The 72,089-nt window shown below is 39.0% G+C and overlaps 1 protein-coding gene across 1 annotated transcript; it reads left to right on the forward strand.

Annotated features, from left to right (window-relative positions):
- Positions 1-16,882: 16,882 nt before the first annotated feature.
- ABCB5 (ATP binding cassette subfamily B member 5) lies at positions 16,883-50,154 on the forward strand. Its single transcript, XM_035562495.1, has 28 exons — positions 16,883-16,931; positions 18,045-18,132; positions 18,247-18,292; positions 19,359-19,512; positions 19,932-19,998; positions 20,237-20,428; positions 21,523-21,694; positions 22,504-22,628; positions 23,656-23,833; positions 25,879-25,992; positions 26,871-26,981; positions 29,381-29,506; positions 30,769-30,972; positions 31,645-31,815; positions 34,119-34,280; positions 34,501-34,740; positions 36,775-36,921; positions 37,772-37,876; positions 38,644-38,721; positions 39,803-39,886; positions 41,802-42,005; positions 42,790-42,890; positions 44,307-44,447; positions 44,952-45,108; positions 46,645-46,842; positions 47,709-47,915; positions 48,903-49,049; positions 49,577-50,154. Exons 1-28 carry the CDS (start codon positions 16,883-16,885, stop codon positions 49,772-49,774), a joined length of 3,966 nt encoding a protein of 1,321 aa, XP_035418388.1. The 3' UTR covers positions 49,775-50,154.
- Positions 50,155-72,089: the final 21,935 nt, after the last annotated feature.

Here is a 72,089-nt window from a genome sequence, read left to right on the forward strand (position 1 = left end):
ATACCTCTCAATTTATGACATCCTTATGTCATAGCAAATTCTTTTAAGACATCTTTTTATGATGTTTTAGACCTTATTCTGCTTACAAAGCTGTAGCATACTTCCTCGTGGCATACAAGATAAACAGATGACTTACAATATAGCAAAATCAAATACGATGTGAAGACTGTTCTGAGTTTTTTGCTTGTTAGCATACATCAACCTCGTAAAATACAAGATCTGCTGACCTTTACCCAGTAATTACCAGTTTAGATATTCGTCTTGTGCATCAGGGTGACTCTTTCACCTTCTGCACAGAAGCTTGACTGGCTTCTATGCCAATGCTATTTGTTTGGATTAATGAGTTAACATGAGAAAGTGACGTGTCCTACTCATCTCGATACCTTGCTATGACTGCTTATTGTTGCACAACGCGCATGGTAAAAGGTATCTTCTCTATAATGAAAGGTAAACTGAAATTAACTCCTCCACGCCTTCCTGTTTCTGTCATCTTGTATGAATGTCAGGGGCAGGTTCCTGGTTCATAACCTTTTTACCTCTTGAAAATGTTAAACATAAACCACTCTCTGATAAGCGGAGAGGGTGCATTTTGCAAGGGAGTTATAGAACAGATAAGAGTTAAGAAACCTGACAAACTTTTCTCTCTGACTCGTGGGAAGTTCCTGCTTCATGTATACAAAATTAGTTTACAGGAGAGATAACAAAAGGTGTAGGGTACCATATCTTGTGTAATAATTATAAATTCTAAATTATAAGAAGAAACAGGAACTGTGTCTTGTTTGAGTCTTTTCTGATTCCTCTAACAAGTCAGTAGGTCTCCTCCTGCCTATTTATGTCCCCTTTAGTGGAGGAAGGCATTTTATCTCTCTTTCTGTTGCTAGTTTTATCCAGTTACGTCTGCTACTGTGTAAAATCCCAGTCTCTTGCTAGTAGTTTGTTATCCAGAGCTTCATGTGTAATTTGATTTTGACAACATGTAACACATTAAATAGAGACGAGGTTTAGTAGCAAAGTTCAGACTAAGCATTGGTCAAACCAGTCACCAAATATGTCTCATCTGCATATCCCACCCTAGCCCATAAACTCAAGGGCCTTGTGGTGAACAAGACACCCCAAAATTTTTCTTATCTATTTCAAATTATATTTTTACCATAACTTTCCAGATTTTAATGTCTGGTTTTGTAGCTGGAGCTCAATGCTAGGGCTCACTGTATCTCAGGTAGGTTTGCTTACTATGATTGACTTAACAGATAGTCTACTCAGATGCTGTTCCTCAGTTTCTTGATCAAGTCATTCTCAAAATGTGAGATATTACTAATTTTGGCGTGCTAAGTAACAGCAGCTCCAAGGAAAAAATTATTCCTGTTGTGAGGAATTAGTGGGTGAACACTGAGTGAGGGGAGGGAAATGTCTGGATTTTTTTTTTGGATCAGTGAGGGGAGGGAAATGTCTGGATTTTCCTTTGACACCCAGGGAGGTTTCTGTTTGTTCTGCAAGTTCTTACACAGCAAAGATTTGGCCTCCGACAGCTTCTGCTCCACTGGCAGCATACAGAGCAACAGTAAGAGCGCCTGTCCTCAGTGACCTTTGGGAGGCACAAAGCAGGGACAAGCACAGCTGAGCCTGGCCCCAAGCTGCCCTGGGAAGCTGGAGGGGCTGGTGGCAGCAGAAAGGAAGAGTTACATGAGGCTGAGGAGGACACTGGGGAGAGAGAATAGCCCTGGGAAATAGAATAGGAAGTCTCCTAGTTGCTACAGTGTCTTTCTATAGAGTTGTTTATTGCTATATAGCATGCACCAGAAGGACAGTCTTTTATGGTGGGGAGGTAAACAGGAATGACCTCTGTGCAGTGTTTTGAGCCTTTTAATTAGATTACATTTCACATTGTTATCATGTTTCAGCGAGAGCCCAGACTGAAAATTCTGGCTGCTACAGCTTCAGGCTGAGTGTGCTCTTACATGCATGTGTCCTTGCATACTGATAATTCACCAACTTGTTCATGTTTATCTTACAGTGCTTGTAGTGCTGTGTCCTTACTATTTCACTATTGCGGTACTGTTATTACTATGGCAGAAACACTTTTGGTTTCAGCTTTTGTGATTTTTTCCCTTTTTTTCGAATTAATAATTCAATATACAAGAAAGCGCATGAAGGATGGAAAGTGACTTTTCCATAAAATTCAATAGTCAGTCACTCTTGTGGAATTTACAATATACACAAGGACTTACAAAATGCCTGAGACTTTAACAGAAAGCATGCCCTGCTGTAGTCTTCTAGATTTCCCAGGATTTTCTTGGCCTGCCCATTTACGGTTCCATGGTTTCTTGGCAGAGGTCAGCTGCTTCTTCCATACACTGTAACATCAGCAAGATCTGAACAAGTGTGACATCATATTAACAAGTTCTTCTGCTCAATGGGAAAGTTAATTTTGGCTTCAACATGTCTGCTAACATCACAGAAACGCTGGATTATGTCTTGTGGTCAACCGACATTCTTGATTAAAAATTTTTATTTCAGACCTTTAACCCACACATTTGCCCTCTCAGAAGAGAAGAAAACTTTATTGGATTTTTCTACTAGATTTTCATGTGTTTTCTTTCTTTCTTTCTTTCCTTCTTTCTTTTTCTTTTTCTTTCTTTCTTTCTTTCTTTCTTTCTTTCTTTCTTTCTTTCCTTTCCTTCCTTTCCTTCCTTCCTTCCTTCCTTCCTTCCTTCCTTCCTTCCTTCCTTCCTTCCTTCTCTTTCTTTTTCTTTCTTTCTTTCTTTCTTTCTTTCTTTCTTTCTTTCTTTCTTTCTTTTTCTTCCTTCCTTCCTTTCTTTCTTTCCTTCTTTCTTTCTCTCTTTCTCTCTTTCTCTCTTTCTTTCTCTCTTTCTTTCTCTCTCTCTTTCTTTTCCTTCCTTCCTCCCTTCCTCCCTTCCTCCCTTCCCTCCTTCCCTCCTTCCCTCCTCCCTTCCCTCCTTCCCTCCTTCCCTCCCTCCTTCCCTCCTTCCTTCCTTCCCTCCTTCCTTCCTTCCCTCCTTCCTTCCTTCCTTCCTTCCTTCCTTATTCTTTCTTCTTGCTCTGTTCTGCTTTGCATTTCCTTCATACAGCTTTGTAATCTTTAAAGCGATCGCACTTTGAACCTGATGACCTGTTCAGTATCAGGTATGTATCTGACTTTCCTGCCTGAGGAACTCGAGCATTTCACCTTTTCTTTGTATTCTCACAGCATTTCTGTGGATTAGGAAAGGCGAATTTCCTAAATTTAAGTTCGTAAATAGATAACTACTTAATATTTCCAATAAAGTACTTTTTTTTTTTTTTCTTAAATAAATGTTGGGAGAAAATGAACTCTCCTAGGTCATTCATTTAGTGATGAGAGTTAAAAAAATAAATGAATCTTAGCTTTCTAGATCTCATCTGTAACATTTACTTTCAAAAAGGCAGAATACAAGCCTAAAGATTCATAGCAAAGTTCCCATTGTTAAAAGCCCAGGGGAGTGACATAATTACAGGAATAAGAGATATAATGTAAGGAAGGCTTTGTGTGGAATATCAGTTTAATTCTCCACATTCTCTTACACCAATGAAGGTTGAAACAATCACTTTGGTGTCTGATTTGCCTCTCATAAACCCTCTGGCTTCTGGTGATAGAATTTCGGTCTGGTTTAATTCAGGATATGCACATAAGAGCAGCTGATGGTAATGCAAAACACTCCTTAATTTTCATGTTCATGTCTCCTCTGTACTTAAGATTTCAAATAATATGTTAAGGAAGATACTTTGAGCCTTCATTTTGTACTATTTTTAAGAAAGCTTTTGGAGTGTAATACTTTGAAGAGTATAAAAATTATCTCTTTTGAGAATATTATTTAATAAAATTATATATGAAAAGCCATTGCCTTTTTGTAGATATTTAAAAAATTAATTTGCCTGCAAAACAGTTTCAAATACATTTTGAAACCTCCCCTGACTGCAATATTTAATGTCAGGTGTTCTTTCTGCTGAAGTCCAAGGGAAGAGATTCCTTCTTCACAGAGTTAACAACCACCAGTAAATAACCTCAGCTCTATCCAACACCACAGAAACACTGAGGCTATCATAAGATCAGTATTTTAGAAATACTTCATGGTTTCTCCCTCCTATTATTCATTTATATGGAATTTAAAAAATAAAACATATCCTTTCCAACAGAGAATCATCAAATTATAGAATGGTTTGGGTTGGAAGGGACCTTAAAGATCATCTAATTCCAACCTCTGTTCCATGGCAGTGACACCTCTACTAGACCATGTTCCTTAAAGCCCCATCCAACCTGGCCTTGAACATTTCCAGGGAAGAGGCATCCACAGCTTCTCTGCGCAACCTGTTCCATCACTGTGACATTTAGAAATAAAGCAAAGGAAAGCAAGATATATGTCTCTCTTTGACTCCCTCTCCTTCTCTCTTGTAACTCTTTCCTGCTTGTTAACAAAGTGGAATTATGCAACACTGGAGTAAATAAATTTCATTATTATTTTTATTTTCTTGTATTAAATGGGACTTAATTAGTAGGTTAAGTCTTACCCATGATACTGCAGCCTTTCTTCTCCAATGAAGATATTTTAATAAGGACTTCAATAAAAGCAGTATTTTATCTACCACAGCAATATTCCTGGCTTCAAACACACATAAAATAGACCAGAAAGCAACAGAAAATAATCTATATGGTTTAAAAACTATATGTTTTGGCTAAACTATTTTCATGTGTGTGACCATTGACACAGTAAAGTGCATGACTTCTCTGCTTGTAAATACTCAATAAATGCAAGCATATGGTATTTACCAGTCACCACTCTTATTCAGCATTACTGTTTACTGTAAACTCTTATCATATTTTCAAAACACATGTTGGCAAGTGAAATTAAAGTAAACAGAAGGAAAAAACTGTATGTACAGGTTTTCACCATGCAGGGTTTAATCATGTTGGATGCTTTTTATTTTATTTTTTATTATTATTATTTATTTATTTATTTATTTTTGAATCCCTGAGCCTTATGTGCTGAGTCTCAGATGGCAAGAAGCAGTTAATCTGAAGTCCACATAATTTTTTGTCTTCACAAGAACATCAATAACGATTCCTCCAGTGCATCATTTCAAGAGGGTGCTAGAGCTCAATGGATTCTGGATTTGATTTATTTAAGCAAATAATATGCTTACTGAAAGTTTTGATTGTTCTGAAACACCTTCTTTACAGGCTTTCACCTGAGAAAAAAGTGGGTTGACATTTGCAAAAATGCCATGATGTACCCTTTACATTTAAGGTGGGATACAGTTCCCATATTCAGACACATCATTTTAGATATCTGCATGTAAAGATGTCCTGCTCACATCACTGCCAATGGAGATCTAGTCTGTGTAATAAATGAGATATCCAGATTGCAGAAATCTGGTCAGTTCACCCTAAAGTAGATATCTAAAATATTGACTGAACTTCTATTGTCTGTAATGGGAATTTGGACACACAGCTGATATGCAAGCATTGACACTTAGTCACTTAAAGGTTGATATCTGAGTCTGTCAGCTCAATTCCCTTCCCAGTGGAGGCTGTAGAAAAACTAAGTGCAGTCCTGTAATTTTCCAGAGAGAATTTTAATACCACTCCTCTAACAAAGAGAATTTGCTAATCACAAGGTGTCTAATCTCGCCTGTAAAACCACTTCATGCTGTGTACATAACTCAGCATTAATTGAACAAAAAGCAGGACTCAAATACCCTACCAGCTATTGGGCATCCCACCCGCAAGACCTCGTCTCCTCTCTCCTGCTGCAAGGGGACCTGTGTCGTGGCACTGGGGTACTCTTCTAGGGGTGGCTCAGAGCCAGACCTATACCCAGAACAGCATGAATTTAAATGTTGTGCGTTCCGCGGTGTCAGAGTGCTTTGACTTCTGAGCTAACAGCAGAGAAGTGTTTCACTCCCTCCCTCCCTATCCTTTATAGCACTTCAGTGAATCTTGGCTTTATCCTATTCTGTGGCAGCACTTTTATGTACTTCTGGGGAGGGATTGTTCCCTCTTGGATTCTGCTGAAAGTTATCATAAGCTTACACTGGAATCTGGGGCTGGAAGACAGGCAATAATAGCTTTCTTGATTAAAGAATAAATAAATCTTCCAGCTCTCAGGGGAAATAACTGGGTTCTGAGCTTATATTCATTTTTACTAGGTTTATAAGTAGAGGAACATTGCAGAATGTTTCTGTTCTACAGCATTACTATACAAATGGGCTTGAGGTGTAAAGTAAATGATAAATGTTCAGATCTTGTCTTCTTATTGGGTATAAGGTAGCACCCAATTTAAACAAAGTTTTTTAAAAATCCCAATACAGTGATACTGTCTGAAAGCTCTTCTTCTGATTGCTTTCTTGGACATATGGTATGAATTTACTTGTAATTCATTAAAAGTTTTTTCTGAATGACATCAAAAGGGGAAATAGTGCATATTGACTTCAAGGATGTCTAGTAATGAGTAGTGCAGCTGGGATCTTCTAATTATTTCCATAAGTATCAGTTCATCAGAATAATACAACTAGGTTCTAGTGAATGACATAAAGTATAGTAGGGACAATGAGGAGGAAAAATATCTTTTTTTTTTTCCTGCTTTTTTATTGACATAAATAAATTTGTACCCATTAATAAATCAAAATAAAATTTGAGCAACAATACTTTTAAAACTGAATTGTTTCTTTTTCTTTATTTTTGTCGCAACTGATGCCAAATTGTTATTTTTAGAAGTTCTATTTTCCCATCACTCTGCAATGCAGCTGAAGATCCCCGAAAACAGACTGTTGCTTCTCTGAACACAAGTTTACTGTGGGCCAGTTAATTAACTGATGTGCTATCTGGATTCTTTCCTGTGTAAATCATTCATTAGACAATTATCAGATGATTTAGAAGCTTCAAATAGATTTTGGTCATATAGTCCAGATAATTTGGCATCCTTTTTTTAAAGAATAAAGAAGAATTTTTAAAGTATATGGCACCACTTATAGTTGTTTTTAAGTGTTCCCACCCTTTCTCTCATAATCACAGGCTTAAGGGAAGATCAATATATTTCAAAGGCTAGTGTCTTATAATCTTTTTTGGCAAACTGTTGCTCAGTAGAAAAGCTCAGTTGTTTCCTGAATCTTTAAGAGTTATTCAGGTATATTCTTGTGCATACCTTGGCAGCACTAGCTCCTCTTTAAAAGGAAATATCCTTCATTAGACCTTTATGATGCCTATGTTAATTTAGGTCCAACCAGAATTACTTTAGAGTTCTCGTTATCTGTTAAGAAAGTAGTACAACAGAAGGAAAGTTTTGTAAAAGCCTAAGCATGACTGTGCAGTGATGCATACAAAAATGCAAAGTTACATAACTTGTTTAATATTGCAAACACATTTAGAGCTAAAAGTTCAGCACTGCATGAAAACTGTACAGACAGTCCTGATCTAGAGTTTACAGGAACAGGACAAAAAACAGGATCTGGATCTCACTAGCCCCCTGAGTTGCCTCAGCAATCCCCATTCTATGTGAAGGGCTTCTTTCACTACTCTGATGGTAAATTATTACTGATACATTTAAGACTACACTGGACAAAACTTGTTTCTAAAATCTGCTCACCTCTCAGCTGAAGAACTGGATTGTGACCTTATGGGAAAAGGAGGCAGTGTTAGACCTCAGTCTGCAGAGTATGCAGAAGACATCAGAAATGAAGGCCAGCGAATACTGCTACTACTCAAATGAAATGAGGAAGAAGTAGAAAAAGGAGGCTGTAGTGACAACTGAGAGCCTACCACACAGTACTAAAAAGGAGTGGATAATTAGAAGATGCCTGTGTCTTCCTTTTAAGCACTGGGCTTTGAATAAATCTGTTTTGGAACATGGCATTCTTGATCTACCTCTCATCACAAACTATCAATAACAAATGTAATACTTCAAACCTCCCCTCAGCCCTGGCAATCAGTTTTGTTCCATCCTAACCAGAATTTGGTCCCACAGAACCCAGCATCAGGTTTAACCACCACGAGCACAGAAGTCTGAAAAGCACAAACAGCAGATTGGCAGAAATCCTACAGCTGTTGCCTGGAGTGCCAAAACACATTTCTTCAGAGGAGAATAAAGCCAAGTACGTGTGAATGGGCTGCCAAAGAAAAATCCAGCTACCTCAAGAGAAAACAATATTGTGATCACATAATGCAACTTTACAAGCAGAAACAACTTCTCTAACCCAAGATTTAAGCAAGGTTTACAACCAGGTTAATTTCTTCTGCTGATCCATAGTACTTCGTACACCTTAGAAGAAGGCAGTTACTTTCAATAATTTGCTCCATCTCCCTTGTTTCAAGATAATTCCTCATTAATACTAGGATGTCTTTCCCTGTTCATGCCCTCAGGAATCATTTAACTTGGAAGTGCTGCAGCTCTCCGGAGTGGGGACAACCATGGCGTGGAGCACTTTCTTGGGGGGGCTGTAGAAGGTGATTTAAGAAACAACTGTGCTACTGTACCACATGGCATCCATTTATGTTATTTAAATAGGGAGCTCATTTTTATTTGTCTTCTTAATAGTAGAATATTTGAAATTGGATTTCCATTTTCACTGTGGTTTGTCCTGGAAAAAAAAAAATTCAGTGATGTGCTCATAAAAGTCACGAGGTGCATGGAAATAACCTCAGTGATCAGGAACTTTTATATTGGTTTAGAAGAAAGGGACAGCATTCATTGATCTTTGGGAGCATGTAAACAATCCATCGGAATGTTATTCAGTCATAAACATGCTCTAATTATATGAATAACACCTGCTTGATTCAGTAATGTTATTTATACATATATATATATATATATATAAATACACACGATCTACAAAACTGTGGATTATTAGAGGAGGAGAGACTAGACCAAAAGAGAGATGTCCTTGCTCTCAAGATGTGACAAGATTTGTATTGAGAAATACAAGTATTTAAAGAAAAGGAATTGTCATTTAGTAACTCCCTAAACTAATAAAATTAGGGACTAAGTAATAAATGAACTGAAATTCTCTGTGTTGCCTGCACCCTGGCTAGGGCTGTGCAGCACATTCAAAATGTTTTTCAGGTCAAAACAAGGGGCTTGGCTAGTGCTAAACTTGCACTAAAAGCATCTGATATTTCCTTTCATGTTTTCATATGTGAAGTGCTGATAATTCTACATCACCTAACTTTTTAATGTGAGATAGGACCAATTCCCTGAAAAAAGTCTTTCAGAAACAGGATATGTGGTTTCTACCCACAGGACTTCATTCACCCAGGGTTATGTTAGGAAAACACTATGAAATTCTGCCAGTGAACAAACCCTGTCAGTGGTTATGTCTACACTGATAAAAGTATCCAGCATGAGGAGAGGTCTATGGCCCTGAAGTTACAGATTTCAACAGCTTTTATCCTCTCTGTTCTGAAAATAACCTTCTGGGGAGGACTAGCCTCATATCTATGGTCTACCATAGACAGATTTTCCTTTGTGCCTCATGTGGTGCACCTAAAACATATTAATTACTTTTTGTGTTTTGACAGTTCACAGTGCTGTGAACAAGTGCTGAGCTGTGTCACAGTGATGTTACACAGAAAGTAAAAACACCAAGAGATATTTTTAGAGTCCAAAATGAAGGATATGCATTGCATGTTCCAGGATATGGCATGACGGTGTGCAGAAATGAGGGCACAAAGATCATGTCCAAGAACAACAGAAGATGGAAAGAACCAACATTGTCCTATATAAGCTAGGTTTTGGCAGCATACTCAGGAATAAACTATTCTCAAAACCAAACCCCACCTTCATCTGAAAATAAGTTAGTTCATTCCAAAAAGAGGCCTGGAAGTTATCTAATCTGCATGCCCTGTCGATGACCCACCCCAGGGTATGGAGAAGGAAGCTAAGTCATTTAACAGTGTTTGAGATGGCACCAGCTGGAAGTAGCTTAAAAGAAGCTGCAGAGAAGATGCTATGAATCTGCTCTTGAAAGTCACCAGTGGCCCACATGTCCTCCGAGGACACCTTATTACTTTTTCTAAGTGCTCTGACATTTGTCCAACTTCACATCTCTCACTAGCAGAAACCTTTGTCAAGAGTGTTGCTAGCTGTTCCACAGACTTTTTATATCTGACCTCGCGTCCTTCACTGAAACACAAGATGTACCAGCTTTGTTCCGTTTTGCCATTTGTCATGCTTATCAGCACAACAGAGAAAATAGAGCTGATGAGGATCTCAAAAGACGATCTAATCTTTCCCTGAGCCTCAAGGCAAAATCATCTATACCAAACTTTTCCTTGAAAATAATTGCTTGATTTAAGATAATTGCTTGATTAGACCTGAAAAAAAAAACAACAGTCTAGACTCTACCAACTCCTTTAGTAATCTGGCCTAGTGCTTAACTATCCATAGATTTAATGACATTTTCCTAGTACCTGCCTTTTGACTTTCTTACTGTAATTCACAATAAATATGGAAGACACCATATTACATTGCTTTTGCAATACTCTTTCTCTCTCTCTCTCTTTAAAGCAACATGTTTTTTCCACTACATCAAAACCAATTCCACCTGTCTTTCCTCATTGGTCTTGTCTTTTACACCCCTTTAATTTTGCTTTCTTCCATAATTCCTTTCACTCATATTTTCTTGAAATAACTGAAATTATACACGGCACTCCATCTGAGGACTTAACACTGCTAAGCAGAGCAAACATTACTCCGTTTGTTTCACATAGGACTCTTGTGCTTCTGTGATTTTTTTTCTTTTCTTTTTTTTTTTTTTTTCACAGCAATTGTTGGCTTCTATTTAGTTTTCATCCAGTATACCCCAAAATACTGTTCTGCAGAAAAAAATGCCTAGAGTCATTCCTTAAGTGTACTTATTGATAGATTATTCCTATACATGAATAATGTTCTTTTCTTTTGCTTGAAAGAATGGACTCTTATTTGTATTTCAAGTCCATAACAAGTTTGTATTAATTGCCAACTTTTTTTATCCCCTTTGCCCTTAGACTGCCTTTACATGAATAACAATAATCTTCCTATACTCCAATTTATTTTCATTATTCTGTTGTCATTCTTTTTCTTTTTTTCTAAAACATCATGAACTTCATTATTTCACCATCACTTCCATCTAAATTTTCTTCCTTAGAATCATAGAATCATTAAGGTTGGAAAAGACCTCCAAGATCATCTGGTCCAACCATCACCCTACTACCAATGTCACCCACTAAACCATGTCCCTAAGCACCATGTCCAACCTTTCCTTGAACTTCTTGCAAGTTGGTCTAGTTAAAAGAAATTGTGATAAAAGAGACATCTTTGACATTATTTAGCTAAAACAATCAGATATGTTCCCACTCCCCAGTTCTGGAAACACCACAAATAATTGTTTTCCTTTGTCACAGCATTATGACTTTTGGACAACATAGCTCAGTCTTTTTCAGAACATTCAAGAAGTGTTGTGACCTATTTCTTACCTCTACTCTACCTGATTTTTTCTTTCTCCAACACTCACCTGTACTCAGACTTTCTATGTCCCTCCATTCATTGCATCAAATCTGAGAGCTTTGCAGTTGCAAATACTGTAGGAGTACACATAAGGCTTGGTTTTGGTTTGGACAATTGTATCATTTTAATCAGCTGCCCCTATAAAGAAAATAGAAAACTTCTTAACTTTCAGTTTTCAAATGTGAGGAAAATCCCCAAACGTTTTGACTTAATACTTAGGAGCAACTTGGTAGCAATGCAGCTACAGTACTACCTCATACGTAGGACTTGTTAGTGTTAGGTCAAAGGTTGGACTAGGTGATATTGGAGGTCTCTTCCAACCTAGATGATTCTGTGATTCTGCCCATTGGAATGGGCTGCCAGTGGTTGAGTCACCATCCCTGGAGGTCTTTAAAAGATGTTTATATGTAGAGTTTAGTGATATGGTTTAGTGGAGGACTTGTTAGTGTTAGATCAGAGGTTGGACTAGATAATCTTGGAGGTCTTTTCCAACCTAGATGATTCTGTAATTCTGTGATTCTATGATACACTTAGGCATTACAGAACGTTTCATGGCAATACAAAAAGCCTGAAGTAATCAAAGTGCCTGTCAAGAGGTGAGGCTTTCCTTTTGTATTTATAACCATAGTTAACTAGCTTAAACAATGGTATGATTAAGCTTATCTTAGTCAACAGAGTTTACAACCACTTATTGCCCAAGCTGGTATTCTTAAACGGTGGGCTTTCTGTTTTGTACTACCCCAGCTAGGTTTAGTATGGACCACAGTGACAGAGAATGGAAGGAAAAGGGTATCCTCTAAAAAACACAAAAGCCCAGAACTGTTCCACAACAGAGTGCTTTTCATTCCTGTGAGTGTTTGGTACGGCAGGTTTGTACAGCCCAACCTTGATCTGCCAGACAGTAACAGAGAAAATGATACCTTCCCTCTGCAGACATTAATTAAAATTACGCAGATTCTTTATGTTAATTTTCACATACATTGACAAAAGTTAACTATGTAGGATATACTCTTAAGTTCCATATTCATAACCCTAACAGCTAACATAAATAACCTATTACCCAGTGAATTCAGTGAAAAGTTTAGGAATAATGAGCTATTCTTTATATGCTCACTAAAATATGGTCTTATTCCAGAGTGAGGCTTCAAGTACTGTGACATGACTACAGCTACTACTACTGGTTATTAATAATATTACTGTCAAACATGAGAACAATTAGTGTGCCTCTGTACTGCTGTAGAAATGTGGGAGTTGATTGTGACTAATCCATAAAGCCTAAGGTACCTGCATCATCATGCAATCCATTTTAGTCATATTTCTGAGAAATAAGAATGAAAACAGATTTCTTTCCAATATATATATTTTTAATTGATTATGGCAAGTTTTTTCTGGCTGAATCACAGGCATAACAAAGACGCAAGAATCACAAAGCTACTATACCAAATATCAGTAAGGAAGGATAAAGCCTTTTATAGCTCCATCCTGCTAATTGTGACCCAGCTACATACGAAAGTTAAGAGATCAGCTACAATTAAAGTAATGAGTCAAATACCACCCATGACTGCCCATATGCAGCTCATGGGTGCAGACCGGGTGTCTTGCTGGTGCTCTTCTGGGCTGTTGCAAAAGTTGAAACGCAGTAAGTGGCTACAATGCTTGTAAAATACAATACGCCTTCTTTGTGTTTGACTATTATTTTGAGGAGATGTTCCAGTAAAATTGGGTGTCTTCTGCTTTCACATACCATGCATTGCATTCTCTTTAGTACTGCTGTTTTGCTAGAGAAATTAGTTGTTATTTCCAGCCTGTGCCTTTGGGGAATTTTTGGTGTTGTTTTGTTTTGTTTTTCTATTTGTTTTTAATTATTCTGTGATTCTGATTAATAGTTCTTCAGAGTAGGTATCTCTTCTAGTTAAGTCAGTTATGGAAGGTGTTAATTAATGTTACTTGATTGTGTTTATTTCTTCATTTCCTGTTACTAGCTGCTTCTGGACAGATCAACCAAATGCACAGAATCATACTCTCTGTTTTGATGAAAAGAGTGTTTTTCAGATGTAGTGGGTGTTTTCTGAAGTTAAAACGTATTTTTGGATAAAACAGAAAACAGTATTTCCCCTCCAAATCGTATATGATACTTCATTTTACTGGTCCCAGAAATGTTACAGAAGCATTACTGCAAACTACCATTTCTTGTGTTACTTCCTTGCCTTTCTACATAGACTGGAGTATTTTCTCCTCGACATATGTGTGTTTTAGTGCAGAACTTCTGCTTCTGCAACAATGTCAAATTATGCTGACTTATTTTTGATTGAAGTATAGAGTAGTATAGCTGAATGAATGAAGATTCTTGCTAAGAGTCTACTTATTTGGTTGGTTCATTGTTGTGGTTGGTAGGGTTTTTTTTGATGTTTTTTGTTATTGTTTGTTCGTGTTTGGGGTCTGTGTCCCTCTTCAGGGCTTAATATCACTCTTGAAAGAAGAACTATACGGGGAGTGGGGAGGTCAAAGGAGGAAACAACTTTCTTTTCAACACCCTGTTATTCTCTTCATTGCATTGTGAGATGTTTGCCCTCATCATTTTCACACCCTTTTGGGTCTGTATATTCTAAGCTGGGGAGATCTGAGGCTTTCTCTTGCCAGGTGTGCAGTGCATAGAGCAATGTTTCTGAATAGTAATTGACACTTCAGTGCTACTGTGTGTGAATGACTGATAATGAGGCTTTGAAAAGTGAACCCCGCTCTGTCCTGGTGCGGCCGCACCTCAAGTACTGCGTGCAGTTTTGGGAGCCACAATTTAAGAAGAACACAAATTAGAGTGTCCAAAGGAGGGCTATGAGGGTGGTGAAGGGTGTGGAGGGCAAAACATATGAGCAACAGCTAGGGTCCCTTGATTTGTTCAGCCCAGAGCAGAGCAGGCTGAGGGGAGGCCTCATGGCAGCCTGCAGCTCCCTCACGAGGGGAGCAGAGGGGCAGGCGCTGAGCTCTGCTCTCTGGGGACAGCAACAGGACCCGAGGGAATGGCATGGAGCTGGGACAGGGGAGGGTCAGGCTGGGTGTTAGGGAAAGGTTCTGCACCCAGAGGGTGGTCAGGCACTGGGACAGGCTCCCCAGGGCTGTGGTCACAGCACTGAGCCTGATGGAGTTCAAGAAGTGTTTGGACAATGATATTAGACACATGGTCCAATTTTTTGGGTGCGTGGAGCCAGGAGTTGGATTTGACTATCCTTGTGGGTCCCCTCCAACTTCTTGCTCATTGTGAGATAAATAAATAATAATAATAATTTTTAAAAAGTTGTCCTTAGTGATGAAAATTCTGCACGCAGCTGTGAACCTTGGGGCTGGGGCAGTGAGGTATTTCAGCTTGCCACTCTCCCTTCTGTCAAAGTTTGTAAATGCAGATTCTTCATGGCTGCAGAAGTTAAAGCTTTCTGGAACAGAAAACACAGTTGCTGATGTGGGTTATGCGGGCTTAACTTGAGTCTGGAATAAGACTTCGGTAATGCTAATGAGATAAGATAAGAAAGTAAAAAAAAAAAAAAAAAAAAGGTAATAAGCCTGACACAAGTTTCTAAGTTTTCTAAAGTGAACATAGAGGGTCCCTGTGGGCAGCAAGGCAATGAAGGCTCAGCAAACAAAATGCCTTTCCTTCTGAGGTTCTTTCAGGGAATCACAACAAATATGTAAAATGCAATGTGAATCCCATGGGGCCAGCTGAAAAGGGAAGCTTAATTTTGTTTTAGTTCTGAACATGTCACTCAAGAACAAACTCAGCTATCTGACTGACTAGCTTAATTGACTGGGACTCAGCTTTGGGATAGTGGTATTTGAGTGGATGGGAAAACAACTAGAGTTTGTTTTTCATAAATTCTGAAGGCATTTCTGGAAGCAAATGATAGATATTTCAGTATGTGCAGGTGAAAGTGATGAAGAATCCCTGTTTTTAGGGCTGTGCAGAAGGTTCAGCTTGTGTACCTGTTTTTTTTTCCAAAGAGAAGCTTGAGGGAGCAACTTCTGAATTAAGCCAAAGCAAGAAACAGTCTGACTTTTGCCAAAATGAAACCCCACTCAAATTGTGGGGGAAGAAGTGAGAATTACATGAGCAAAATGTGATGCTTTTGTGCATCAGTTTTCATGAGTTTCCCCTCCCCATGGACAAGTGACTCTACTTCATCCCCCTGCAACCTCTACCTGCCAGAACAGACGACAGGAGGGACTAGAAGCGGTCCCTGTGATACTTTTCCCAGCTAAAATCCTTCCAGCTTTATTATCGCTGAGAACATTGTCGAAAAGGTCCACCCTGACAGCAGGGCCAAGCGGCCCGCTGTGTGGAGCTTGCAGGGCCGGAGCACCCGGGCTGGCTCTGAAGACAGGAGCCGGTGCATGCGCCACCAACCAGCCGAGACCTGCTTGTGAGCCCCTCGCCGAGGCAGCCTCCCGCCGGGCTGCGGCACCGACCTCCACCTGAAACCCGAGCCGCCGGAGGGCGGGCGGTGCCCAGCGCTATAAAGCGCGCGGCGGGCAGCGGGCGGCCCGCCCGGCAGGCTCCGGGTGGCGGCGGGCACAGCCGGGCTGGGCAGGGCCTCCAGTGAGGGGCCCGGCTGGGACTGGGGCTGGTCCCCACGGGCACCCACGCGTGTGGGCACAGCACTGGGTGTAAAGGTAAGCTGAGGTAATACGAGGACAGCCACAGCCAGGAATCTATCAGAAAGGATACTTATATGTAAATATACAAGCTTTAACATCAAGTGTTAATGTCAGGTTGATTTTGCGTTTTGTTTCGTTATCGTTTTAGCCTACATCAAATCCATATGTGTTTCTGCTTGTGTGTTTTAAGCTGCTATATGTGACGCATCAAGAAGAAAAGCTTGGGGACACTGAGCATCAGTCACTTACTACCTCTAAATTTTGCTTAGCTGGTGCATGGCATAACGTGTGTATCTTTAGTCTTTACCACGATAACCATAATCTTGTTACAACTGTTCAGTGAAGTTTTACTGAAGCTAGTGAAGGAAATCATCTGTTCTGAAATAGATCATCCACAATAATCTGAATATGAATGATCTAGGGCTTTGCCATAGACTACTAAAAAGACCAAAGACGGCTAAAACAGGCTACTGAAATAAGTGCCACGGTTCCAGTTTGTACTGTTTATAATATCTCCTAAAAGTAGTCTTTTTATTGTGCTGTTATATGTTTCTTTGTTGTTGTTAATAGGACAATGTTGGGACCAAAATATGACTCGTGAAAAAAATGCAAATATAATGTGAACTCTTTAAATATCTGCTATTTCCAAAGGTTTTGTTGCATATGCAGATCTTGCTTAATGTGACTTTTACCTTTACCTCAGAAGCATACAACAAAGAACAAAAATGAAGGATCATTTTGTAAATCCCACAGAAAAGGACCTCTCCGATGCTGGTAAGCCACATACATGGAAATAGCATGTGCATTTAAGGAGAATATTCCACAGCTCCAAATCTGAAGGTGTATTATAAATCTTTCCTGATTGTCATAGTGGTTTTAGAGGAGATAACATATTAGCAATATCTGAATCTTTGTATTATGTAGTGACTTGCTGGGCACCTCTGATTTTCTCCGTAGTGATTCCAGCTCCCTAAGTTTCTAGTGAGTTTCCAGTGAATTAAAGCCACCACCTAGAAAACATTTATACATGAGTCATTCCACCAAGTTCAACGAAATTCATTCAGATGGGTAGAACTATCTAGGTGGGTCCTAGGCTGGGCAGGAAAATGCTTCTAAGATAAATTCATTAAGGTAGAAGCGCATTACTGCCTTTGAATGTTTCCCTAAATTGTTCTTTTTGGACTGACTGATGAAGGTATATGAAAAACCACATACAAATTATACTCACTCAGCTTAGTACAGATGTGAGACAGCTGATGTTTTGAACCCTCTTCTCCTGGTGTAATTGACAGCTGGCTCCTTACTGTGGGTTGCTCATCAGTTTCTTTATCCATTTATTACATCCTGTGTTTTTAGATTTATAAGCTTTCAGGGGTAGGATTCCTCTTTTGTATAGACTTCTAAAGTTCTTAGTACAAAGGAAGCTGGGTGTGTGGCAACTACTGCAATACAAAGAAAAAATAATGAGGGTTATTACAGGCAAAGGTGTGATTCTTCAGTGAATTAGCATGCATTCAGTGTTAAATACATCAATTATAACCTATAAGCAATTCAATTTATATCATTAGGACTTCCCTTTTTTTCAACCAGTTGTGTAGGTGTTTGCAGAATCACTGCTCAAGTCTTGCTTTTAGTCCTTTGTAACTTTTCTGTATAGGTATATTTTAATAATATTCAACTCAGAAATGAAGCTGTAAGCTTCTTCTGAAGAGGAGATGAACCGAAGAGAAAGGAAGTTTCAAAAAATATCATTGGGCTATTTCAAGAACATGTGGGAAAGAAATAATCTTTAAGCTTGAAAAGCAAAAGAACCAGCAAGGAAAGTTGCAGGAAACTGGAAGAAAATATGGAATGTTATGTTAACAAAGTCTGCTGCTTCTTCCACAGAATCTGCAAGTACAGAGTATGACAACCCTTCTTTCCAACATGATGAAGATCTTGAACATAGTGACCAGTTAAAGACCAAGAAAAAAAAGTAGGCATTTTTTGAAATGAACGTATTGGCCATGGGTATGTTGGGTGTATGGGTTTATTTTTAATATGGCTTTCCTAGAAAAAGCTTATCTTAATTGTATCTTGTGTTTTCTAGGAAGGAAAATAAGCCAGAGAAAAAGGTGGTTGGCGTTTTTGAACTGGTTAGTGTCCAGATTGATGGTCTACCTTAGATTTCCTTTTCTTTTTTTGTCATTGTGAATTGTTTGCCTATTAATTGTGGTTCATAAATCAAAAAAGGAGAATAATCCTGAGACCTATGAAACGCTAATGTTGATGGTAGCTGTCTTTTAAAATTTGACCTGTTATGTCAGGTTCCAATCTTAGTGTATTGGTAGCACTTAAAGCAATTCAATGTTAGTGCTTTTGGAGAATGAGGTTCACCCATGCTTACGCTGATCTCAGCTACACATACTGTGAAGGTCCTTCCCTTGGTGATATTTAATAAAGGATTTATCCTGTGTTTGATATCTGAAGGATTTGCTGTCTGAAAGAACCAGGGGTACATTTTTGTTTCCATTTTCTATACAATAGCTATTAACCCTACGTGTGAACTTGCTTGTTCTGGAATAAGAGAACTTTTATTCTTCTCTGGTTTATTCCATGTCCATTTACACTTTGGAAGTGTGCTAGGGCAGTCAACAATAAAATGGTCTCGTTTCAGATGAATCACATCCAAGAACAGCTATTGCAATTTAAATTTGCATCCTTTTTTAAACCAAAGAAACATTGAAGGATAGGCAAGTCTTAAGATACAATCACTGCTGCAAACATTCTCTCCCGTTAGATACAAGCCAGGTGCTGATCAATAACTCACTCTTGTTTACATTTCAAAGGCGTTATCTTGGTAAATATGAAACTTACTGGAATGCTAAATGTAATGTATTGTGCAGAGAAGTCCATCACTTAGAAACATGTACGATATACATTTTTATTTATTTTTTCTAACTTTCTGCTGAGCTGGGGAGTAACCATATGTCTTGCCAACACTCCCTCAGCAACCTTACTGAATAAGTGATTTAAAGATGTATGGAATCTACTACAAAATTCTTCTCATGGTCTGATTTTGCCTTCAGCTGTAGTATCATTGCTTTTCAGAATACAAACCATTCTATGATTCTAGGAAATGTGTATTCTGTAAGTCTGCTGTATTGTAACTAGTATGAACTGCCAGGCATAACTTTTACTCTTCCTTTAATGTTCACATAGTTTCGCTATGCTGATTGGTTGGATATACTTTTGATGGTAGTTGGCTTGATCGCAGCTGCTGCAAATGGTACTGGATTACCACTTATGATCATTGTCTTTGGAGATATGACAAACAGCTTTGTGCTAAGTGGTGTGAATTCAAATGCGTCAAAAGGTAAAGTTAAAATTAGACTTTGCTGTGTACTAGTTATGTTTTGCTACAGGATCTAAGATTGTTCTCCAGACTATGCACCTGGTACTTATCAGAACAAGAGTGAAATTCATCTTGTTGCAAATTACCCAATCATATTAAACCTTAATTGCTTGAACAGGACAAAGGCAGTGTGTTGGTTATGCTCCTTATAAATGAACTTCATTTTGGGTGGTGTAGTAAGGAGGATGAACCACCTTTTATGTCATGATTTATCAGCTATCTACTGTTATTAGAATTTCAGAAGAAATAAATGTATGTGCATCTGCCACATGTCTGACTCTACTTCGAAAATACAAATCATTCCAAAACTGATGACCCTGTATTGTCATGATTTATCATACGTAGAAGATACTTTCTTAAATATTTGTTTTTCCCCATAGATACTTCAGTAAATAGCTCCATCTGTCCATCAATTCCAGGTATAGATATAGAAGCTGAAATGACAAAGTAAGAATCTTTGTAGTTATTCTGTTAACAGACTATTGGGGGATTTTCTTTTATTGTGTTATCCCTTCAAGCAGAAGCCAAATTTCTACCTCTTCAGAAAGGCTTCACAATAATGTACCTATTAATGTGACTTCCATGTTTACTGTGGTGGGGTAAATAAAGACTGATTGTGGCTTTCTGTGTAACTTCTTCCACAAAATACCTTGTGGTTATATGGCCTTTTGTCTCCTTATTGCAGGTTTGCTTACTACTATGTGGGAATTGGCTTTGCTGTGTTGATCCTGAGCATGATCCAAGTATGGACATTTTTGGTTGCTGCTACGAGGCAGTCAGCAAGGATCCGTCAGAAGTTCTTTTTTGCAGTGCTCCATCAGGAGATGGCTTGGTTTGATAGTACCCAGATAGGAACACTGAACACCAGACTGACGGAGTGAGAGCTCTGGTTTTTTTTGACCTCCTAAGCATGACGATAAATGGCAGTTTTCTTTTAAACATCTATAGGATAACCTATAGAGAGCTTTTACTTTTTTATGAAAACAAACAAACAAAAACACTACTGACTTGAAATATTACAGCTCTGAGGGAGAAATTTGTTATTGTTTTTCCACTTGCTTTGTGCAGTTTCTGTGATACATGCACTTGAAGGGGTTATGTTACGAAATGTAGTATTCTACTTGTTTGGCGCTACCTTTGTAACATTTATGAAGTACGTGGCAGACAGTACTAGATAAACAGCTCTGCTTTCTCCAGCTCCAGCTAGTTTACAAACACTGAAAGCTCTGACACTTCATTGAATGGAAATGAACTTGAGCTTACATCTAGCCAGATCTCAGACTGGACTCAGTCCAATGTCAGTTAGTCTTTGGTCCTCTTCCATATCTCTCAATAGATTTAGGGATGAGGACTATATGCATGAGCACAGACTTTCCTGGGTTTTGAGGTAGTTTTGAAAAGAGCTGTGTCCTGAAAAGTGCAAGAGAAGCTTAAATAAAATCCCTCTCAGATCTATTATCTGTACTTGCTGGGAAAAGAAAATGGGAAAGGAAAATGTGTATGGAAAAACAAAGTTTCTTCCAAATAATGTTTTTCTGATAGAGTGAAGATAACACATAATCTGAGGCTGTAAACAAAATTAGGAACATAATGCATTGGAGAACACAAAGGAAAGTCATTTGGATAGGGTCACAGGAGGTGAGGAGGCCATTTATCTGTTTACTTTTACTTCTCCATTTGGATACTGGATAAGGAAACTAGGTCATCTGTGACCTAGTAACGGTGTATAGAAACACCAGAGAATGATAGAAAGTACGGGAAACTAGGAAAAAAAAATAGGAGGTTTCTGCTGTGCTTTGGCCACACAAGAGACCAGTGGTACTGCACAGTAGCTGTGGTTAGAAATTCTGCTATGCCAGTTAGGAAATGGCAAAACTTCTGACATTAGGCCACACAGCATGAAATGGGGGGAGGTAGAATGAAAGTCATTCAAAGTTAACAAATCTTTCTTTTTATTATTGTTATTTAAAGTGACATCAACACCATCCATGAAGGCATCGGAGACAAGATCTGTATATTCGTACAGTTTTTTGCCACATTTCTGGCAGGGATTGTTATAGGATTCATCCACGGGTGGAAGCTGACACTGGTGATTTTGTCAGTCAGCCCTCTTCTAGCTGCATCAGCAGCAGTTTGGTCAACTGTAAGTGTTTGGGGATTAACAAACAGAGCAAACCAGAAAAACATTACAATTTTTCTCATGCACATGAAAGGAGAGAATGGGAGAAACCTAGTGTGGTTTCTAAATTGGGAGGTTTGTCCCGCATTTCCTTTATGATTTCTGCTTCCTCTGTAGCTTTTCTGAGTTCCCAAGCATGTACTTGCATGTCATATTCCTCTCATTCCTCTACCGTTTTCATGCCATGGGCAAGAGGATAATTGGCATCAGCATCTTCCTCACATAGCATTTTCCTTGTGCAGAACACTGCCTGGGGCAGCCCAGGCACATGCTCATGATCCTCACTCTTACCTGTTAAAACAAGTACCTTTCAAGTTCTTTCCATCCGTATGTACAGGACACCACATTTCTTGCAAATTATTTTTACCAAGTTTCATGCTGCTTACAGTTGACACTAGGGTGTAGATACAGCTACCACAGACAGGACTGAAACAAATTAATGAAATAGCTGGGCAGGTTTCCCTTTCAAGCAAAGAAATTTTTTTTTTCCCTTGTGATGTGTTGTAGCCACATTAATGGGTACTGCTTGTATTTCTGAGTGGTTACTTACTTTTTTGCCTCTTAAAGCATTTCAAATAAGGTAGGAAGAATATTAGAAGCTGTAGTGTGACTAGCATACATACTTCAAAGTTTACCACCTCAGTAGGTGATACGTCTATGCTCTGAGCACCATTATGTAAAAATGCTGCTTGTCCCCATTATTTAGAGAACACCAGTACAGTGTGTATATCCTTTCGATATACTGTGATAATATCTGTTTTTCAACTTTCCAGCTTCTGGCATCCCTTACTGCTAAAGAGCTGTCTGCTTATGCCAAAGCAGGAGCTGTGGCAGAAGAAATTTTGACTGCGATCAGGACAGTTGTGGCTTTCAATGGACAGCAGAAGGCATTAGCAAAGTAAGCTTTTTGAATTAATAATTGTATTTAAAGTGAGTTTGAGTTTGGCTCTGGGAGTTTTGGTTTGTTTGTTTTATTGGAGGGTCAGCCAAAACCAGGACAGCATCATAGACCCAAATTTTTCTTCTGAATGAGATCTGGAGATCTGGTTATCTTTACCTAGTTGTCAAATGCAGCAAAGCATGTGATTGATTAACTAACTTCTAGAGCATGCACACTGCTGTTTTTATCTTTGATTAATGACTTATATTTAAGCTTCACTGGATAATGGTCTGAAGTAAAATCATATCACTGCTTTTTATTACTTTGATTTGCAAATAACGCCTGTTGGCCTAATCCAGCATGTCCTAGTCACATGTATCAAATGACTTACCTTTTACGAATCAGGTACGGCTGATCACCAGGGACTGAGTAGAGCATTTTTGAAACTGTGGATTGTTACTCCTACATAGCTCTTGGATGATGACCTCAGAGTTAGGAAAAGCAATCTTTCACTGCACAGTGCTTTCACAATGTTTATCTTTGCAAGGGACTTTTAGTCATCTGTTCTGGCATCAGAAGCCCTGGCTTTTATTCATTTACCTGCCTTCAACCATAGTACCCATTTTTGTTTGGGCTTTCATTTTTTTTCAGATGTGGAAGGCTAAACCTTACCTTTGATAGGTAATGTTGATAAATGTTTTTCAAGACTTCCCCTCAAGACTAATGCAAACAAATTTCTCAAGAGTGGTATCTTGTCTTTTGTCATGATAATGAAGCCATGCTACTCAGTTGTTTTCAATGTATGTCTTCCATAGTGGTATCATCTAAACCTGTGAACGACAAGTTTAGATGTTGTCAGAATATGTCAGAACAGATTTACTCAAAAGGAATTGTATACCTACTAGTCTGTTGCCAAAAATATTCTCTGCAGTATGTGAGACTTCAATTGCTTTTATGCCAGAAAAAAACTGTTATTTAAAAAGGGCCATGGGAAATATCAATCTGAATGGCATGTCAAAATAACTGTTTCTTCATCCATTTTCAGATATGATGCTAACCTAGAGCTGGCTAGAAGCGCTGGAGTGAAAAAGTCCATTACCACCAATGTATCTCTAGGTGTTTCACAGTTTCTTATATTTGGATCCTATGCTCTTGCATTTTGGTATGGAACCAAGCTCACTGCTGAGGAGAAAGAAAATTATGACATTGGCCACGTGTTAATTGTAAGTATAGCAATGCAGCTTTGAAAAATGTTCTGCAAATTCAAGAAAATACTGATATGTAAGTAGTACATACGATTATCCCTATTTTCTCCTAAGTGCTTGTTAAATTAGCTGTTACAAACTTGCTTGGTGTAAAATAACTGGAAAGAAGGCATTCATCTTACCTAGCTTTTGATGTTACAGGTTTGAGCAGGGCACCTGGATTCCCGCTCTAATCAATGTAGAGGCAAAATTATATGCAGAGGATCTGTTTTAAGCACAGGACAGGATGAACAACCTAGAGCTGATCGTTAGGAGGCAAAGATAAATTACATGGCTTTCCAACAAAATTCTAGTTAGCTCCTAGGACTAAATGAATCTCAATGGTGTGTTGAATATGTACTATGAAATCCTCCAGATCTCATTTAGGCATGATGTCTGCTGTTATTGTTTACTTGCAAGGATTTACCATCCATTACTAATATGACTAAGTTAGTATTGATTTGAGAATATTTAGGTGCCTTGTCATCAAAAGTTTGGCTACATGCTTGGCTATGATACCCAAGTGACTTCTGACAAGTTCTCTGACTATGGTTCCTCATAGCAAGTGAAGTTAATTGTGTGTTGATCCCACATGTGGGACTTCAATTAGGAAACTCTGGACTGAATTTTGGGGGTCCCTTAACTTTGGTGACATCTGGAAAGCAACAGAGAAAGATGTGTTCTGTTTGTAGATGACTTTAAAAAATAAAAAATATAAAGCATCAAAAAGAAAACTCTTTATGCCAAAAAAAGCATGTCAGTAGCATGGTGGTTTTACTGGTTGTGGCAGCTGAACACACACCACAACCACTCTCTCACTCCCCCTACTCAAAGGGAAAAGGGGAGAAAATACGATGGAAAGGGCTCAAGGATTGAGATAAGAACAGGGAGAGCACTCACAAATTATCATCATGGGCAAAACAGACTCAGCACAGGGAGATTAATATCATTTATTACCTATTACTAATAAGCTAAAGCAGTAAAAAACTAAAACACCTTCCTTCTCATCAACCCTTTTCTACTTTCTCCCCCTGAGCGGTGCAGGGGAACAGGGGATGGGGGCTGCGGTCAGTCCCTAACACTTCGTCTCTGCTGCTCCTTCATGGCTACTCTCTGCCCCTGCTCCACATGGGGTCCTTCCCACGGGATGCCGTCCTTCCTGAACTGAGCTTACGGGGGCTGCCCACAGGCAGCAGCTCTTCAAGAACTGCTCCCACACGGCTCCGTACCACGGGGTCCATCCCCCAGGAGCAAACTGCTCCAACACGGGTCCCCCATGGGTGACAGCTCCCCCCAGACCCCCTGCTCCTGCGTGGGCTCCTCTCCACGGGCTGCAGCTCCAGCCCGGGGCCTGCTCCTGTGGGGGCTCTCCATGGGCCGCAGCCTCCTCCGGGCCACATCCACCTGCTCCACCGGGGGCTCCTCCACGGGCTGCAGCGTGGAGATCTGCTCCATGTGGGACCCATGGGTTGCAGGGGGACAGCCTGCTCCACCAGGGGCCTCTCCACAGGCCACAGGGGAACTTCTGCTGCATGGCTGGAGCACCTCCTGTCCTCCTGCTGCACTGACCTTGGTGTCTGCAGGGCTGGTTCTCCTCCTTGCTCTGCCAGCTGCTGTGGTGCAGCAATTTTTTCCCTTTCTTAAGTCTCCTCTCACAGAGGTACAAACTACATCACTTACTGACTCAGCTCTGGCCAGCGGCAGGTCCCTTTGGAGCTGTCTCTGACCTGACATGAGGCAGCTGCTGGGCTCTGCTCACAGAGGCCACCCCTGCAGCCCCCTGATACCAAAACCTTGCCAGGTAAACCCAATACAAGTAGTTGCTATTCACTTCAGGAAAATGGGAGTGGACACAGATGTCTGAAACACACCTTTCACTTCCACATTTAATTTTCCTAGAAAAAAAATAGAACATCTTTAGACATTTAACAGTTAGGGACTAGTGACTCTGTAATCATGATTAACCACAAGGCTTCTCTCTCTCTCTCTCTCTCTCTCTCTCTCTCTCTCTCTCTCTCTCTCAGGTGTTCTTCTGTGTGCTTGTTGGAGCCTTCTCCTTGGGACAGGCAGCTCCCAACTTGGAGAGTGTGTCTAATGCGCGTGGGGCTGCCTATGAAGTATATCGAATTATCAATAAGGTAAGAATCCAAGTAGAAAAGCCTTTCAACCACACTTAAAATTTTCGCCTTTCCTTGGTGTGTAACACAAATGGCCAAAAAAAAAAAAAAAAACCCTCAACCATAAACTCTATAGATGCCTACTGCTGAAGCCAGTATTTCCATTTATATTAAAAAAAAAAAAACCTGCCTCATTATTTGCTACAGTGAATGTTGGGAAACCTGGCATGTGCATCTTTATTTATGGATACAGTTCTTCTCCAATATTAGATTTGCAACTCCAGAGGGAATGTAGTAAGGCACTATACTTTTTTTTTTCTTGAATGCATGTATGCACAATTTCAGCTGAGCTGTCTTTTTGTTTTTGTTTTTTATTTTTGGGGGGGGTAGGGAAAGGGTGGGATTGCAGAGGGGATTAAATAGTGCTATTGAAAGCTATATTAATGTAAAGTTACGTGCTGATGTTGCTGTGAAAAAATGGTTTCCACACTGTTGTAATCTCCCTTTTGCTGTTATTGCTGGTTCAATATCTGTGTATATAAAATAATTAAAACAATTAGGGCTAGGAAGTTCATACAGAAATGTCTACATCATTCATCCTGATGTGTGTCTATAACCCTCCTATATGCATAATTGAGAGCCATGTTTTGGCTGCAAGAAAGTATAGTTAAGTTATTGAATTACTGATTTTTTCATTTTTTTCCTCATTTTCAAATGTGCTATATCTGTAGAATTAAAATTTGGTTCCTCTGCATTCAGCATCCTGCAAGTAAAATGTAGCTTTGTAATGGTGTGGTGCAGTGTAAATTGGTATCTAAGAAAGTATTGAACAATGTAGCCAGCAGAAATAGCAGTTCCAAAAGTGTAGTAACAAGCAATATATTAAAACCTCTTTCCAGAAACGGCTTATAGACAGCAGTTCTAAGGAAGGCTACAAACCTGACAAGATCATAGGAGAAATCGAATTCAGAAACATCCATTTCAGTTACCCATCCAGACCTGATGTTAAAGTAAGTGTTCATGTTAGATGCACCTGCTGGACTGAAATCCTGAAGCCTGTCCAAGATTCTTTCTCTAATCTTGTTGATGATGCTGTTGTTCTTTAATGCAAAATGCATCCTGTCTTGGGGGATTGTGCACTACTGGGGATAAATCCATAATGTCAAAAGACAAAGCTCTCGATCTACTGCCACTGGCTACCTGCTCACTATACTCTGTTGGACAAAGCTAAGAAAAGGATGTGTGTTGCTCTTAGTCTGAATTTCTATGAACAAGATCTATGATAAACCAAATAAGATGTTTTGTTTGATTTTGTTTTGTTTTTTCCCCTCAAAATTTGTCACTAAAACTTCTAGACCTTACGTAGTTAATCCATGAAGTTGCTCTTTTCAGTCCCTTGGTTGTCCTGAGTTGCTGTGATGTCCTATGTGAGGAAAGGTGACCTGTGAAATAGTTAGGCTTTATAACAATAGGACTTCAAATGAATTCAAACCTACCTTCCTAAACATGTATTTGGAAATCAAATGTTATTCTGGACAAATGTTAAAATTGCTGTTCAATAAGCAGATGTCCATATTTTCTGCCAGCTGAACTTCCTCAGTAACCTTATTGTGCAGTGTTATGTTGCCATGGTGCTTTGCTCCTGTGGTGATACGGTTGTATATTGTTGGTTTATCTCTACTATATTCAGCAAGTAATCTCTTATTGACATTCAAAGGTGAAATACAGTGATTTGCCACTGCTTTTTGATGATGAAGAAATGAGTAGAAATAAAGATTTCAAGTGTTAACAAGTAAAGGCTGGGCATGCCGACTGTGAGGGGTGACAATGGGGAAGTCTGCATCACTGTGGCTGTTACTTCAGATGGGTCATCTCACTTCAGTTATCTGGTGTCTGTCCCATCATGTATCAAATCATTATGCATCAAATCTGTTTCCAGGACACTGGGGCTGCTGAAGGATAGGCCCAGAGCTGGGCTCTCTGCCTAACTGAAGGCAGTTTAGTGCATCTTATTCAGCTCTTGGCTGAGAAGTCACAAGTGATAGGGCAGACTCTTCATCAGACTGTTAATCCATCTTCCTAGAAATTCTCTCCAGGCAGATAAGCTGTGTTGTGAGCCTGAAAGCCAAAAGGGAGGGAAATAAATATTTTGTCATCCTTCCCAAGTCTACTGAGTCAGCAGCTTTCCCTGCTAATAGTATCAGTTATTTAATAGGGCCAAAAAGATTCAGCAAAGATGTATAAAAGTTATCCACAATCTCCCAAGTGATTAGTGCAACACAGTGTAATCTCCCCGTGTAGACTAAACTAGATCGGAGTCTAGCTATTGTCAGTGTTAATCTTGACAACAGCTTACTTGATAAAAGAGTTAGAAATAGACTATTAGGTGGTTGTGAGTGTTTGCACCTGGAGAAATTATGGTATCCAGAATGTAGCTCTAGATTGATAATGTAGGCATCAGGATATCAGCTTCTTTAAATACAAAACACACTGGTTGTAACATAGGGAGAAGAGAGCAATATTGCAACTATTTTAATCTCTCATTGCAAAAACATGTGTAGGCAAAATTATAAATCAGCCTGGTATAAACAAGAAGAGTTCCCATAGCAGCCAAATATTTTGGCAACTACACAGTATTACTCATATATGAAATGGACATCTTTTGAGGTAAAATGTTCCTAAATGTGAAAATGGCAACAAAGGTACCATTTGTCTGTAACTACTCCCTAGATTTCTGAGGCTGTTAACAATAAGGATTGGGTTTTAGTAAGGACTTTCCAGCAGTTACCTTGTCAAAACAACTATTTATTTTCTAAACGTAGAAGAAAGCAAACTTGTTTCTCAGCAATAATATTTCAAAGGTGCTAAATACCTTTCTTTGAGATTCATAACTGTTATGCCACTGTCTAAGCACTGCAAAATGGGACAAGAGAACACAGGACCCTGAGCCTCCTACCAGATCACACCACTAGAATAAATTGAACTATCACGTTTAGAATACTGTGGCTGTGTTAGTTGATTTGAGTGTGCTGGGAATTTTCCCAGGCACTGGAATGTAACGGTCTATGTAGGGGAACTCTTAAAATGTTTCTTGGCATGAGCTTGGCCTGTTCCAGTTATCAATCTTCTCAAATAATTCCCAGGCTTGGTTTGGTAGCCAGAAGAATCCAGGGACCATTCCCAAAAGGCAGGTTGTATGTAGCCATCCTGTTTCAAAATCTAATAAACTTCAGAAGCATAGATTCAGGCTCTTTCATAACAGTGCCCCAGAATATCCCTGGCTGTACTTAATTTACTGATAATGCCCAGCCTTTACTGTGCACCTTACTACTACCTTGATTATTGCTACAATTACCTTGACAGACTGTTTTCTAACTAAATTTGTCAAACTAAGATGTATCTTTTCTAGATTCTCAAAGGTCTAAACTTGAAAGTTCAAACTGGGAAGACCATTGCTTTAGTTGGTGCTAGTGGCTGTGGAAAAAGCACTAGTGTTCAGTTGCTGCAGAGATTCTATGATCCTGACCAAGGAGAAGTGAGTGCCTTTGAAGAAGAAAAAAAAAGCTATTAAAATAAGCATGAATTTTCCATGTTGACTGAACTTTGATTGTTTATCGTATTTGAACATTAGTCTTCATAGATCTGTATTTCCATGATTTAAACTTCCAATGTACTATCTTTTTCTGGTGGCCTGACTTCATTATTCTCCTCCTCCTTCAAGTGTGATGCCAAAAGTAGTAAATACCACAAGTCTGTAAATTATATCCTTGCATCTATCTATTCAAATTTATTTTCGTTAACAGTCTTTTAAGATACTGTAAACTTTTTTAAGCAAAGAATAATCCAACGGTACTTTTTATCTGCTTTTTTTAATGACCATAAACTAGAGAGGTTTTCCTATTTTAAGTGGTCATTTTTTTGTTTTTTTTTGTATCTGCTAACCCAGAGCAAAACTCTTCATCATTACATAGCATATGTCTGCTCTACTGGCACTCAACACTAGATATGAGAAATATTTATTATTTTTCTGATTGCAAATTTCCAAAGGGGCGAAAAAAATGTAGAAAAAAAAATACATGCTTAAGAATAATGCTCTTTCTATATTTAATAGTCAAAGAATGGCACTTAGTAGTTGTTACAGTTAGTTGGAACTATGTATTAACACTAGTTCAGTGCTATTAACACTAAATAGTTGAGTGCTATTAAACATTGAACTATATATCACTGCATATCAAGGTTATCAATTATCAGCACAGATGCTTTTTAAACTTGCCATTTCCAAGGCATGGGGACAGGAATGAACAGTCACAGTTTTGTTTCTCTCCTGTGCTGATACTAATGTTCATATGGTCACATTGCAAGTGATCTAGGTAAGAAAAATGACCTCTCACTTCACGTCAGTCTATTTGGATTATTTCTTCGATGTGGTGTAAAGCATTGCCACAACTGAGAGGACCGCAAACTGTGGCACAGGGGCATGAAAATGTAGTAAATAGTGTGTAGGGAAGCTGGAAAACTCTTAAGCTGGGTTTGTTCTTGGACAGCGTAGTTGTTGGACAAAACCCTGATTTCTCTGGTTATACTGCTCCTTGCTGTTTTCTAGTTTGTGCAGTAGATGGAAAAATTACTGTTGTAACTTCTCTGGCTTAGTTTTCTATTAAAGAGGACACTAATTTTCTTTTGTTTCTTTCTTTCTTTCTTTTTTTTTGTCCTTGTAGATGATACTTAAGTAGTAACAATGGATTTATTATAAACAAAATGCATTTCCTCAAATTCTAACATACACTTTTTTCTCAGGTTATCTTAGATGGTCAGGATATTCGGACACTTAATGTAAAGTGGCTAAGAGAAAATATTGGTATTGTGAGCCAGGAGCCTGTTTTGTTTGCAACAACGATAGCTGAGAACATTCGCTATGGCAGAGAAGATATTTCTGATGCTGAAATTGAGCAAGCAGCCAAGGAAGCCAATGCTTTTGACTTCATATCTAGACTGCCTGATGTGAGTTCATGAACTTTTTTCAAGTAGAAGAACGAAAGGTCCATTTAAGCTGGTATCCCATTTCTGACACGGAGAGCATGGGAATTTAAGTTATACTATAACTTCCCAAAATACTCATAGCCTCCAGCAGCTTTCACTTCGGGGACTCTTAGCTAGATATTGTACTTTTGTTTGGTTGCCTTCAAAGGATTTGTGCCTAAGTCTGGAAAAAAAAAGTCTATGCCTTAACTCAGGAGAAAGGAAGTTACACAGTTGTATTACCATCCATACTGATTTCACATGGCATGGAAAGAGTTGGGCTTTAAAAGAGAATATCCAGGAATCCAAAGCATTGTCAGGAGCTGCCTGCATATTTAGTAGGAGATGGGGGAGGAAAGTGAATTAGTATGCCCTGAGCCAAGGCCATTTTTAGCAGCTGGAAGCTTTAGCTCTCCCTATACCTGGCATTCACAGCTTTGAGCTAACTCAGTAGATGCCTTACACCTTTCAAGAAAAAATAATAATAATAATAATTAGCCATTTAACATACATCCTTGGGAATGGATGATGTTATGACCTTCCTTTTGGTCCTGATATCTCTTGTCTAGAAACTGAGTGCTTATAATTGCACAGAGAAGTGGGGATTTCATTTGAGACATTCCCTGACTTCTGTTTTGTTTTCTCTTTTCTCAGAAATTTAACACCATGGTAGGGGAGAGAGGGGCTCAGCTGAGTGGGGGACAGAAACAACGAATAGCTATTGCTCGTGCCCTGGCAAGAAATCCTAAGATTCTTCTTCTGGATGAAGCTACATCTGCACTGGATACTCAGAGTGAATCCATAGTGCAAGCAGCTCTTGATAAGGTAAAGGTTGTGTTATTGAAATCAATTACCATGAAAAGGTGCAATAGCAATTAAGAAAAATTAGCACTGTTTTCAGTGCAGCTACCCACTGGAATCAAGAACACTAGAAAATAAAATTTGGATGGATGTTTCAATTTCAGGTGTTAAAACTGAGTTTAAAACAATCAAAACTTAGCTTAGGAATCATTTCAGTTAGTAATTAGTAATAATGCTAAAAAACAAAGACATTTATACTTAAGTGCAACTATACCTTAGGTCTCCTGTGCTTTCTTCTCAAATCATTTGTTCATTTGCTGGTGAATTATGGGTAGCATGTTATCAAGACAAGGCATGAGAGCTCAATGGACTATCTTCAGGTAGAATAACAGCAAAGTATAGTATAATACTCCTTGTACTGGTTCTTCATTGAACAGTTGCTTCACTAATTTTCAGAAAGCTTTTGGAATTAGCCATTTCATTTCTTTACAGAGACTGAATGCAAATCAGAACCCACACAGAACAAAAAGTGGAGCCAGTTATAAATGTTAAGTTTCTGTCTCTCTTTTTCCTTTTATTTTCCTTCCTTTTTTTTATTTTATTTTTTTTATTTATTTTTTATCAGCCCCACTGCTCTAAGGCAGATAGTACTGCAGAGCTGTAAGCTTATACCTGTGCCTCTGTACCTTCCAGCTCATGGTCCTTTCTTCACTGCCCTCTTACATCAGCAATTTCCACCAAGATGCAGTGGAACCTAGAGACTTAAAAAAAAAAAAAAAAAAAAAAAAAAAAAAAAAAACACTACATGTTTGGATGGGAATGTTGTTTCACATATCTAATACTTAATGCATTTTTAAAAAGCTAAGTGAAAAATCCTGCCTTTCATTTCAGTAGTTCTGAACAGAGATGTGAGTTACAAGTATGGCTCAAGGGAAATACAGAACTTACCACCTTTACCACCAGTCAGTTTAATCAGAGGTAAAACGTAGCTGTTATATTCACCTGACTGCACTGGTTTTTGGTTCTAAGCTAATACAAAGATGTCAAAGTAATATTTGTATATCAATGATATTATCACTGCAAAGTCAAGCAGTAGAAGGTTGCTGCTTCAACCAGTAATTTAGCCTTCTTTTGCATGTTCTTTAATTCCATGATTTCATACTAACTTTTTTGCAGAAGCTTGCTGTTTCATTTAGTGGGTAACATAAAAGGAGAACACTGAATTAAGGCAACTGTTATATACACTTTATCCTCAAGCTTCAGCACGTTCCCACATCATGCCAAGATGAACCTTGAATCACAACTTAATCCTTTTTTCCACAGCTTTTTGATGTGTAGTCTCTAAATGGGGTTTATGAATTTCTTCTCCATATTCCTGAGTGGAAAAAGTGGTGCTAGTATTAGTCATTTGTCTACAACTGGGGAGCAAAGAAACTAACCTCACAAATGCACGCCTCTTCTGAGAGGTCGTGTGCAGATCCTTATGGTATGATGTTTTTTCAGATAACAAGCAAAATGCTTTAAAAAGATGAAAAGTTCTGATCACAGCTCCCAGCTACAGTGATGAAGACATTGCACCTCTGCATATTAGGGCACAGGCATGGAAACTGCACCAAGACTGACCTTCTGTGAAGGCTCTGAGTGACGCATGTCAGATCCGTGAGCCAGGGTAGGGCAAGAATCCAAATCCAAAATATTCATCTACCAAAGCTGTCCTCATCTCCACGCGCCTGTTCCTGTGCTTGTACACTGTACAACTTTTGTAGCAAGTAACTTTAAACAGGCTCCTTGACTACAGAACATAATTGTTGCACGAGGTCCCCTTGAGTATCTCCTCCTGCCACCAAGTCACTGTGTGCTCCAGCTGTCAGCCAGGAGGGAGGTCACTTTCTCCAGCAGCTGCAAGCTGACCTGTGCGTGTGCTCAGTCACTGCAAGAGGACTGTGCCAGCAACTCATCTGCATGTGGGAACTGCAGAGGGTTGGAGCATGTAACCTGCAGACTGAGGCTTTGGAGGTTCTAGCTGCAAAATCCCACCAGGTTCCTGTGGAGAATGTCTTAGCTGAACATTTGGGCTGTAGTTTATTTTGATGGGCTGGAAGAGTTTTAGGGAATGAGTAAAACACATTTCTGACTCAAAATGTGCTCCACTCCTCTACACTTTCCAGTTAAGCTTTATCAAAAGTCATGCTAGTGTTACACCTCCCGAAAATGTGTGGACATATTTTTTTTAAGATTGCATTTCTTGTATTATAAATGCCTAAATTATCTTTAGTTTATTTCTAATGTCATCATGCATCTTAATGTGAACTTTTGTTTTTTATAAGGCTCGGACTGGACGTACCACTATTGTGATTGCTCACAGACTGTCTACCATCAGGACTGCTGACACTATTGCTGCATTTGAGAAAGGAATTGTGGTTGAGCAAGGAACACACAGCGAACTCATGTTGCAGAAGGGAGTCTACTATTCTCTTGTAATGCAGCAAGTAAGTGCAAATTATTTGCTTTATTTATCCATTTCATCAAGGTGTGTAATGTCTTATGGATGCTAGTCTGCTGTTCTGCCATTACACACTGAAACAAGTGGCCTATAAGTAACAGCAGTCACGTGACTGAAGCAGCAGTAATCATGAGAAATAATTTTCACTCTTTTCTTTTCCCTGCTCAAAATGTCGTGTGACCTTGTGTATCCTGAATTCTCACTAGGGCTGTAGCAATAATGCTCAAGACGATGGTGCATCAGAAGAAGATGAAAAGACAGAAGATGAGGAATATGAGGAAAATGACAGAAGTGGTTTTGTGGAGGAACTGACCCTTCAAGATCGTTCTGAAGAATTGGTGGTCTCTGGGAGAAGCAGCATTCGTAGAAGATCTAGCAGATACAAGAGCAAGAGGTGCTCTTCTAAGAAAAAGTCATCTGAAAAAAAGAAAAAAAAGGAGGTAGAGGTTGGTATTAAAACTTCCAGTTGGAATTTTAGTGATAAGATAGAAGCATAGTCACAAAACACATCATTTTAATCGTTTTGGGATAGCTGACTGCCACGCAACCCTTTCTCTGGTCCTATCAGAAGCAGTACTCACCAGGTTGAGTATTTGCCCTCGGAAGACAAGGGTGGTCACATCTTACCAAAATCTTTGCTTTAACGCTATTGACTTAATGAAGTGAGTTGGGAAACATTTTGTGTTGTTGGTTTGTCATACTTCATAAAATTAGGTATATTATTTCATTGCTACTGAAATTTTAATTCTATTTAATTAAAACAAGCTGTGAGATTTCATTTGCAGGATTTTTCTTTGATCCCTGGAACTCACTGTTGCAAATACTAGTGGACAATATAATCCATGCGTACCAAGCTTTACGGCACTTTAGAATATTGTGTCAAATGGAAAAAAAATATCAAAACCCTGATGCTTTGGTGTTGCCTAAATAACAGAATAATCTGTCTCCCACAGCCCCACTCTCCTGCAGCTTCTCAGTCTCTGTGCCTTAGTATATGCTTTCAAACACTGAGTTCTGGAGCTTTTCATTCACGTAATACACTTCGACCAATACTAAATAGGAATAAAAGTCATATAGGAAATTCAGTTTTAAAAACAGAACTTTGACTTGTCAAAGTTGACTAAAACTTTCTCACTGCAATCCATAAGAGAAGACTTCTAGTGGACTTGGTTAGATTTTGGGTAGGTAGGTCAAAAGGAGCTTAACTTTTTTTCCTATTTTGTACTGCTTGAACTGAAGCAATGTTTTGTGTGTGTGAAATGTATTGAAAGAGTTGTGTTTAGGGACGTGTGTGTTTTTTCTTTTCTTTTTTTTTTCGTCTTAACCTGACTTCAGGACCATCAAAGTGAGGAAATAAAATGTAAATTCTGAAATTCAGATCATGGATTCTTTGAAGTCTATGGAAGTTAGGATTTCATCTGTAATCAGATTATTTAACACACTTGTGGAAACCTCAGTGTACTTTGCATCTATATTCCTTCTCACTAGAATACAGATTCCAACTAATACATTGAACAGTATGAAGGAACTGGATCCATTCCTGTTATCACTAAAAGTTATACGACTTCAAAAAAATACTTTTTGTCTGTGTATTTGTACAGTTTAAGACCTTGTTAGAGGAAGTAGTGGATGTTCATGCTTATGACTTAATGTATTCATTACATTCATACACACGGGGGGAAAAAAAGAGAGAAATCAAGTGTCTAGCTGCTGTAATTAACTATTTCAAAAAGTTCAACTCACTTTTATGGCTAAAGCTTAGCCACCCTAATTCAGCATCTGAAGCATGGGATAAAATAACCAGGAAGCAAGAGCAATGTACTTATAATCCTGCCTAATATTTTGTCTCACTTCCAATGTTTTCACTTTTTGCTTTTCCAGAACTCCCTCTGTGGAGGCACAGACACTTGAATAAATTATTAAAGTAGAACAGGACATTTTTTTTTGTAATTTCAAAGGAGATACAGGCTAACTCACTGTTACATATGCCTCTTTTATGCTCTTGATAACAATGCATAAGCTATAGTTTGCAAAAGAGAAAGATGACATCTATGCTCAATTATATTATTGCCAACCCACTAGCATTTAACTGAACTGGAGGGATTTTTTTCTGGGCTCTAAACAGTGAGACTTTTAGTTCTTTATGAAGATGCAAGTGTTAAAGTTGCCATTCATGGTGACCAGCTCTGTCCAACTTTCAATGAAGTGCACTGGCCCTCATTCACCCCTCATGACTTAGCCTTTTATTAAACCTTTGCCTCTGAACTTTTACAGTGCTGTTGAAGTTCTGGAGTATGGAACAGCAAAGCTGCAGTTCTCCAATATGTTTGCTCACTTGGAGTGCACAGAGAGGGCTTTCAGTAGTTTACAAAGACAGATCACTACTCAAAGCCTGATGAACTCCTGCTGCCTGAGGATTTTCATGTTTTGCAACTTTCCAAGGAAAACTTGCAGCCTTCCTTTTTTTTTTCCTTTTGTAGGAAGAAAATCTCCCTGCTGTGCCTTACTCAAAAATCCTGGCTCTGAACAAACCTGAGTGGCTGTATGTACTGCTGGGAGTGATTGCTGCTGCCATCTCAGGTGGGGTCCATCCTGCATTTGCTGTTATATTTGGAAAAATCATTGGGGTGAGTTTTTTCACAAATGGACACTGCAATCCTGAGATTCATTCATGTTCAGACAGTTCCCTCTATGCAAGATTAGGTGGGATTCACTTGTATAAATGTAGGTTTCCTGACACCTCTAAAGGTGTCTCAGATGCCCAACAGCATGTAGAAAGGCATTAGCTGCATGTTTAGACAACAGAATTACATCCTTGCCATGTCAGAATTGCATCCCTCGCTGCCTCTGGAGACTGGGTGCTGGTATTTTTGTGGGTTTTTTTGTTTGTTGTTGTTGTTTTCTCTGATTCTTCAAAGATAAGTAAAATAATTCTAAAAGGCACTGACAATCGGACTTTGTAAACAATTGCTTCTGTATTTCCCACGTTATAAGGGTTAAGTAGTCTCCCATGCATTTCCTACCCCAAATTGTTTGAAAGTTGTCAGCGCAGAAGTAGGATGGGAGAGTATCGTCTTGGAGAAGACTGGAATGAGATCATAAAGGAGGGTGATAGGATTTCCAAGCAGATTGATGAGTGATGGATCCTGTCTCTCCATCAGACAAATCCAATGAAAAATGGGTAAAAGTTAGTGACCCTCTAGAGGTAGATCCCAGTGTGACTGCACCTGCCTAGTAGAGGAAAGGAGGAATAGTTGGAGCTGGAGAAATGAGTTAGTGAGATGTAGGCTAAATGGAAAGCTGGACTGCGTTCTAGCTTTCAACAGGAAGTTGAGTGCAGGCTGGTTTCAGGATCCAGAATATATGTTATGAGAAATCAAAGTAGACATGTTTCTTGAGATGAAAGTTGGTTTATATAGCTGGCAGTCACTGTCTGTATACTCCATTTTTATTTATTTATTTATTTTCCTTGCACAGGCTTTTCAAGAAACAGATGCAGAAAAGAGGAGTAAAAACACTTTGGTTCTTTCTCTAATGTTTCTTTTACTTGGAGTGATTACTTTAGCTGCGTACATAATCCAAGTAAGTGTCGCTACACTGAAATGTTGGAAGTTCTTAACTCACCAGCAGGCTGCAGGTATAACTTGTATCAGTGCAGTTTGAGAAGCCAAAGCACCAGTCAGAGCTTACAAAAACATGCACAAGTGCAAGGGTTCTTCCTGAGATGCCTGATTTTTATTGATGTATTTACTTAAATATATGGCCATACTTTCTATTGATCTAAATAAGCGTGGCCCCACTGAAGGCAATGTCGATTCAGCATGGCTGAAACCAAAGCTGAGGGTTAGACCATAAAAGTCAAAGACCAACATTTCTAACTGACAGTCTGTAGACTCTTGCCAAAGTAAATATAAAATGGCTTTCTGAAAGGGCCATACCGTCAAACAAATTCCATCATTTGCTGTCCTCTTACTACTGTTTTGCAGCTTTCAGGAAATATTGCATATTGATGTCCATCCCATAAAGTGTGTTGGTATGACTGCTGCGAGTGGATGTCTCTGGTAGTGGTTGGAATAGAGGTCAACAACTATATAGGCCAATTTATCCTCCAAAGCTGTTGAGGCATGTGAATAAGGCATTACAACAAAGCTCCTGCCTTCTTTGTCATGTTGTTCCCTTTCTGTAGGAAAAGAGTTTCAGGTTCCAGGAATGTGAATGGCACTCTTCCCAAAACTTGCATATGTGCAGAGGGTTGTAGGAGACTTTTTGGAGTAATTGCTTTTATTGTGTGGCTTTATAAACAGAGATGAAGCATCAAATGAGAAAATGTGACTGTGTTTCCCCTGCAGGGATTCATGTTTGGGAAGTCTGGGGAAATACTAACAATGAGACTACGCTCTTTGTCCTTCAGAGCATTACTTCAGCAGGTATGAATTATGCAGTGAGGTTGTCATGAGAGCCAGATGGTTTTTGCAGACCTTGCAAGGTACATGTTGGGTTTCAACTGTGTGATCTGGAGACAAGAAATACAAAAACATTTCTCTTCTACCACTAACTTAAGAAAAAATACAACTTGTCTGAAAATCTCTTGTCACATGCAACTTAGCTCAAATAGTCTAATTCTGAAGGAGCGTCATTGCAAACATGCACATTTCTGACACTCTAATATAATATGCATATGGTTTGCAGCTGTTTGTGTGTACCCAGATTCCTGCAGGATGACCAAAAATTTAATCTCCACTTGCTTAAATCTTACCTGTTTGGCTATTCCAATTTAAATATATGTACTGCAATCCATAGTAAATAGACAGTCTGGTAACTTTCTAATGCAAAAATTCAAATTGCCCTATTGCATCAAGAATTACTTGAGAAGAGTGAAGTTACTTGTATTAAATATTTCCTGTTAATCAGTTCATGAGACTTCACGTTACTTGCATAGGACTTTTAAGAATGCATGACTCAGTACACGGTGCACCCACTGGGGACAGCTGGCAAGAGCCCTGATGTTCATAGGAACATCTGAAAGGAACTAGGAGAGGGAAAATTAAAAGTGGTTAAAAAATAACTCACATTGTCTCTGGAGAAACAGAGAGGGAGTAAGGCCCTTTTATGTACAAATAGAGATGAGCAACTCATTCTCTATAGTTAAAGCAATAGGTAACTTGTAAGAAGAGAATGGTTAACCTCTTCAGGCCCAAAGGAGGACTGCGTAAAAGCAGATTATAATAAAACTTGCCTAAATAGGTACATTCAGAAAAACATTACCATTAATAATACTTCTATTGTTATTCTGCTTGGAACATGTAATTGTTCATGCCCTTTAAGCTTTTTCTTTTACTTTATTTGGAAGAATAGTGCAGTTAGCTGTCACTGACTTGTACTTCCTTTTCCCTGTATGCTATCTGATCTGGAAATATTTATTCATTTTACTAGCAAACCTGATAAATCTGAAATATGATAACAACATGTAACTTTGTAAAGCAAAAATTAGTAACTTTTTTCTTACAGGAGATTGGATGGTACGATGATCAGAAAAATGCTGTTGGCGTTCTGTTAACTCGACTTGCTACAGATGCTTCCCAAGTCAAAGGGGTATGTTGATTGTTTTTTGTGTTTGTTTTTTAAAATATTTTTCTTTAGAAACATAAAAGCCATTTGCAAGGAAGACTGACATTATTTCAGAAGACAGGGTAGTAAATCTACCCCTACAGACTGACAGATGCATTTAAATAGCATGTTGCTGACACTTTGAGCAAGGCTTCCAGCTGATAATTTGAAAACTATAGAAAATCCCACAGATATTTATGTATCTTTCATTTCCCTCTCTGCAAGTCTCTAAGCTAAACATATAATTGTAGACTACGTCACTATGCAAAATGGAATCTGTGTATGCGCTGGGGACCAGAATTAGTGGACCCCAGGTGTTTGCACCCTATGATGTGTATCATCAGGGTGCCATGAAAGCTGCATCTGCAGATGAGGCAGACTCTTACTGGCCTTAATGAAGAGAATTCTTCCTATCCCCTACCAAATGTGCTTTATACACAAGAACAAAAGAAATTTTTCTTTGCCAAACAAAGAAATGTTATGGCATTAATAAAGAACACCCTAGAGGGCAATACCCAAGGGAGGAGATGACTCAAGGGGCTGATACTGGAGAGGTGGCCACTCGATGGTGGCAGAAGAATATGGCAAATTGTGCACAGTTCCACCTACTGCTTATCTCATTAGCATTCCGTGGAAAAAAAAATACTGCAGGACTTGCAAGCGAAAGGTTGGCTGTTTCATTTTAAGATGGTTTTGCTTCCTTCAGATGTGTAAATCAAAAACCCTTTAATCCCCGCGTTTTTCATTCTCAGTAGATATTGTTTGTTTCTTTCAGTCCTCTGTCCTCCTCCTTTCTTATGGGCTGGTAGTGAGAAAAGAGTCTTTGAAAAAATTTAATCATTTGCATCTTTCAAATTTGCAGTTTGCTTCAGTGGCATTGAACTACATCATCATGCAGGGCAGAAATAGAAAAAGGGGATGCATTGGGTCCTCTAACTATAAAAGCCAACCAAGGGCATGAATTGCTCTCCAAGGCTATTGTGTTCTCTGAAGCGCTAGTGTCAGTAAGTGCCATGCCTCACGCTGTGCTGGCTGAAGTTTCCAAATTCATCTTTATGTGCAGCCCCTGGAACACATGGCAGTAATTCACCTTGGCATTGGTTTAATTATTACTATTTTAAATTGTATTGAACAAGAAAAGTCTTTTTAGGGCAGGAAAGTCTCTGGCAAAAGAGAGGAATTTTGTTTCCTGCCCAAGGATTTTTGTTTTTTTCCATCAAGCCAAGTGTTGGAAGACGAGCTATTTCCACAGGGCTGTTTTCAGACCTTTTCTACTGCACGTCAGAGCCCACCCTGATGCTGAATACTAATCATCTCTCGTTTTGAAAGCTCTCCATGTAAAGGTTATACAGGCTGGGAGGAGATAGGAGTTCTTCAGTACAAGTTAATCTTTTCCACTCATTAGCCTTGCTGAGATGAAGCATTTTTGCAGGGTGGCCAAAATGAGGTTGGGTTCCCAGAAAAATGTTGGATGGAGCAATGCAAGAACTTGAAGGTGTATAGTCACACTGCTGTTGGTGGGATGGGTTAACGGATGGCTGTCATTAGAATGAAGCTCCTCTTGCCTACTGTTGTGCATCCAACCTGCCTTCTTACAACAGTGGCCACAGTTTCATGTGCCTCAGGTAGCAAAGAAAGTCTCGGATATATGTTATACAACTGCCATGACCAACTTTTTAGACATCTTTAACCTCACTTGAAGGCCTGAACGCTGGCAGTTAGAGGAATGTCGAGGAACAGTTACATAAGTACATGCACAATGTCAGTGCACATGACCATGCATGATTTAGTTTTCCAGCTGAACTGTTGGCCTCAAGTAAATAGTGATTTCAAGTGGTGATATAACTAACAAAAAGAAAACCTAATGATGGATATTTTGGGGTTTCTGGATTTTTCTTAGGCAACTGGAAGCCGACTTGGACTGATGACTATGACGGTCTTTACCCTTCTGACTGCCATCATTATTGCTTTTGTGTACGGCTGGCAGTTGACTTTGCTTATCCTGGCCTGCATTCCTTTCGTTATTGCTACAAATGCTGCAAGTGTTAGCTCTGTGTCTGGTCATGCAGCAAAAGATCAAAAAGCTTTGGAAGAGGCTGGAAGAGTAAGTTCTCCAATTCTAACTACAGGATTTTGGTGTGAGATCACTTTTAAGGACAACATTACAGCTGACTCAATTATCCAAAATAAATGAAGGGGGGAGAGGACAGGACAGGGTGGGGGGATGAAGGAAATGTTTATATATCCTCAAGAAAAGCAAAACATAGATAACACAAAACATCTGTAAATTGGGCTATAAAAATGCATTTGAATGCCTCTGTAGCAGATTTCTGGGCAGCGACAGCTGTAACAGTACTGCTATGTTTTGGGCCTGTGCTGTAGCCAGAAGTGTAGCAGGGCTGAGCCACCAAGCCCTGACAACTGCTTCTTCATTCTGTCACAAAATGCAAACTCTTAATGTGCTCAAGAGTTAGGGTGCTGCCTTCATTTACCTGATACTGCTTTTCAAGGAGACAGAAGTAATCCATACAAAAGAATAAACTGTGTCTAGATGATTGAGGTTTATTCTTATTTTATTAAATAGTATTTTATTTGGATCCCAACCTATGGGATGGGGTAGAGACTGCTGACACTTCCTACATCCTGATGTAAAGGTTCAAAATTCAAATACTTTGGCTTCAGACTCCCCTTGCCTTGTGACCTTGGGATGAGTAACTTCATTGTTCTGGGCTTTCCTTCCCAGAGATAACAGACCTCAATCTCTTTTCTTAAGTACATGCTTTGTGATCTAAACTAATAAAGGTTAGAGAAGAACTCAAGTATTTAGGAGATATACTGTAGATTTCAGGTGTAAGATATTACCTCTTATTTTTTATCTCCCAATTTAGATTTCAACAGAATCAGTTGAAAATATAAGAACTGTAGCTTCACTGACAAGGGAAGAAGCATTTTATGAAAAATATGTAACAAGTTTGAATGGTCCATATAGGTAGGATCTTTTTTCTTTAATTCTGTTCTTTGAACAGTTTAGTCTTTCAGATTTATTGTAAATATACTTCTTGCAAACTGTCCAATACCCACAAGATTAGGAAGGGTATCAATAACCTTTTCCATAGGCTTGAAACTTGTTCACTTAGTATATTTTAACACGCTTTCTTGAATGCAGAGTTTAGAGGAGATTAAAAAAAAATAACACACATTTGCAGGAATTGCATTTTAATTATGCAAATATTTTTATAAAAATTCATTTTCCTCCTATTTTACAGAATATTGTTTGCTTGCGTATACATAGAATATAGGACATCTATTCACTCAATTTCAGCATGTTGGATTAATACTTGTTAACTCAGGAACGGACAGTTAACTCCCATACCACACCCATTATAACATAAACCAGCTTGATTCCACTCATGTGATATTGAAACCTCAAAATGAACTTCATACATTTCCCTTGTTTGACCCACTATCTGCCACTGACTTTTTTGTCTCTGCTGAAATGCATTCAAACCACCAGGGTTGCCAGATTTTTCTAACCCCATTTTATTTAAATAAAATAGCCTAAAATCTGATTTGTTTCTTTCCTCCTTCAAGGTGAAAATGTAAAAGATGGAAAAGGAGGAAGGAAAAAAAAAAGATGGAAAAAGATGAAAAAAAAAAACACCCTACCCTCAGACAAACCAGTATTAAAATTCAGTATCTGGTAAACTAGCATTACCCAGGATATAGTCAGGATGCTTGCCTGGACTATCAAAAGTCTCTGATTTACTGCTCAGATTGGAAAGGAGATCTCCATTCCTTCAGAGAGAGCATCCTAAACCACAAGGGCAGAGTCCTCCTGACTCTGATTCAGTCTGCATTCAATTAGCTACACAAAATGAAACTTCTCCAGAAGGACAGATTGAGAAAGAGAGGCTTAGTCTAAATCCCTGAGGGGAAACCCAACAATATGTCCCTGCTTCAAATTGAGATGAGATGTCTCTGCTTGGATGGGAAGACCTGTTGGAAGCCCTCAGGCAGCTCTTAAAGCTGGGCTGAAGCCTGCCTGTTTTCTTAATAAGCTGGGTCATATGTGGTAGTTATTAAAATGTGTTTTTTATCTGCTCCAGTGACCTGCCCTGCTGTAGAAAAGCAAAGGGAGAGATTCAGGATAGCATAACTGAGGACGAAGGATCTCGTTGCTCTAATTTTCTGTCCTAAGGGCAGTTCCATGTCACGAGGCATGGTGTTTTTAGGGTCAGGCAGGGGTGGTTTGTGAGTGTGTGCACGTTCTGGGTTATCTGATGTGGTTTCAGGGGGAGAGCTGTGTTCCTTGGAAACCTTTACCCAGAAAGCTGGCCATCCCCAAGCCAGTGTCTGCTGTTTCTATTTTATGAGTTATTTACAGAAAGTCTTCTTCCTTTATCAGAGATTCTCTAACAAAAGCCCCTTTCTATGGATTTACCTATGGAGTAGCGCAGTCTGCAAACTACTTTGTTAACGCAGCAGTCTTCAGATTTGGGGCATGGCTCATTGCCCATTGTTTGAGCAACTTTGAAAATGTGTTTATGTGAGTATAGTTTGTGAAGGTAAAGATGGATACATGGGATAGTGATTTAAATGCATGCTAAATTTAATCTAATTACAGAGGTAATGGGGTGTGGAGACTAAGGAATCTGCAGTCTGGTTGGGAGTGCAGTTTGAGCAGAAGGGCTGTTTTGGGAAAAGGTGTGTATTTGGGCAGTGAAGCAGCAAGCATGTGACCGTGCTCAGTGCACCGTCTCTGGAGGGGTCTTTGCAGTTCGACATTCCTTCCAGGCAGAGGGTTTTACGCGGACAAATGACATGACACTAACCTATACTACTTACCTATAAAGTAGCAACAAATATTTTTTTTCTAATACTTTATGATATTTGGGGGGGGGCGGGGAGGAGGGGAGAGAGGAGGAGAAGGAGCTCTAGAAATGTCATAATCTAAAGATGCTGAAAACTTTATTTTGAGGGTTTGTTTTACATGTAAGGAAAAAAAAAATGTTCCACCAGAAGCAAATGATGCTTTGTCTTTTGTTTTTAGAGTCTTCTCTTCTGTCATATTTGCAGCTATGAATGTTGGTCAGTCTGCTTCCCTGGCACCAGATTATGGTAAAGCTAGAATTTCTGCTCAAAGAATCTTTCATCTTTTGGACAGAAAACCTCAAATTGACAGTTACAGTGAAGAAGGTGAAAAATTGGTAAGATTTTTCAGAAAAACCTTTATATAACTACTTAGTAATGCTTTATTGTCTACAACTGTATTTACACAGTTTTGTATTTGTAGGGTGTCACTGAAGACAGACACTATAAAATAATGGTACTGCCTTGCTATTTTGCCTTTTTTATTTTAATGGACCATATTATTCCCACTTTTTGGTCAGAAGTGTATAGCCTTCAAAGTTTTGCTCTGAATGAGCTCAAAATGATTTTTTATTCAGCTTGCCCACATTAAGTGGTTTCAGGAAAACACTGACAGTGTTAGTTCCACTCACAGTTGCATTGCCTTTGTAAGGGTTTATGGGAGAAATAAAATCCAAATGCACTTTACTGCTGTTTTTGTAGACAAGTGAAAGTTCTTTCAGAGACAGAAGAGTATTGCCAAAATCCGTCCTCTTACAACTGTGGAAACTCTCTCAAGTAAAAATGTGCTCTTGAGAACTCAGAACTAACCTAATGAATAATCTGTTTTACTCTAGAGGTTTAAAATATCTCACTTTTAAACCATCATTGTCATTAAGGAAACTGATCTTGGCACTTAAACTGGAAGCATTTCACGCAGAAACTTGACATGATCTGGAAGGATTACGTTTGCACATCCAGTTCAAAATGAAACCCCTTGTAGGTGTTAGGTGGTAGCCACTACTCAGGCAACTGTAATCTGGTTTCATTAACTTTAAGCTCTTACACGGGGTTTTTAACCTTTAGAGTTAGGATCATGCTTATTTATATTCTTGAACCAGAGCCCTCAGGCACAGACTTCAAAAGATTTAGTAGAAGGTCCTTGGTAAAATTAAACTTGAAACTAAGTATTTCTATTATAGACCAGACTCAAATATGAGCAACACTTGTGACTTGTGACTTCAGCAAAGGAAAGATTTGAGGCCCTTAAATTAGATTTTCAGCAGCTGTGCTAGTGCTGCTGTTTACATGGGGCTGGCTCCTGCCCCAAACAATAGGCAACGTGTTAATGCATGCCCCCTTTCTTCCACTTGTGCTTAGAAATCTGTCTGTCTAGCTAATTAATAACTGCTGTTACTTCTTAAAACACATCTTGTCCTACATACTTGTAAATTATCTTCTAAAGAGTTTAGCTCTGTTACCTTAATATCTGATCATGACCTTGTGGTTTATTCATTCAAATCATGCTACTCACAACATGCGGTCAAGAAAGCAAATGCTGTGGTAGAAGTGCCTTGATTAAGTGCATCACAAATGAAAAATATTAACATTATTTCTGTGACATAAAGATAATCCTTCGAAAGTTGAAATGAAAAATAAATACAGGAGAGAGATGCAGAAAAATCCAAAGGATCTAGCGACTAGCGATTTGCATCTGGAGGTTGTATCATAAATAACAACACTGAATGCAGTCCAATATGTAATTGCAAAGAGCATCAAAAGTGATTTCAAAAACACCATCCCAAACGTCTATGTCAGCTCTCATTTAACACTTGGTTATTTTAGTTGAAGCTACTAAATGCTAATACAATCATGTGAACTCTGTTTTTTTTCAGAGTAATTTTGAAGGCAACATTGAATTCAGAAACATCACTTTTGTATATCCAACAAGGCCAGAAGTTCAAGTTTTGCAAGGACTCACCGTGAAGGTTAACAAAGGACAGACTCTGGCATTAGTAGGAAGCAGTGGCTGTGGCAAAAGCACATCCATTCAGCTCTTGGAGAGATTTTATGACCCTGCAGAAGGACAAGTGGTAAAAATAGATTTGTGTGGCTATTAATAATTGTTGAATCTACTGAACTCCTTATCTTCCAGAGTTTGAGGCCTTAAACAATCCTGGCAATATTTCTGGAGAGCTGCCTCTTACAGAGGTATGGGCTACTGAGGTTGCATCTGTAAACAACCTCAAGACCCCTGTCACTGCCTGCCCCCGTGCATTGCCAGGCCAGCCCTGGCACCTGTGTGCTCAGGGCAGAGATACCACTGAAAATAATGGTTTCAGACTGCATTGCCTCCCCAAAGCTTGCTCACAACATGGTCACACTGGTGCATAACACTCATATCACTTGCTTGATGGTGTATGAGTCCTCTCATAATATGAATTCACACATTAGAGACACAGATATGTGCTTCAGACAATACAAATGTAATCCCACAGGATGTTACTGTGTCACTGTCAGAAGGGTGCAATGGGCTTTTTGATGCGTTGCTAACAATATGTATAGAAGGTCCAAGAAAACTTTCTTGGAGGTTTTAAGATTGAGCTAAATTTGCTGCATGCAGCATCTTAGGGATGTTTTTTATGTGTAAAGTTTCCCAGTACTTTTTGGGTTCTGCAGGGCTGGAAGGATTGCTGGAACAGCCTGTGTGATGTGTGCTCCATGCTTCTGTTTGCTAGGAAATAGAAGTGAAAACACACGAAATTAAAAACTAATGAAAGGAAATATTTATCTATACTGTTGGTTCAGTTCCACTTTGCATGAAAAATGTACTTGATTTCAGCTGGAAATCTAACACATAACAGGTTTCCTGTTACAATTCATGTTTCCTATTTACACTGTGTATCTCTGGATGAGCTCTGTAGTCAACTTGGCATCATTTTTCTGTTGCTCTTTCTAGTTAGCAGATGGATTTGATACTAAATCTTTGCATTTACAATGGCTGAGGTCCAAGCTGGGTCTGGTGTCACAGGAGCCTATTTTGTTTGACTGCAGCATTGCGGAAAATATTCAATATGGAGACAACAGTAGGGTTGTTAGTCAGCAGGAAACTGAAGCAGCAGCTAAAGCAGCAAATATTCATGCCTTCATTGAAAAATTGCCAGAGGTAAGAGATGGTGGTCTTCTCTTCACAGCACAATTAGGTATTTGGAGTGACATGGAGAAATCTAGGCAATGTGCTTATATAGATCAGAATTAAAGTGTACACTTTAAAATGAGAAAATACAGAATTGATGCTTAAAAACTTCAGTATGTGTGATAAGTTCTTAAAATCCCTGTTAAACTGTTGGAAACAAAAGTCGATGTTCCAATTAATATAGCGGTAGACAAAGGAGAATGAGTGGAAAAAATGAGGACACTGCATACAAATGTCCTCATGTCCTCAATTTTTAATATTTTTTTCCTTTTACAGCTGAAACTTCTCAAGTTATTTGAGAAAAATTCATCTTAGAGTATTTCAGTAAAACTAAATGCTTTATTTCTAATTGGATGTGCATGCAGAGGGAGTGATTCTTAAAATAACACGTGCTGATAAATCAAAAGTGAATGACGTGGCGTTTAACCTTCATGCCTGCCAAGAATTTGTTTCTAGCAAGAAAAAATGCTTTGATGGTTTGTTTTCGCTGTAGTTCTGCGTAACTGAAAATGATGTAATGATGCTGAAAAATACTGCATTTTTCTTACTACTAATGATGTTTGGGATTTTGTATTGTTACTCACAAGTAACACAGATCAAGTCCATAACGTATATGTCAGGAAACATTAAATATATGGTTACTCTTATGGTCATACACTCATGGCCAAATGTCTGGACACCTTACCACTATTACTGGCAGTACTCTAATCTTTGGGGAAGTAAATTTTCAGATCAGGTATAAACATGTGGCTTATATATAACTGTTTATACTTGAGGTGCTTATAAAACCTTAACTCTATTAAAACCATTTGTACTTTTCTTTACTTTCATCATGGAAATACCTGATTATTTTTATAGCTACACATAAAATTCTACTTTTCTAATCTCTCTCCTTTCTCTAAGAGTATTCTCAGGATTATTATTTATTTTTCACCCCTCTTCATTTTTAATATCCAGAAATATAATACCCGGGTGGGTGAGAAAGGAACACAACTTTCTGGAGGTCAAAAACAAAGAATAGCAATTGCCCGTGCTCTGGTTCGTAATCCTGCCATTCTACTTCTGGACGAAGCTACTTCTGCACTTGACACAGAAAGTGAAAAGGTGAGTGGTGAACGTTACATGAACTACTTATGTCTATATACATGGCTAGTTATTTTCTGTAGGATAAAATTTTAAGAGAAATCAACATAAAGTGTTGCAGGTGCTCAGCTATGAAACAACCAGGCAGGCGTATGTCAGTAGCTTTTCCGTTTGCAAGTTTTGAATTTAAAGACAGCAGGAAGCTGTGCATATCTATTAAAGTTTAAAAAAAAAATAAACCATATAATAACCAGCAACATTAGAAAAGACCTCAGAAAGATAATTCCTCAGTAGTCTTCGTGTTAGCTGTATTTGGTAGTAAATACTGAATTTGTGTTCTGTTCCAACCTGAATGCACAAGAACCAATTTTCAATGACAAGTCTGACTGGCCTCAAAGCAAAACCCTGTTGAGCAAGGGTGTCTCATATGCACTGACTTTATATCTATAGGAGATATACTAAGGTGATAACAAAGAGTAAGAAATCAAGTGTGGTTCCTACAAGTGAGGCTCTCCAGGTGCTAACAGCATTTTCACATCTGTGTGCAGATTGTTCAGAAAGCTCTGGATAATGCCCGGCAAGGTCGAACCTGCATCATAATTGCTCATCGCCTGACGACCATACAGAATGCAGACATCATTGCAGTGATCCAGAACGGCAGGGTGGTGGAGCAGGGCACCCACAGCCAGTTACTGGCAAAGGAAGGACACTACTATGCCCTTGTAAATGCACAAGTCTCTAATTAGTGCTGTTCGGACTTTTTTCACATTGTCCTGGAGAAAAAAAAAAAGCTTACAGAGAAGTAATGCTGGCTGTATCTGCCATGATAGAACAAGGACTGGTTGCTCTACCTGTTGTAATCTTTGGCCCATGTACCTGGGGAAATGAGCAGTGCATGCCCAGGAGTGGTAGGTGCATGGGGGCATCCCAAGGTCTGAATCTGCTGGGCATTTGTAGGAATCGTTTGATCAGGAGAGAGCCATATCTGGACTGGTCATATCTGGACTGGTCTCATCCATTCTACTGGTTCTGGTGGGGTACCCAGGTCTTTCTGGCCCTTCAAATCCTGACCCATAAAGTTGGCACAGACTCTTGCACATTGGTACAAGAGTGTGACAGCGACTAAGTGTCATGGTTAAGCAGAGGGCTGGTATTTATGCTTGTCCCTGGGCTTTCTTCACCAACCAAATGCAGCCATAAAGTTTTCTTGATTATCTAGTAACTGTTGATTCTCACAGATGAGATTCAAAATAAAATCATTCCTATTAAATTGAGAGAGAAGGGAGTGTTTTGTGTTTGTTTTTTTACCACATTACTGATACAATTTCACACATTTCTTGGGGATTCAATATCTTATTTCAGACAATTGTAGCAAAGTAGCAAACCTTCCATATAGAGAGAAATTAAAATATACCATTGTTTTGTTTAGTATTTTTCAATTGAGGACCTAAATTTAATGATTCTTGGCAGCCATCAGGGTCACTTCAAAAGTCTTCTGGGGAAAAAAGCTAGGTTGGCTCCTTTGGAGTGGACTCACATCATCAATGTAAATAGCTTTAAAAAAATCTTTTTTTTTAATAATCTTAAAGCTTGTTTCAAGTGTTGAAAAACTTAAGTTTACACAAATTTTCTATAGTAATAGATTATTCACTTGCTATATCCTTCATGATGCTGCACTACCTCCTCTAGCAGCTGTGGAATACCTACTGTGTAGCCCAAGAGTGTGACTCGGAAGCTGTTTTTTGGCTGGCTAAACCCAATTACAGCATTTTAATTTTCCAAGGCTTTTGCTTGTGGCTTTGTTTTAGGATTTATGGCCTGGAGCAACCTGCAGTTCTTTATCGCTTCCAGATAACTCTCGTCTGCTACAGCTGAGCAGACTTACAGTAATGATCATCTCCGCTCATCTCAACTGTTTTCCAGCATTGAGGTCCATGACAGGAAAAGAATACACACAAGAAAACAAATGCTGGTCTTAGCTTTGCCAAAATAAATAGTCACTCTCCCTTGCACAGTCTTTTTCAGAGACTGTACAAAGAAGTTATCACTTATTCAGGCACCCCTGTTGTGTGACTTTTTACTCATAGTAGGCAAATACCACAGTGCCTGCTGTCCTCATTACATTCCTAATTATCCAATGGACTATAATTCCCTTTTTCTTTGTTTTATTTCTTCACTGGAGTTAAAATACGTAGTAGAGTTTGATTTTCAATTTTGGGGGGGAAAAATACAAAAATATTAATCTACCGCTCCTTCTGTTGAAGCAAAGAGTGATCTTTTTTTCTTTGGATTGAATGCATCTGTGTTTTTTTCCATTATGACTATAAATTGCAACGTTGCAAAAACTTATTCATTACACTTTTAGAAAAACAAGTAAAATAGTTTTTGTATATAAAGATAGCAAGTAATAAACTAAGGCTCTGTAACAAAAATGAATCATCTAACATCTGTAGTTGGTTAATGGAACATCTTTGTGGAAAATACTACGTATACATCCATGCAGGTAAGTGAAGAATCCAAAATGTGCTTCCTACTGACCAGCTTGGAATTATTTAGTAACACAAGGGCAAGAGGAGTGAGGAAACGTGCACTATTTGACCTGGAAGGTGCTGAAACAGCTACACCACGGTCAGCCTAGAAAAATAAGTTCTGTGACTACTGGGACTTGTTTCCTCTTATTCACTCTTACAGAGGTCAACATTACCTACCATGGAAAGAAAAGTGATTACCCTTGCATCATTTTTGGCATGTTCCTCACCCCTGTTTATATAGAGCATTCTCATGGTGCAATAGCTGGACAGTTTCAGTACCAGCTCTGTATTTTAGGGATAAACAAATAAAGGTCTCAAAGTGAGATGCTTGGCAGCATGTGTGGAAAGATGGACTTGGATTTTGGCTGGGGCCAGAAGGAGCAGGTGCTGATGTCGTGACAGGAGGAGTGGGTGTGCGCTGCTCGGGGCTGTGGGAGCCGAGCAGTGCCTAACAGATGTGCCTCAGGGGTATCCTGCGCTCTTATGTAGTTGAAAGAGGGAAATAGAAAACATGACTGACACAAATTGCATTCATTTACTTAACAAGTGAAACGTTATTTAACATAAGAATGCATTTTACAGATTTATCTCAATTCAAGGATAGTAAAAGCAGCTAATGTCATACCGCCCTTTAAAAGATTCTCTGCCGACCTGAGAAAACCATTAGACAAAACCAAGTCCTACCCCCCATGAAAGATGGTGGACAAGGAAACTGAGCAAAATCCCAACCATCAGTAAGAACATCAAAAAAGCACACTACTGAATGCCTGCAAAAATACAGGCTGAGCTGGATGACTGTAGTGACTCCCTTAATCCATGAATAGATTAATTTGTTCAGCCTGTAGGCATTACCAAACAAACTCAGTGCTCTGATGGTTTATTTCAAACCATTCACGTCACCTTCCCCAGCTGGATATGCCCATACAGCTTGCAGACTGGCTGTGCTCCAGTTAAAAGCAGATGTAAATTCAGAGACAAATGCATGTTAAAAGCACCTTTTCAGCACCAGCAGGCTGGTATAGATATCAAAAGAATTAACCCTGACAGTAAAGAAAAGTCTATGAACTATGATCCTAAGAGCTGAGGATTTGTTGGCCCCAGCACTCTGTCATGTGCTGCCATCTACCCCAGGTGCTAGAGTTACACTTCCTTATCCAAGAAGAGGCAGGAGTTCTCCAAACACATCCAAAATAAGGTGAGCTGCTGCTGGGACCATGATTGATGAAGGAAGCTCATCAGCCCATACTTGCCAATGAACGCCAGTGGCCTCATTCTTGACTAGACAAAAGCATTTAGCTCATGTACTTGCTCTATGCCAGCCCTGATCTAAGCCTGCTCGTGAATTGATGAAGCACCGTGTGCTGAAGAAGAAAGTCAAGACTTCAGAGAAGGCAGTCTTAAGGGGTTTTGGAGAAAGAATTTACAGCCTCTTAAATTGACAGTCTAGTTTAATAAGTTAGTTACTAACACAAACTGAAGCCCTAGAGATGGGATAAATAGTCGACAAAAATGTGACCTAGAGGGCATGGAAAATGATAATCCTTATGGCTCAAAGAGTTAATTGTCCTCATGTGAGCTTTGGAGCTCACAGTCCCAGTGGGTGTGGACGTTTCCCGTTCCTGGATGTACTATTTTGGTTTGAAATACCTGTCAGCGATTGAAGGAAAATGTTTGCAAAACAGTAAATGAATGCAACATTTACCATCTCATGGTTTTTGTTTTTTCTCCAGATGTCTACTTTCCTCTGTAGCCTGTAAAATTTATATTCACCTAAAACCTAAAAGAAGTGCACAGCCTCATAAAGAAGTTATTGATAATGATGATTGTATAGCAAAGATAAATGCTTTCATGAAAATTGCTATTCTCAATCCTTTCCTTTTAGGCTTTTTTTTTTTTTTGGAGAAGTGGGGAGAAAAGAACAATCGCAGTTTACTTAGTGTCAGCTGAAATACTAGATTAATGTATTTTTTTTTTTTAACTGGTATTAAGTTTATGAGTTTAATTAAAATTAAGGGAGTATGAAAACTTTCATTAATCTGTGGCAGGCAATAACTAACTCGTCCTTTTTTGGCTGTAATCAACATTGTACCGATCACTTTTTACTTATGAGTTTGTAAGTACGAAGGAGGCTAGGGGAGAGCTCGCAGGGCTCTTGTCATGCCAAGTGCTAGGAAAATTCCTGCCCCACTTAGAAGCAGGCCTATTTAGATGGTAATGGTAGGTGATTTCACCTAATTAATAGGGGAAATGTTAAGAAACTATGCAGGATCGTTAAGGTCCCTTCACCTGACATTGCTGGAGGGTTTGAAGTGAACCTGCTTTACTGGATTGTGCCTGCTCTAGAAAAACAGCAACACTTGTAGCACTGGTAATAAAAAGTCAGATTTTGATCTACTAGATCCTAACCCATAGATATCAGCAGGACAGCTGATAACCCAGTGCCATTACCTTCAGTGAACTTGTTTCTACATTTAGCACAAGAGTTTGGCTTTCTGTTTGAGGATTAAAATACTTTTCTGGACAAGGCCTACTCTTCCATGAGGGAGCATTTCACAGCAATCAATGCTGGAGCTCCGTCTCAAAGCAGAACTCACCCACTGCCTGGTACCATGGATGCCTTTGACAGATAACTCATCTTTCTACAGAGAAACAACCAAAAGCAGGAAAGTTCATACAGTATTTGGAGCCATGGTTGTACCTTGCTGAAGAAGGAAATCAATTTTTTTTTCCAAGCTTTTATGTACATTACTTGACCTCTTTCCATGCATCCATACTGCTATGTGTAGGACAAACTTCTGTTAAAAAATTGTCATGTATATAAGGTCTGAGATACTAAGGCATTTCTAAACTGTTAGGAAGGAATATAATAGCTAGCCAATGAAGCCATCAAGAGCATATATGTAGTTTCTTAATGTAAAATATTCGAGGGACTAATTTGTTAAGCCCTGATCCTTAGATACTTGCAAAGGACTCCTAGTTTTCCGTGCAAAGGTAGAAGAATCCAGATGCTCTGCTATTCTTTATCAACTTCCAGCTGCCCTATAAGCCTTATCACACATTGCCCATTGCTTTGACATTTTCCAGAGTTACAGCTCTCCCTGGATGTTCTCTTCCAGCTGCCTGAGCTGCTTTTCCTCCTCAAGCACCTACATGAGCACACAGAGCAGATGCTGTACTATGTGATGCAAGGCAAAAGGACGGATAGAGATGAGAGGGGATGTGCCAAAAGCAATAGAGATGCAAAAGGATTGCATTTTAAATTCAAGAAAATTTCTCAGCAGAACTGGTCATTGCTCTCAGTAAGTGAATCATTTACACTGGATTGCTTCCATCTGCCACTGTGCTGTGCTTTGTCAAATATAGACTCCAACCAGCTCTTATCTACCTGAGATCCTAGCAATCATCTTCTCATTTGAGCTTTTATTGCCTACCTGGTTCATCGGCAGTTATGTCCAGAAACTATTTTATGAAGCATGTCTTTCCGTCTGGAAATAATAATTTGCTGTGCCCTTAGAGAGGCTCACACATCCGCTGTAGTTATCCCTAGCCCGTCCAATGACATCAGTATCTCATGCTCCAAAGAAAACTCACTAAGCCTTCCTGTAATTCTCATGAAGATGCCAATCTTTATTTTACCGAATGCTTTCACAGAAAGAGATCCTAAAATTGTGTTAACTCAAAAATAAAGTTTTTATGGATGTTTGAATTGATCATCATATATTTGTTCTGCTGTTTCCATAGGAGTAACACCATCATTTCTTTTTAATCGATTTGAATGTCATCCATGACATCATTCTGTTTTCCATGTCATCCTTTTCATACATATTCCAAAAGCAAAAACACCTACTGCTAATCACCACTAGAATAGTTTCATTTGTTGCAGTCCTCCAGATCCTAAAAAAAATGATCTGAATGTGGTTATTTTTGTGCAAATAATTGTTCAGATTCACCCAGACTTTTCAGTATTTGATCCAGCACAGGCAGCGCTCCTGGAAAAGCACATGGTATTCTACAAACAAGGGGGAAAAGGCACTGTAATGGGACACTTACCACTTCAGACAGGTAGGGATGAAGCAATACATTAGATGACTTTTAAAGTGCCTCATTTCTCCCCAGGTGTCTTGCTTAGAATACTGTGAGCCACACCAAAGAAGTGCTTGCTTCTTTACCATAAATGTAAATGGAGACACTCAGGTTTTATTCAGGTTGTACATTTACATGAGGTGAAGGGAATGCCACCCTGGATGTTTGATCTTTCTTTAAAAGGTTGTTGCATTAGCTTATCAGTCCTGCAAATAACATTTGGAGGCCCTGATCACAAAGGCAGCTCTTGCAGACAAGGAAAGCCTTGAGGAAGAGGAAAGGCCTGTGCAGCACAGGAGAGTGACGTTTATCCATCTGGATATCAGCAGTGCATGAAGGTTGAAGTGAAAGACAAATGTTCAGAAAACAGGAGTTATTTATCCACAATATGTAAAATGGGAAATAAATTCACACATTGCAGAAGCATCCAAAAAGGCTTGAAATAATAAATGAATTAGCAGAATTAGGATTTCTCCCCCCAAATAGCAGGAGGGGAATTTTAAACAAGGAGTTAACATTTTCAGGGATCAAAATATGATCTCTCTGCCAATCCTTTGCCTATTTTTTATGAAACCACGTTAAAAATAGTAAGTGGAGTTCTCATTCTCACATCTGCTACTCATATGAACATACACCTGGCAATCTAGTGTATGTGTTGCTTCAGAGGAAACTCAACAAAAGAGCTATCACTTTATACAACACTAATGGTCTCAGTTATAAACCCAGTACATGTGTTTTATTTACTGTAAATGAAGTGTATATAAGCAACACAGAATATTAAAATGAAATTTTAATGGGTCACCTTTATGATGCTATAGCAATATGAAGAGGCATCTGCAACATGATTGACTTTTTAATGCTCAGTAAAGTAGTTTTAGTTGCAATAAACAGGGCTCCCAATAAATGCTCACATGATTGTTTTCTTCAATTTCTTATTTCACACATACTTTGAGACCTGGAACAACTTTTTCCATGAATATATGCCAATCCTTCTGGGAGTTATGTTTCCCAGAGTTATGCTTGCTTTCCTTTTTTTTTTTTCCTCTCCTGTTACATCTTAGTACCTTGACATAATTATTTTACAATCCTACATTTAGTTGCAATGTGTTAATGTGCATTGATCCTGACAAATTTGCCTGTATCCATCATAGTTTAATAATATTTGTATTGATCATTTCTCATTGTTTCTTGAAAATAAATGGAGTTATGGGTGGGCTTTTTCCGAGAGAAAACGTCTGATTTACCTCCTGTACGGAATAGAGGAAAGTATACATATTACACTATATGAGCATACTTAAATGGATATATGGTTTAATATTTATAAAATATTTGTATATATTTAAATGCGTTAGAGATTGCTTCATGGCAAGAAGTTTGGAATGAATCCGAATTATGTGGTCAAATGAATCATGGGAAAATCCAATTTGCTTTCAGCATTTTGGTTCAATCTTGCAGAGTCAAAAGCAGCTTTTTTTTTTTTTTTTGACAGTCATCAAGTTTTGATGATGCAATTTCTCTGTTCAGCTTAGTCAGACACATAAGCCATCATTCCTGACTCACATACTGCTCTTGCCCACATTATGTTAGTTACACATGCAGATTTATTCCACTTTTCAGTAGATAAACCTCTGTTAGCTTTTATGTCTAGGCCTTTTAGCCATACCTCCTGGGAAAGCAATTAAACTCCGTGCACTTGAAAAGCCCAGACTGCTCACTTTATGAAAGCAGTAGCAAATCTGTCAGGACCCCAGAAGCTGTCCTCTGGCTTTCATGAGGGATAGTATTATGAAAAGCTACAGAACCCACACCAACTTCTCTGACAGAACTTTTTAGAACAAAATTAAACTTCTCATCTCTCCGCTTTGCCAGAGGCTTGCTTTCTTCCAGAGAGTATAACTTTCCTGTGAAGGTTTCATATTTACATTCTGCCTCCAGCTATCCCACAACCGCACGTCATTCTCGGAAAAACACTGCCAGCAGCGACCACCGCTGCTCTGAAACAGCACCTTTGGGGAACACCAATAAGCACAGAAAAAGCCTACAAGTGCCACCACATGCCATGGGCCCAACACCCCCAGACTGAGCATCCTTAAGAAGTATCTCTGGGCAACAGAAGCATAGCTCATACCGCCCTAGTCATAATTGCCTAGTTATTGCCAAGAATCGTTAAAGAGCTGTACTATATGGGTGACATTTAAAACACATTTTGTTCAAGTTCAGCATTTGCCATAACTTCTTCGGCTTGTTTTCATCTTCCTGGGGAGTATAGTACATCTAAAAAATGTATTTTATCCTCTTTTCCTGTTAAGCGCACTCAATCATAATGCCACCAGGACTGGCACATTCATATAAGCATTCACATGTGTTTATAATAAACTTGTGCTAACAAAAGTCATATTTAATCTCCCTCCCCCACCCTTTTTTTTATAATTAAAAAAGTACAAGCAAAAGAAATCAGACCTTGATAAATATTTTTTAATGTTACATATACTGAGTTGTGTTATTTGATTAGGTAATTTGTAAATAATTTTTAAAAGCTGCATAACATATCTTTTTTCTAAATAGTCGTGTTTTTTTTTTCTTTGTTTGTTTTTCCCTCTCCAAAATCTACTGGAATTTCCTTTACCTCCCCTCATTTCTTCTTAGATTGCCCCACATATTAGTCAATGTCTCAGTTGCAACCACTGCCATGGGAAAGGAACTTAGGCTACCCTGGTATTTCAGTCTTTCACTAAGACTAGCAAGGGCCCACTTAGTGAGACTGTATTACTCGGAATAAGGCTCCCCTTCAAACAGCGGTATGCCAAGACGTTGAACACAAGCTTGCTGCATTTCATTTACCAGAAGGAAAAATAAAAATGGCCATATCAACTAGATGTCTGGAAACTTTCAGTACTGAGGCAGATGCTCCATGTAACCCCTGTTCGATGACATGTCAAAGTCAGAAGGGGCTTTACTGTAATTGTTACCATATTTATTGTTTAGACAATTGCCTCTAAAACATGCCAGCTATTTTCTGAAGAACCAGGGAGACTCCTGTGCCCAAATGAGATCAATCCAGAAAAAAAAAAAAGGGGGGGGGGGGGTACTAAACACTTTAAGTTCATAGTTAGATGGATATGTATAAGCAGAAACGTCTCCAAGTCTTTTTTCAGGTCTCTGCACTATATTAACCTTCCAAAAAAAAAAAAAAAACTTGGCAACCAGTAAAGGCTGAATTAAATGACAGTCAGATGTATGTGCTTTCTGGAAATATTTCAGGAGGCTCAAGGGGTAAATGATGTGCCGCAAGGACATTAGCCATGCAGCTCTCATGTGGCCTTCCCTCTTTCAGCTCATCACATTCACTTGTTCTATCTTGCTTCAGATTAAATGGCAAACCCGTCAGCAGAGGGGGAGGTATTTCCCCAAAGTCGTTTATAACATGACTAGCATGGTTCAGCTTCAATCCTCGCTGAATACTTTCAGCACATGGAACACAATAATAAAATATCTCAAACAAAGAGTCTTACAAACAAAAAGAGTAAGCAAACTCCAGAAGTGATGAGTAATGATGCTTCAGGAAACTAACAAAGAAAGAGGATTTCTGTTGGGTATTGTTGCTCTCTGGGTGATTAGTAGGAGAGATTTCAAAAGGTCATTTTTTTAAGAAGCCTCATTATGCTCAGATCACAAGACAGGGGATTTCCTCCATCCAACAACAGCTGAGAAAAGCAATCTGTTCACCCAGTCACAGGTTTTAAAGCATAAGGGCCTTACCTGACACTGCTAAGTCCGTTGTGGCAAGTTGTGCCCTAGCAAATTAAAATTGCAATACCATTGCAAAGATGTTCTCCCCCAGATTGATTTGGGGGCAATCAGAATGAAAATGCATCTGCTAAAAATAAATAATTTATTTTGGCTAAGCCAACAACTTCAAGCAGCTTGTTGAAGCAAAAATTGAAAGTATAATGAACTGAAAGCAGATATGCTGCTTAAGAAATTATTTCTAATGAAGAATTTTATAAAGTAAAAATTATTTGGTTTAGAAGCATTGAGATGAAGAGCTTCAACCTTCTCAGCAATTTCATGGACAAAGCAATTTTTCATATTTAGAAGCAAGCAGTTTTAACCTCCACTGGCCTTTTTACTAAATAAACTGTATATCCAAAGCCAATCACCCAGTCTTAGTGCTAATGGGCTGGAGATGCAACCCCAGTGGTTGACTCCTGTTGGGGAAGGGAGGCCGAGGAGCAGCAGATTAATAAACCAGCAGCAAGAAGAGCATGTGCACCTTGCAGAGCTCTTCTCATCCAGCTGGGACACAGACACCCTGTATACATTCATGGGTTGCTGCCCAGAAAGGAAGGTGGAAAATGGATGGAGCCTGTGGTGAGATGTGTAGAAGAGGAAAGGGAGGACAATGACAGGAAGCCACAGCTGCTGCCCATCCCTGCTGTGCCTCTCCAAGCACTCACAGCACAAACACTCATTTCAGCATGACAAGGATGGATGCTCTACACCTGCCCACCATCTGCACCTCACCAGTGGAGATGTCCCAGGTGGGACACCCCTGCCACCCCTCTTCTCCCATGAGAGGCAAATGGGGCCTGGACCTGCTGGTAGAACCCCGTGTGGGCCTAGTAGGCGAGCTTTGACCCTCTGAGGTACTTCCTCATGGTAGGAATTGGGGCTGGAGGAGAAGGGGGAGACATCACCCATGTTTTCAGTCATGTTTGGTTTGATTACATGATCTTAACACTTTCCCTAATTGGAAAAAATGACTTGCTAGTATTAAATAAAAAACCACTCTTCCTCCTTCCTTAGTATAAATTCACACAACTCAGTGACATTTAATGCTTCAACAGATAATTGAAAATATTTTTTAAGTTGCCATAAATCAAGAGACTTGTAGAAAAAAATGTTCTCAAGCAATGTTTTAATGAGAAATTCTCTGTATCCCCAATCCAGGAAACGTCTGAAATTCCTGAGGAAGAGAAGTATTAGTAGGGCAATGTGATGATGCTCAGTTTGTACCTCCAGCTCTGGACTCTGGGATGACAAAGGTTTTGAGGCAGTTGAATGATAGGACAAGGGGGAATGGTTTTACACTAAAAGAGGGGAGATTTAGATTAGAGATTAGGAGGAAATTCTTCACTCAGAGGGTGGTGAGGCACTGTGACAGGTTCCCAGAGAGGTTGTGGATGTCCCATCCCTGCAAGTGTTCAAGGCCAGATTGGATGGGGCCTTGGCCAACCTGATCTAGTGAGTGGCATCCCTGTCTATGAGGGGAGGGTTGGAACTAGATGATCTTCAAAGTCCCTACCAACCCAAGCCATTCTGTTACTCTGTGGTTAAGGTTGAGACACTTTGGTTCTTGATGTAAGTTTAAGAGTTCACATACAAGAAGTAAATTCTGGTAATTGACCTTTTTTTTTTTATTATTATTTATTTATTTTTATTATTTAATTAGGACAGAGTAATGGGTAATGGAAAAATAGCTTTGACTTAAATCTTTCTCTTTCATTTTTTTGATATACAACTTGCAAGCTGTATATGGTACAATATGATCAGGGAAAGAGATAGATTTAAAAAAGGAATTGCAGGAGGCCAAAACCTTCTCACCAGTGGGACCCTTCTGTGTAAGTGACAAGGCAAATCCCTGAGGTTAGAGCCTCATCTGTGGGGATTTTCCACTTCATCACACTCAGGCAGCATGGAGGCCATTGCACATCAGCATATGCTAACACCCACAGAGAAGTGAGCTGTCTGATAAGGGATTGCTTTGGTCTGCCTCAGACTCCCATGAAGGTACCCAGAGCACAGAGCAGCATTTGTGTTAGGCCGGGAAGGGAAGGAGTTAGGCCAAGAGAAGCTGGCAGCCATGGCTTTTTAATGAGCCATGTGCTGACAGGCCTGCTTGTGAGCTGTTACAGATGTGCGCCGCACAGCCTAATGAGATGCAGGAAATTCGGGAGTCCAAAAAGCCTCTTCAGACTTTCCGGTTATGCCGGTAGGATCAAAACTGCTTGTGCGCTACCTGGCATCGCTGAGAGAGGGGCATGCTTGCTGTCCTTAAAAAAACATTGCCATTTGGGGTAAAGGCACTGATGCATGTGGATTGCCATACAGGGAAGAAAAGCAGGGATGAGTCATTAGCCAGAAACGAGAGTGCAAGCAAGACAGGATCCTGAAGTGGCACGTTAATTATAGTAACGTTTTCTGTGATTCCCCTGCTACCCATCCAGATGTGCAGGAGCATGAGAGGGGGCCATGGCATGAAATGAGACCAGGGTGAATAAGCCGGAGAGGAAGGGAAAGCAAGCCCCTGGTGAGAGAACAAATCCCCCTGGAAAATGCCTCGTGGCAGCATCACAGGCCGAGGAGCGGGGCGAGGACGGGGCACACTTCCCTGATGCTGCAGCAGAGAAGCCTTCTGGTAACCGTCCCAGAGTGTGAGTCAGCCACAGGGGCTGCCAAAACACCGTGCCAAGCCCTGCTCTCAGATGCATGTGCACACAGCAGCACAGCATGTGAGGAGATATTATGTCAGGACTAACCGGGGTGTCAGAGCGGCCAGGCACTGCTGGGCGCTGCTCTGCGGCTCCTCCGCTTCACCTCTCTTATCTCTGGGCAGCCTAATTATCACTGGATTGCAGATGGCATTGCTAATTGCCAGGCCTGCAAATTCAAACAGATCCATGGTAAAGATCTGGTTTTATCATTAAGTGACAAATGCAACTTATTTTTAACAGTCTAACTGATGAAGCACTAGCCAACAGAAGCCCCAGTTCACTTACTCCTTATCACACGGGAAGACATATACATTAAAAAGCATAGACCAGAGTCTATAAAACAAAACAGGACACATTTACAGTTCTTTCCTAGCACAGCTACGTCTGACAGCATTTGCCAGAAATGTGAAGCTACAGCAACAGTGACATCTATCGGCACACAGACCTCGCCTGTCATTGCTTGTTTGTTTTACCACAACTCTTTTTATCTGCATTAGCAATGCCACGAGTGCATGTAGCATGCTGCTGTGATTACAGGTAAAGACTTCCTTGGATAACTTGCCCTTAAGAAGCATGGAAATTTACTCTCGACTATGAACAGACTATTCTCTTTGTGCAGTAAAAGCTGCGGTTCATGCTTCTGCAATACACACTCAGAGTGGACCCATTTTTCCCCTCCAAGATACATCCACTTGTGAAAATATGCACTTGTAGCACAAACATTTGTGATGTTAGCTTGGAAGGAGAAGAGAATTCACCACAAAAAATTCTTCTCTCTTGGGAAGCCAGTGGTTCTCCCAGCAAAGACCAGTAGAACCAAGACTGCTGGTAAAACTATTTCTCCCTTAGGGATGTACAGACCTTGAGGCTTTGTGTTAAGTGTAGCCCCGGGGAACTATTGTCATTTTCAAGGGAAATTACACTGTCAGAAAGCATAATTTGTCACACAGAGCTAGGAAGAGAGAAGGTAAATGTGGAGGGAATGCAAAAAGTCAAAACATCATAAGCAAACACACAACTACCAGAACAATACTTACCACATGAAGACCTCCTCTCCATCTACTCAGAGGGTTGATTGTAAGGGCAGGTGTCTTCCTTCCAGCTCTTGTCCCATCTTGCAGGGCAGCAGCTGTGGCCAGCACACTCGCTCCACAGGTCTAAGCAGAACACCCAACCTCACACAGAGCCCCAACTGCTGGGAGACCTGAACCACCTTCATCACTTCCCTTTCATCTACACCTCCTCACCTTGCACCTGCAGTCTCTTGCCTTGGGTTAAGGTCACCACATGCCCTTCATAAACATCGGTGCATTTTGCAGGGCAGATTCCTACCCTGAATGCAGTTGTATAATATTGCTATTTTTTAACAGAAATACCTCCAAAATAATGTCAGTTGTAAAATGCAGAACAAACATTTATCAGGTTTGCTTTTAGTTTTCTGTTTAAACTCTTTTTCACCCCACAGGATGACAGCAGTGTTGTGTAAGCCTCCCCCATCTGCTTTCCATGTCAAAAGATTTAGCAAGGTCAGCTTTTTAATACAGGCCACAGGCATTAAGCTTGCTTGTTTTTTTGTTGTTGTTTGTTTTGTTTTTACTTATTAGCAAGCTAATGCATAATATCACATGGATGTCCCATGTATGAAAAAAATCCTGTCATCTTCAGGTCTCTTTTGCAGAAAGACTTCCAAAATAGATGCTCCAGTAGTCAAAGGAATGACACTTTCTCAATCTTTTGTTAGCAGAAAATAGAAGGAAAACAAACAAACAAACTAAAGTGCCACATGCTCCAGATTCCCTAGCCCATGAGGGTGTTGCAGTTATGCGAGTCTTAAGTTAGGCCACTTCATGGCAATTTTAGGTCACTTGACTTGCCAGACCATCTCTTTCAGTTTAACACAATTTGCACCATAAAAGTAATTTTCCTGAAGAAGATAACAGATTCTCATTAAAGCCCCTAAAATTTCATAATCAGCTCCTCTGCTGCATCCCTTTTTCAATAATCCTGTGCTTTGGGACGGTAAGTGAAATGCTTTCAAGGAAATAGTTCACACCTGTGCTTTCAGACAGAGCAAAGATCTGCAGGTTGTCCTATAGTGCCCCGGTGAATCACCCAGTGAGTTGGAGGCACCTTTAGGAAGGGTCTTAAGGGAGGTTTCCTGCAAGTGATCAAGACAAATGTGAATTTATTATCTCTTGGCTTCTTTGTGGAAGAGCAGCAATGCTGGCACACAGCGGGCTGAGCAGATGAGCTGCCACAAGGGCATTTTGCATGTACATGTGCAAATGATGAGTTTGCCAGTGAGTGAATTGAGGTTGCTGTGGTTATTCTCCTAGTCAGAGCCCTAGTAACATAGGTCAAAGTAAACGCAGACAAATGCTTTCCAGCTCCTTCTAAAGTGGGCATTAGAGACTTTACCCATTTCTCGTTACCTGGATGTGAACAATAAACAGGTGATTTTACTCCCTCTTTTATTTGCCTTTACATGGCTGTCTCACTTTTTCTGATTTGGGGTGGCACGTTTTAAGTGTTTTGAGACTTGCTTCTAACTAAAGCTGCCTGACTGTTGTGTGGCCAAAATAATGATTCTAGCTGAGGATTTGGTTCAATAACTATTATTAACTCCCAGTGATCTTTTCCTGTTTCCATAATTGTACCTGATACTGTGCATCTCTGCAGTGTAGAAATCTGTGTCTGTGTCTGCGTCTATCTCAATTCAAGAGGATAAACTGGGTCCCTGGAATACAGTGTGCTCGAGTATTTCAGGGGCATTGTAAAGTCAAGTTAAATCTCCAGTTTTGTTAGTCCTAGAGGGTTTTTTTAAGCAGTCTTTTAGTGAAAAGATTCCTGATTATTTCAGTTGCAAGCAATTTACCTAGCACCATGTGGTTCTAAAAAGATGTAGGGAAAAGCTTAAAAGACCAGTTATTTTAACCAGAAGACATAGGTTTGCTGCTTTCCTTGTACATCAGAGAAGTATGCAAGAAAAAAAAAAAAGAGAGAGAGAGAAGAGGTCATATAAACGTGATTTAAAATGGATTTTCTTTTCTACTATGTTAGCCATTCTTTGTAAAAAGTGGTGTCTAGTCAGGTTTTATTGTATTAATGCTTTTTAACTTTATAGCATCTAAACCAGCCATGTGTAAATAAACCTAAGCTAAGTAAGATCACCCAATATTATGAAATCTTGTGTAACAAAAGCAGAGAAGGAAGAGACTGCGAGGAGACTGGATTTCCGTTGTGGTCGCAGTCATCGTTGTTGCCTAGGGAGAAGTGGTAGCTGGTGCATTCACTGCTAATGACTAAGAAAATAGAGCTCAAACAGAGACAAATGCTGCCTCTAGAAGAAGAAAGTAGCTTTTCTACATAGCAATGCAAGAAAGTCCCCAGTGAGCAGTCAGGTCTCCTCCAGAGAGATGGTGTTTGATTAAAAACATAAGTAAATCACTCAACCATGATTTGTTTTCACATGCAGGAGACAACTTCAGCCAATTAGTGACTGCTGCTGTTTAAATTGCTTGTCAGTAAACCTGTGGCATCACAGCTATCCTGGGCGAACAGTTTTATGCATGCACTACATGATAATGCTTCCTGGCTTACAGGGTTGTCCAGCAATCATCCTGCTGGGTGTCATTCCCACTGTGTCCCTGAAGCCAGGACTGAAGATAAGGGAAAGCAAATTCACAGATGTTTTCACAAAGCTTCATTCCCTTTTTCCTTTTTTATTTTTAAAATTAAAATTTCCCTTTTATTTGAATGTTTTCTACAGCTGATTATATTGGTTGTATTTGTGAATCCAGACATGCGGGTTTAAAAGCTATATTAAAGCTGGAAGTGCTCGATATTGGTTACAATCCAAGTCACTGTCTTAAGAGCTAAAAAGATACATAGAGCTTAGACGGTCAACCACCTGAAGCAAAAGAAAGAAGCACAAGTCAGAAGGGTACATTGCAAATGACCTATGCTTTTGTATAAAGTGTCAGTCAAATTGCAATGCTTCATTCATCAGTTCTGCAGATAATCTTGGCATTTTAAAGTCTCTGCAACTATTTGGTTGCAGAGAAAATTTGCTGTGGTCCAGAAAAAGTGTTTAATGTCTCCTCCCAGGCTTCTTTCTTATGCCTGTGTCCTTTCATAATAAAGTTGGCCAGCACAACATTGCAGGGAAAGCCATTAACCAAAGCCTCCAGTCACCAGCCTGCAGATTAGGGGGACCAGCCAGCAAAGAATTGTTAAAGCAATTTAAGCATGGAATCAAATACATTTTTAGTAGCTTTTCTACTTTTCTCTAAATTCTGGCTGGTGTCTTTTCCTGGAGTATCAAAATCCACTGGAGCTTGGACTTGGGAAGGAGCACCATCTGTGGTTTTGTCCCTAAAATAAAGTCTCCTGATAGCTACTGATACTTGAGATGAATTTGGAGAGCTGGTATTGATGCCAGTGGCTTGAAGATGGGCAACATTATCACACAGAGAGATAGACATGCATATTTTTTTCCTGAATTGCTTAACATTTTCCAGTATGTTCTGCAAAGAAAATGCTTTCATAAGACTGAAAGGCAAGGTCCCCCTCTATTAACACTCATCCGTGTGTTTTGCTGAAGTCAAATCAAATTGAAGAGGAAATGTTTTAAATAAAAAGCCTATTCCAAAATGCAGCATGTCTTTCCATTATCCAAGGACAGTAACTTTCATAATTCTGCAGAGAAAAGGCTTGTCATTTAAAAACAAATTATTTTATTGTTTCAGAAAAGAAACATCTTCCTACTCCAAGCTACATACTGTCTTCAAGCACATTTTTCTCATCATCTAAAAGTTTCTGTTCAAGTATGAAGCTTATTTTTGTGGTCCATAGCTGTAAGTTTTGTATTTACTTTTGGCAGTAGTGTTTATTTCCATTAGAATTTTGTTGTAAATTCACTAAGCCATAGAAATTCTCAGAAAAAAAAAATGGTGTGAATCCAGAAAAGCCTGTAAAATTGAGAAGCTATCCCACTGAACTTATGTTTTGGCAAGCTATTGATTGTGTGCTGGGGGCCAGAAATCTCACCAACAAACACAAATCAGATGCTAGTAAGAAAATCCTTTAAACATATCAGTTGGACAGTTACCAGAATTTTGAAATACTGTATGAGTTAAGAGCATTACTCTTGGGGAAAAGGAAGGTCAGGGTAGAATTTGTTTAGAAAATAAAAAAATTGTTATTGTTTTAATGGGAAAATATAAAAAGAGATTAATATTCATAAGCTTAAGTATGTCTATAAGCACACAGTTACTCAACATGGAAAAATTGATCACAGCCCTTTTTTTTTTAGAGAAAAAAAAGTTATACTGTAAAAGCAAGGACAATGCATGTAGCAAACACCATATACTGACTCAGATTTCTATACTCACCCTTTCTGCAGAAATATATATATACCCAGCAGAATGTAAATACGAATCTTATAATATATGCACACTGTATAAGTATTTATCATGTGCAATGATACATCTAATGCATGTAGCATTATATGTGATGTGATTATATAATATATAAATTTATTATAACTATATAGTAGTATTTATTTTATTACAAATATTTAAAATAAGTAGGCCCACCAATTTATTTTAATCATATAAATAAATTAATTAAACTTTTTGCTGTATATGGCAGACCTCTCTAAGGCAATGTTAGTCCCTATGAAATTGGTAATCAGTTTTGAGCTGAGTATAGTTAGCATGTTTGGGGGAAAAAAAAGAGTTGTTTTTTTTTTTTTTTCCTCTCTGTTTTCTCATTCCTCATTTATACTTTTAACTGTCAGCTACTCCCTCAGCAAAAGATAAAGATTCAGTTGCAAAACAAATCAATGTAAGACTTCCTTGCTTCAGATGACTGTCCTCTTTCACTGTTGTGAATGCATCACAGGTTGCAGGTTGCAGAGCCATTCCCACTTTTATTTGCTGCTTGGACATCTATAACCTTCCTCTGTGAGTACAGAGAGCAGCACTTTGCACAAAGCCAGCTTGCATCATTGCTAGTTGAAATAAGAGGAGACAACAGCTGTCTTAGATGGAAGAGCCTAAAGAAAGTATTGCAAAAGATATTAACTTTAGAGAAGTATTTATAAAAACTATACCTTCTACCAAATCCACTGAGTGTAAGTACAAAGGAAAGTGAAGAGAAAGACATCTCTCAAATAGAAGCATTTTTCATAAAAACATGTTTTTAACCTTAGCTCAATCTTTGCAAGCCAGGTTGTGTGCTCTACACCTCATGTGTGTTTTATCACATATGATGATGTAATTTATATGTATAATTTATATGTATTAAGCCCCAGAAGAGCTTAATACAATGTGAAGGCAACAATGAAATAATCATTTCTGGTCTGAGCTTCTGCTTTATATGCAATAGCAGTGGAATGAATCACCAGTCTTAAACAAGAACTTCGTATGCTAGAATATACTATCTGGATCTAAAGGAGTTGCAGATTTAATGCTGACATGTCTTGTAAATGGAACATGCTGGTGGAGGTGACCCTGTTGCCTTGAATTATACCAGTTAATATTTTCCTCTTCTGAATTTGCAGGTCAAATTCATCCCTTGGGTAACAGGGAAAATTTGCACTAGAAACTTTAAGCAAGTCCTCAATTCTGTATTGAAAGGTACTCATTATTTAACCTGGCAATTTAAATTCAATTCTTGCTGAAGTGGGAAGAGTTCATTAAATTAAATTACTGATGATCAAACTGAATGCAAATTACACTTCTCCCTTATTCCTCTTATACATACCATTGATTCAGTAAAATAAATTTAAGGTCACATAAACTGTTCACACGAGTACAAGAGGTGATGGAGTCATTTCTGTTATCTAATCCACTTCTTCACATCCAAAAATATTCTTAAAATTGATTTTCTGCCAAGTAAAGCATACAACATGCCTCTGATGCAGCCAGAACATCTCAGACTGACTGCCCCTGGGCAGAACTGTACACACCATTTCCTTTCTGGAACACAGATTATCCGAGCAGAACCTTCGAGCTCTGTGACCATAGACATTTCCATCTCCATGCTGTCTGCCCCCTTTGTCATTCTGTCTCACCTCCATACATGACATCACCAGCTTTCTGAAAAACTGAGACAGGGTACTGACTGAGTAGTTTAGGTCATATCTAGATTATGCAGTTATGATGGAGGCAATTACACAGTATGGTCTTGTTGCCTCTTTCCTTTTCTATCCAAGTGTCTTAAGAACTAATTCATATTAGTCTTTTTTTTTTCAGCACTTGACTTTTTTTTTTCCTGCTTGACTTCAAAAAAAAATCCTATTTCATCTTTATGTTTTCTGACATCTAAAATATAAATGATAAATACATTTTCCCCTTCTGGCAGATTCTTTGTTCACTTGTAGTATCCTTTATCAAAGAATATATGTTCTGAGTCTGTTCAGTTCCTGGTAACTTTCTTCTGAATAGAAAAACCTTTCAAGTGTCCTCTGTATTCAGTATCTGAGCTCTTCAACCCAACTGACTTCCCTGGATATTCAATCCGGTGCAATAAAATTCACACTAAAGTTTTGCAGTTAACATACTTATGATCATGATGAGTAGTGAAGTCAATGGGAGAATAGATGGTCATGGATGTTAAAGGTTCCATTTGTCTTTCAATTAAAATAAAAATAAATAAATAAATAAACCCCATCTATTGCTAATTACATGTTGTCAATCTACTTTTTCAAGACTAAAATGTTTGCTTTGTTATGGTTCTGCTGTATTCAAAGACAGTGAAATCCATGGGTTAATTATGCTCATGCATTTTAATAACATCTTCAGCTTTTAATCACTTAGAGATTTCATTACATTACATGCCCATTTCCCTGTTGTATTTTTTTGTTTGTTTTTTTTAATCCTGTATTCCTTTTTATTTTTTATATTGGAACCCTTTCACTCTCCCATACCTCTTTTTATTCTCATTGGCAACTGGGAAGCTCTTGGTGAAAGCTATGGTTGCTACTAAAATTCATACAGGTGTATCAACTGGTGTAGAATAAGGAGACCTGAACTCCTAGCATGGTTTGGATAAATGTAATCATTAAGACAATGCTGCATAGTGGTGTGTTCTTGTTTGCTTCTAGAGTCAAAGCACAGAGGTAAGAACTTGCAGATCTGAAGGCATGAGAGGTCTAAAGAGTCTGGTTTCAGAGGAGCCTTCAACCTCCAGACTTACAGTGTGACAGGATAACTTCAGCAGTGATTGAGGAACCCTTGACAACTGTCAGCAGCAAAGGCTCAGGGCCAAAGGTACAATTCTTTGAATGCTCTCTTATACACCACAGGCAAAGTCAGCAGCTTGGCCTGAACTTCGACTTAAGGTGCTAGTTCCTGAGACGGTTAACACAACAAGCTACATCTTCTATAGGAGATGGTCTTTCTCCATTTTTCTTTTATTGATCCCTCAGACCTTAATTTCTTAACGTTTTGCACCAGTGCTCTCAATATTTCTTTTGCTATGATTTTTGATTCTAAAATAAGGGAGTATTTTTTCTGCATATTCATCCTGTCTGAATAAGTCCACTTTTTCCCAGTAAACATTTGCTTTGGTAAACTAAAAACAGTACTCCTGTAGCCATTACAACATAGTGATAGCTATATAATAACCTAAGTTAAAAATAGGCTCGTGCAAAACAATCTCCCATGGCAAAAGGCAGAAAATTGGTTGCAGTTGAACTAATAATTCTCTGCATCTGCTATTTGTATGCACTTTCTGCACAACCTCAACCAATTCTGGATGCCTTGGAAAGCACTCTGAACCTGCTTACTATGTCCTGTATATGGACAGGCAGTGTGATTTCTCATGTTTGTAACTCTTTGGTATCCAAGAAATATTCGTCTTTGTAGAAGTATTGTAGAAAGCGTTATGTTGTATCAGATGACTTGTTTATAGTATTTCCCTTTTCTAAGTAAAGAATAAAAGAAATGCATCCCTAAATAGGTAACTTGCATCCAGGCTTGTAAGGCAAAATCAGAAAAAAAAAAAAAAAAAAAAAAAAAAGACGATGTCCAGTATAGTTTAGGTTAGTGTATTGACCATAAGGCTAGAAACAATTTTTGGAAATAGAACTCACAGTGTTCCTGCTGAGTTCCAGATGGACAGTTCTCATGTTCTTGTATACTGAAATTATGCTATTGCTGTTGCACAGGGAGATATGAAGTCCAAATCATGTCCTATCCATTCTCTCCCAGGTAAAATATTCTCTCTCTTTTTTTTTTTTTTTTTGGTGCTTTGTCTCCACAGCTATTTTTTTCTCTCTCTCTCTTTTTTTTTTTTCTTTGTTTGAAAATGCTGGTAGAGTCACTGAAAGAAATAGGATGAAGCACGTAAGGTATTCATGTACAAAAATATTTAGAGGTGGTAAGGGCTTTGTAAACTGTTCAAAATTAAAAATTGGGAAACAGTAGTGTACTTGTAAAAGTAAGGTTTCTTTTAATTTGAACAATAAATACTGTGTCATAAAGCAGAGAGAAATGAAATTGCTCTGAATGAATGGAAGACAAACATATTTGATAGGTAGGTAGGTAGGTAGGTAGGTAGATAGATACATACATACATACATAGATTAGATAGATAGATAGATGACACAGAAGTAGCCAAAATGAGGAAATATGGGCTGGGTAGATGGACTGCAAAACTGGTGAAAAAACAGAAGTACTATGCTCCAAGAATAGTCCCTGGTTCAAAGTACAGCTGGTGACCAGTTGCAAGTGGTGTTTCTCCATGGACACTATTATTCAATGCTTTCTTTAATGACCTGGACCATGGAGCAGATTGTGTTCTCAACAGGTTCACAGAAGACACCGAACTGGGGCAAGTGGCTGATACAGTTGGTCAGGAGCCAGGGCTGCCACCCAAAGGGGTCTTGGCCAGTTGGAGGAAGGGGCTGAGAGAAACCTCAGCGCATTCAGCAAACGCAAACACAA

The sequence above is a fragment of the Cygnus atratus genome, chromosome 2 (genome assembly GCF_013377495.2).
Source record: "Cygnus atratus isolate AKBS03 ecotype Queensland, Australia chromosome 2, CAtr_DNAZoo_HiC_assembly, whole genome shotgun sequence".
NCBI classification, from domain to species: Eukaryota; Metazoa; Chordata; class Aves; order Anseriformes; family Anatidae; genus Cygnus; species Cygnus atratus.

What these genes read in the sequence shown, in the direction of transcription:
- ABCB5 (XM_035562495.1), top strand. Translation starts at nt 16,883, where the DNA reads ATGAAGGATCATTTTGTAAATCCCACAGAAAAGGACCTCTCCGATGCT. An exon ending in CAGCAGAAGGCATTAGCAAA is followed by an intron (nt 22,629 to 23,655) that starts GTAAGCTTTTTG and finishes ATCCATTTTCAG; the next exon opens with ATATGATGCTAACCTAGAGC. An exon ending in AACTTTGAAAATGTGTTTAT is followed by an intron (nt 44,448 to 44,951) that starts GTGAGTATAGTT and finishes TTTTGTTTTTAG; the next exon opens with AGTCTTCTCTTCTGTCATAT.